Below are 72089 nucleotides of genomic sequence, written 5' to 3'. Positions count from 1 at the left end.
TGATTGGGGGACCACCAGTTGGAATTTTTCTCCTAGGTTTACTGGAACCCGGCGATATACTGCCCCCTGGTGGTGTTCGAGGAAGATCCTTTGATCGGGTGCTTTTCTCGAGGGGGTCTCCCATAAACAGTTGGGTGATTATTGGGTTTTTCTGTTGGGATTGCAATATTTTATACAAGTCACTGGTTAAGTCGAAGGTAGACTTGGCGGTTGTGATGGCTAAACATGAGGCTGTGCCCACTTTCAATGGTGATGGAGCTCAGGAGAGGGCATCAGGACAGATTTAAGCAGCCTTTTAAGTGTTGAACCGTTAAGAGGCGAGTGAGGCGAAAACTGGTTTTAGAGCAGTTGAAGGCCCAAGACAGGAAGGCATGGTCAGTGAAGACGGCAAAAGCCCCGCATTCAAGGTACTGCCTCCATTTTTCCACTGCTCACACCAGCATCAAACATTCTCCTTTCTCATCCTCATTCTTTTTTTGCGGACTTTTAGGTGAGGATGGCTTCCAGGCCCACATCGCTGGTGTCCGTGTGCAGTTAAAAAGGTTGGTTAAGATCAGGCTGTACCAGAACAGGATCTTGAAGGGCTTGTTTGAGGACATCCATGCTGGCTTGGCATGCGTCCCTCCACTCCCAGCCCACTCCCATCTCCCACTCCCTTTTTCTTTAGATGGTTTAATGGAGTGGTAATGTAAGCAAAATGTGAAACTTATGGTACAAGCCAACTAGAACCAGGAAGCATTGGAAGGCCTTTAAATTATGAGGAGGTGGATATTCAGCCACTGCTCTGCTCTTTTCAGGGTCGATCTGTACTCCATTCTCTGAGATAATATGAAACTCCAGAAACTTAAGTTGCCATTTGAAGAAATGGCATTCTTCATACTCAAGGAAAGGTTGGCTTGGGAGAGTCTCCTTAGTACTTTATGAAGATGTTAAATGTGCTGCTCCATTGTCTGTAAGTAAATATTAATGTCATCAATGTAAACAAAACAACATGTCACTGGCATGCGTCCCTCCACTCCCAGCCCACTCCCATCTCACTCCCTTTTTCTTTAGATGGTTTAATAGAGTGGTAATGTAAGCAAAATGTGAAACTTATGGTACAAGCCAACTAGAACCAGGAAGCATTGGAAGGCCTTTAAATTATGAGGAGGTGGATATTCAGCCACTGCTCTGCTCTTTTCAGGGTCGATCTGTACTCCATCCTCTGAGATAATATGAAACTCCAGAAACTTAAGTTGCCATTTGAAGAAATGGCATTCTTCATACTCAAGGAAAGGTTGGCTTGGGAGAGTCTCCTTAGTACTTTATGAAGATGTTAAATGTGCTGCTCCATTGTCTGTAAGTAAATATTAATGTCATCAATGTAAACAAAACAACATGTCACTCGCAGGTCAGCAAGATCCTTCTCCATTAGCCTTTGTAAAGTGGCAGCTGCGTTTCTGAGACCATATTCAATTTAATTCAATTTTATTTTATTTGTATAGTGCTTTTAACAATTGGCATTGTCCCAAAGCAGCTTTACACAATCAAAATAATGATTTTAGTTTGTATGGAATTTGAATGAGTATAAATCAAATTGGTCAGATAGTCCCTAGTGAGCAAGCCGAGGGCGACATTGGCAAGGAAAAACTTCCTGAGATGGTAGTAGGAGAAAACCTTGGGAGGGACCAGACTCAACAGATAACCCATCCTCATTTGGGTGAAACAGAGAGCAGGAATTGATCTGCATTCATAATGTGTGTTAGTTGGCAGGCAGTTTAGCATAACAGTTGATGTTAATTGATGTTGATATGGAGTCCAGTTAGTTATTGAAAACTCAGGTAGACTTGTATGAAGTCCCAGTCCTGAACTATCCAACGGTCAAGTCCTCAGAGAAACAGCTGTCAAAACCAGTCGAGGCCAAAACCGTCTTCTAGGTAGAGAGAACCATCCCTAGACACGAGACTCATCCCAAAGAGACACACGGGGCAACCAGACAGTAGGGCATTACAATAGTCCAACCTAGAGGTGATAAAAGCATGAACTAGTTTTTCTGCATCGTTTAGCGACAATATATTTCTTATCTTGGCAATATTTCTGAGGTGAAAGAATGCTATCCTGGTAATATTATCTACATGGGCTGGAGCTGAAAGAGGCCTTTGGTACAGGCAATCTTTTTATGACTTTCTTTCTCCATGTCCACCTGCCAATAACCGGACTGCAGATCCAGTGTGCTGAACCAGGAGGCGGCTTCCAGGAAATCATTGATGTTGTGAGTCTGTGGCATTAAATAAGCATTCGCTTTGGTCTTACTATTCAGTTTCCTAAAGTCCACACAAAAACGGTAAGACCCATCGGGTTTCAGGACTAGATGAACTGGAGATGACCATGGCAAAGGGGTCAGCTGTTGTAGATGCAATGGGGCCATCTTGGGGAGGTCGGAAAGGTGGTAGGTTAAACTATCTTCTGCTTTTAGCTCATATCTTCCCTGAGTAATATCCAAGATGGTTCCCATAGCTCTTAAGAAGTCCAGCCCTGCTATCAGAGTGAATTGTGATTGTCCTTCATGATATAGGTTTTAAGCTGACATTCTGTGCCGTGCCACTTGTAGCTAAATGTTCTTTGTGATTTAGCCTGATGTATCTTTTCATCTGCCAGGATGAACCTCTGGTGAGAGTGAGCATTGTCCTACGGATCCTGATCACCCAGCTACGACCCACCAGGTCCTCCTCTGAGATGTAAGACTTCCACTTCAGACAGTAGTCATAGGCGAAGTCCCTGAGGCATTGTTCAGTCTGTTGTACCAGCTACCTTAACTTGTCCTCTACCTCAGTCAGATAGTCATCTGGTAAGAACACAATCATGAATGCCTATTTAAAAGACTTTTAATCCTTTACCTTGGCCTTATCCGCCTTCCACCAGCTAAGTTAGTCCTCGTATGACTGTGCTAAGGGTTCCTAACAGCGCCACGCTGGGAAGTGGTCTGATTTTAAGATAATTTTTACATTGGCGATAAAGTTGAGCACGTCTGCTTTCTCTGAGGCATCGCCAAATGATGGAAACTCCAAGCGAATTGGCGGTTGAGCACAAAAGGAGGAAGTACCCTGTGAAACTGAGGAGGTAAGCAGACTAGATGAATGTGCTGGAACACAAGGAGGGACATCATGGGTTATATGGCTTACTGTATATTGTACATTTTCCCTAGGTGCAGGGACTGAAGTCCTGGGTAAAAGGAGTTCAGGGGAGTGTGCTGATGCATGGGTGCCAGGCTGTAGTCTTTGACGAGTGGGCATGCTAGTGAGCTGCAGCTTTTTCATTTGATTCTTCCACATAGCATCTCTCCTTGGCCCTAATGACACCATTAGAATTAATTCAATTCAATTCAATTTTATTTATAGCGCATTTAACAATTGACGCATTTAACAATTGACATTGTCGCAAAGCAGCTTTACACAATCAAAAGAATTATTTAAGTTTGTATGAAATGTAAATGTGTATGAATCAAAATGATAAGATTGTCCCTGATGAGCAAGCCGAGGACGACAGCGACAGTAGCAAGGAAAAACTCCCTGAGATGGTAATAGGAAGAAACCTTGAGAGAAACCAGACTCAACAGGGAACCCATCCTCATTTTGGTGAAAACGGATAGCAGGGATTGATCTGCATAATACTATTTTTAGACTGGAAGTTCAGTATAACAGGAGATGTTTTAAATTAAATGGCATCCAGTTTGTCCCTGGAGGCTCAGGTAGACTGTAGGAAATTCCAGTCCTGAACTATTATGCGACTGAAGTCACGGGTCTTCAGAGAACAGCTGTCTTCATCAGTCGAGGACAGGATCGTCTTAAATTAGCATTATTGTTAGCGTTAGCGATAGTAGCGTCCACCCTGCTCTGCAAGTCCACACAACACCAGAAAATAAACAAAAAATGTTAAGATGATTATTTTGTGAAAAACCTTAAAAAAGGGTTTTGGCTAGACTAGATTGACTGTAGAGCTAATTAATAATAATATTATTATTAAAATATTACATTTTCATTGACGTAAAACTAGACTAAAATACTTATGGGTTCCTCTGACTAAAACTAGTCTAAAATGTCCAGACTTTTAGTCGACTAAAACTTGACTAAACAAAAATAGGGTAAAATTGACTAAATATGATAAAAACTAACAGGGACCATTATCCCTGGACTAAGACTTAAATTGAAAATATCTGACAAAATTAACACTATAGGGCACATTCAAAAGATTTCTCTGAGGATGAATGGCAGGCAGTTGGAGGGATATGGTCCAAAGGTTTTCTAGACCATGGTGTACTATCATTGAGGCTTTCAAAAGCTTTTATATTAGCATCTATTCATGAAATTGACACAGTTGATGTGCATTTCCTGTTGTCCTCTTTCCTCAACTACCTCTCTTCTAATGAGCAAGTCATTATTGACAGGGCTTTACAGGGCACACCGCAGAAAAGCAATGAGGAAGACTTACTTGACCTTTTTACAAAGATGAATTCCCAGTGCCTTTTCGAAAAGATAACATAGAATCTACCATCCCAACAATGGCTCATAAAGCCCTACTGCAAGAATCTAAATATATAGTAGATTGCTTTTCCAAATCCATGTTATATGTACAGTGTTTTACACTTATAGCTCTTATTTACATTTACACTCAGTAAAATATGTAATAATTCTGATTTTTTGCTCATACATAACACATATCTGATATGTTCTATGTCTGGGTGAACAGAAATAAAAATGCATGCATTCCAATATTTTGAGAGGTTTCAGGCCTCTTTATATGTGGAAATAAATCAGATATAAATCAAATATGTGCCAATGCAACTGTAAACAGGCAGATAGGATTTTCTAAAACATTGTGTTCTGTACATCATTAAAATGGCGACTTCTTTGTGGTTTATTGATGTAATGTTATTCTCAGGTAGAAGCACATGTGGAATGATGACATCACAGGTGACATGAAGGAGGAGAATGTGGGGCAGTGGTCGATGGTTGAAGTTACCTGCCTTTTCACCCTGTGGGAAGAAGAGTCAGTTTAAGATTAAAATAAAGGCTCGTAGACAAATGGCTGCAATGACTGAGCAGGGCTACAAACGTTCCTGGCTCCAGTGTCAGCAAAAAATTAAGTCTCTTAAATCGTAGTACAAGCAGGTGAAAGACCACAATAATAAAAGCGGGAATGTGACAATAGGCTTACCTCATCCATCAAAGAAGCAGATGGTTCATGTCAGCAGGAGGGTGGAACTGGTAGGGATTTACTAGTCATTGTGTGTTTACTTAACAAATAATTGTTTTTAGTGTTTTAATGAAAAAAGTAAAAATGTAAACCTCTGTTTTCAAAACCTTGTCTTATTTGTTGTGTCTGCTTTTTGGTCCTCCATTTGGTCCTCACTCCCCCACCCCCAAATGAGTGTTTAGAAATAATAATCTTGCAGTTAAAGGCTAAGATCTTCCTTTAAATAGTTTTATCTGTTGTTCATATTTGAAAAGGGATGGGAAAAACATGCAGCCCATTTTGTATTTATCAGTACTTAGAGAATTAAAGTTCAGAATGACATTTTTTTGTTTTATCATCGTAATGTGTAGCCATTGTTCATTTAAGCATGCTCAGGTTATGTAGGGGATTTAGCTTTGTTTTGATCCCATGTGACTTGAATACATTTGTCATTTTCATTTTTTAACCTGGTGGCCTGGTTCGGAACACAGCTGTGCCCATTCCACAGCCATTTTAGCTCTGCTAAGCGTTTGGTTAAAGTAGCGCCGGTCTTTAAATAGGTTTCCTGTATCAGGGAAACCCTTGATGAGCCATGGTCGAAGTGGATATGCTGGATCTTCCAGCAGCATGATGGGCACTGGTGTGCCATCTGTGATCTGAATGGAAATATTAAAAAATGTGTAACTAAAGTCAATGTACAGATCAAAAGTATTTACAATTCAGGCTAATTTTCTTAGTATATTGCAGCACACATTATTTTGTATCAACAAAATTATGGTCATTATATTACATGTTTAGTATATGAAGATTATTCTAAATCCTAATAACAGAAATGTGAAGTGTCATAAAAATCATGAATATTGAATTGTTGTGTTTTGGAACATCACAATTGATCAGTCTGTCACTGCATGTATGCAAAAGTAACTCATGTTGGGAAAAAGCACTCCTCTTTCTGCTGTGCCATAAATGTCTGAATTTCTGAGAACTCGGTAGTCATGAACACTTCTAGACCATCCATCATTGATGTTTGTTAAACTAGTCAGATGAAAAGCTTATATGATAAATACTATGCCGTTAAATGGGGGGTGAGATCTGATCAGTTACTGACATTGTTCCAAATATCTTTTTTGTGTTCCGCAGAACAAAGAAATGTACACAGGTTTGATGACAGATGACAAGATGATGACAGATAACAGAATTTTCATTTTAGTGTGCTCTATCTAACACAGCTAATATACCTGGATAGGCTATGCTAATGATGCAATGAAAGTTTCCCTTTTGATTAAAGTAGTCAGTGTGGTCCTCAGATGGAGCAGTGACAGGTACAGTATGTGACTCCCATCGATAACCCCAGCACTTTGAAACCTCTAATACCATTCTGACACTCATCCAGCTGTGGAAGCTGTATGTACTCATGCCACAACTCGTCTTGCATCGCTTGACAGAACTCTTTGACTATCAGGCACATCAATGAACTGCTCATCTTAAACAGATGCGCCAGTGTGCAGTAGCCCACACCTGTTGCATTCTATACAATAAATAATAATATACTGTAATAATCACATTTGTTTATTTTTTAAATGATAAATGGATGTACTGTATACTGTAAATGCCCCACCAACATAAACATGTTATTCAATATACTAAAAACATTTGCTTGCCTTGTGTCTGTAACATTCTGTCAAGGCCAGACAGACCTCAACATTCCAGAGAGTAACCAGATGTGTACCTGCAAAAGGTTGGTCTGACGTTGTGTTGTCATACGAGAGGAATGTGGACAAATGTCGACACAACATTTTAAAGGTTGGCTTGCTTATCCTAAAATTTCAGACCCACTGCTTCTCGTTAAAGCCAGCCACAATATGTTCCCTTCAGTCCTGAGATCTCTCTCACACCCATACATTCCTCTAAATGGTCAAGCACACAATAAATGAAGCAATGCGCGATATTGCAGATGGTCTGACAAGAATACATTCAACACATGAATCGTATGTGGGTCATGATTGAAAAAACGTGTAAACGGATGGTCAAAAAATCTAATACAGGCAACAAATCAGAATTGGGCATCAAGACCTGCAGTGTAAACAGGACTTTAAAGTTGCTGTTCTTTCACTACTGCTGACATACTTTAAGTTAATTTTTGTTCTGTCTGTTTATTGTCGTTCAATGGCATTGTGCAAATACACGTCTATTAGAATGGATATATCCTCATTTGCTCAAGTAGTTATAGATCTATACAGAATGTTACAGACACAAGGCAAGCGAATGTTTTTAGTATATTGAATAACATGTTTACGTTGGTGGGACATTTACAGTATACAGTACATCCATTTATCATTTAAAAAATAAACAAATGTGATTCTTCTTCTTCTTCTTCTTCTTCTTCTTTGTCTTCCGGATGTTCCCTTTCAGGAGTCGCCACAGTGAATCATTTGCCTCCATCTAACCCTATCCTCTGCATCCTCTTCTCTCACACCAACTAACTTCATGTCCTCTCTCACTGCATCCATAAATCTCCCCTTTGGGCTTCCTCTAGAACTCCTGCCTGGCAGTTCCAACCTCAGCATCCTTCTACCGATATATTCACCATCTCTCCTCTGAACATGCCCAAACCACCTCAATCTGGCCTCTCTGACTTTATCTCCAAAACATCTAATGTGGGTTGTCCCTCTGATAAACTCAGTCTTGATCCTATCCATTCTTGTCACTCCCAAAGAGAACCTCAACATCTTCAGCTCTGCTACCTCCAACTCTGCCTCCTGTCTTTTCTTCAGCGCCACTGTCTCTAAGCCGTAGAGCATTGCTGGTCTCACCACTGTCCTGTACACCTTTCCTTTCATTCTCGCTGATACTCTTTTATCGCACAACACACCTGACACTTTTCTCCACCCATTCCAACCTGCCTGTACCCACCTCTTCACCGCCTTTGAACACTCTCGGTTGCTCTGGACCGTTGACCCTAAGTACTTAAAATCCTGCACCTTCTTTACCTCTGCTCCCTGTAGCCTCACCGATCCTCCTGGGTCCCTCTCATCTACACACATGTATTCCGTCTTGCTGCGGCTAACCTTCATTCCTCTGCTTTCCAGAGCATACCTCCACCTCTCCAAATTTTCCTCCACCTGTTCCCTGCTCTCGCTACAGAGCACAATGTCATCTGCAAACATCATAGTCCATGGGGACTCCTGTCTTACCTCATCTGTCATCCTGTCCATCACCAGAGCAAGCAAAAAGGGGCTTAGAGCCGATCCTTGATGCAGAACCACCTCCACCTTGAACTCTTCTGTCACACCTACAGCACATCTTACCACTGTCTTACAGCTCTCATACATGTCCTGCACCACTCTAACATACTTCTCTGCCACTCCAGACTTCCTCATACAATACCACAGCTCCTCTCTTGGCACCCTGTCATACGCTTTCTCTAAATCTAAAAAGACACAATGCAACTCCCTGTTACCTTCTCTGTACTTCTCCGCCAGCATCCTCAAAGCAAATACTGCATCTGATGTACTCTTTCTAGGCATAAAACCATATTGCTGCTCACAAATGCTCACCTCTGCCCTTAACCTAGCTTCCACTACTCTTTCCCACAGCTTCATTGTCTGGATCATTAGCTTTATACCTCTATAATTGCCACAGCCTTGCACATCTCCCTTGTTCTTAAAAATTGGCACCAATACACTTCTCCTCCATTCCTCTGGAATCCTCTCCTAAGCACTTCCATACCTCCACAGGTATGTCATCAGGACCAACAGCCTTTCCACTCTTCATCCTCTTCAATGCCCTTCTCACCTCACTTCTACTAATATTTGCTACTTCCTGTTCCACAACAGTCACCTCTTCTACTCTTTGTTCTCTTTCGTTTTCCTCATTCATCAACTCCTTAAAGTACTCCTTCCATCTTCCCATCATCCTCCTGGCATCTGTCAGTACATTTCCATCTCGATCTTTAATCACTCTAACCTGCTGCACATCCTTCCCATCTCTATCTCTCTGCCTTGCCAACCTGTACAGATCCACCTCTCCCTCCTTACTGTCTAGCCTAGCATACAAGTCCTCATATGCTCTTTGTTTGGCCTTTGCCACCTCTACCTTCACCTTACTCTACATCTCCCTGTACTCCTGTCTACTCTCTTCAGTCCTCTCAGTGTCCCACTTCTTCTTAGCTAGCTTCTTTCCCTGTATACACTCCTGGACTTCCTCATTCCACCACCAAGTCTCCTTGTCCACTTTCCCTCTACCTGATGATACACCAAGTACCCTCCTACCTGTCTCCCTGATCACATTGGCTGTAGTTGTCCAGTCAACTGAAAGCCCCTCCTGGCCACCCATAGCCTGTCTCAACTCCTCCCTAAAGACTTCACAACATTCTTCCTTTCTCAGCTTCCACCACTTTGTCCTCTCCTCTGCCTTTGTCCTCTTTGCCTTCCTCACCACCAGGGTTATTTTACACACCACCATTCTGTGTTGTCTGGCTACACTTTCCCCTACCAACACTTTGCAGTCACTGATCTCTTTCAGATTACAACGTCGACACAAGATGTAGTCCACCTGAGTGCTTCTGCCTCCACTCTTATATGTCACCCTATGTTCCTGCCTCTTCTGGAAGAAAGTATTTACTACTGCCATTTCCATCCTCTTTGCAAAGTCCACCACAATCTGTCCTTCTACATTCCTGTCCTGAAGACCAAACCTGCCCATCACATTTTCATCACCTCTGTTCCCTTCCCCAACATGTCCATTCAAGTCTGCACCAATCACCACTCTTTCACCTCTGGGGATGCTCTGCATCACTTCATCTATCTCACTCCAGAATTTCTCCTTCTCTTTTAACTCACAACCTACATGTGGGGCATAACCACTAACAACATTGAACATTATCCCTTCAATTTCCACCTTCAGACTCATCACCCTATCTGATACTCTCTTCACCTCTAGAACATTCCTTACAAACTCCTCTTTCAGAATAACTCCTACTCCATTTCTTTTTTCTATCCACACCATGGTAAAACACTTTGAACCCTGATCCTAAGCTTCTAGCCTTGCTACCTTTCCACCTGGTCTCCTGGACACACAGTATATCCACCTTCCTTCTCTGCATCATATCAACTAACTCTCTTCCCTTCCCTGTCATGGTCAACATTCAAAGTCCCTACTATCACTCATAAACTCTTGCCTTTCCTCTTCTCTCTCTGCTTTCGAACACGCCTTCCTCCTCTCCTTCTTCGACCAACAGTAGCCCAATTTCCACCAGCACCCTGTAGGTCAACAACACCAGTGGCGGTCGTTGTTAACCCGGGCCACGACCGATCCGGTATGGGATTTATATTCGTGATTCGCATAATTAATTTGCCAAATGTTTTACGACGGATGCCCTTCCTTACACAACCCTCTGCATTTATCCAGACTTGGGACTGGCACAAGAAGACACTGGATTGCGCCCAACCCCCCCCCCCCCGGTGGTTGCATTAAACAAATGTGATTATTACAGTATATTATTGTTTATTGCATAGAATGTCTTCCCTTTATGCACTGTTAATGTCAAATAGTTCAGCTTCACGCATGTTTACATTCTCCTTCAATTAATTTTCCCCCCTTGTCTTTCTTAACATCATTTAACATCAACTGTTATACTGAACTGCCTGCCACCTAACACACGGTACAGTATGAATGCAGATCACTTCCTGTTTTCTGTTTTATTACAATTACCCTTGTATGGTTGTCTACAATAAACATTAGTGCTGTCAGAATGAATGATTAATCCAAGTGATTAATAATAAAAAAAATATATATATATATACACACACACACACACATATATATATCATTCCTGTTACCTTCCTGGTGCTGTAACTTCCTCGCTGGTGCTTGGTTGTGACATTTCGCTCGGATCTTGAGTCTCTATCACGGACATCTTCGTCTACTTATCACAACGTTATCAACTGAAAATGCTCCTTGCTGGAGTGTGTGACGTGACGTCATGTGCAGGTGTGAAAATGTAAGGAGTAGAAGTAAAAAGTCGGTTGAAAAATAATTACTCCAGTAAAGTATAGATACCCAAAATTTCTACTTAAGGAAGGTAACAAACTATTTGTACTTCTTACTTGACACCTCTGGTGTTAAGCGATTTCATGTGCTATTTTTGTCTGCGTGTATGTGTGAAAGAGAGAGCTTTTTTTGGTGTTACTACTGCCAAGACAGGCTGGGGTGGAAGTTGTCCCTCATCTGATCACATCACACCAGTCCTCTCAGACCACTCAGATCATTAGGATCGAGTCAGTTAGAAATACCAAGGGTTCACACAAAACAAGGGGAGTCAGCTTTTAGCCATTATGCTGCCCACAGTTGAAATTAGCTTCCAGAAGAGATCAGATGTGCTTAAACATTAGTCACATTTAAATCTAGACTTACAGTAAAACTCACCTGTTTAGCTGTGCATTTATTGAATGAGCACTGTGCTACGTCTAAACTGACTGCACTGTATTTCATGTTTACCTTATATTTTTAACTGTTTTATTTTTATTCTAAATCAAAATTTAAGTAATTTTAAGTGCCACTACAAACTGTTTTTATTTTTATTTTAAATGAAATGTAAATCATTAAAAAAGTTTTAGTGCTATTATTTTTTATTTCTCTTTATGATTATTTTCTTCTTTTATATGTAAAGCACCTTGAATTACCATTGTGTATGAAATGTGCTATACTAAGACGGCCGCGGGAAGCCAGAGGTGAGCTGCTGCCACATTGGAGGAATAGAGTTCCTCTAGTTTTCTAGCTGTTCCAGTCTATGGGTCACAGCTTCCAGCTGAGTCTTTAGGGCCACGATTTCAATCTGATTATTCACAATCTGAATCTGACTGGCACAACCCCCACACACACCCACCACCTCGGGTTGGGCCGGCCATGTGAAAAATCATTACAGCAGATATAGCAGCATTTTGCAGGGTTGGGGATTAAAGTTTCGCTTTGTTTTGTGCGATATCACTACAAGAAGAGACATCAGAGACATCCTCAACATTCTTGTCCAAGGAGACTTCACCAGTAAGTAATAAAAAAAAATTGCAAATACGTAACGTGTGTGATACTGTAATGGTTATCTCTGATATCCTGCCTGCTATTGATAATATGACCGTGGCTAATGATGAGATGACCGACTGGGACAAGCAGCAGAAACTTGACAAATACTTTGGTGTTCATCTGCTTCTCACTAGTGTTCGCCGAGCTCACAGAAAACTTGGGTAGAAGTTTGGAAAGACTCGTGTCTGCCCAATGATGAGAGACTGCAGTGAGGATGCAAGGCTAGGTCAAGCTCCTCAGTGAATGGAGTCAGGGGCGATATGGCATGATTTGTTGTTTATAGACGAGCTCTGGAGCACTATGCCGACAAAGTTTCCACAAAAAGGGACATTTTGTTTCCAAACCACAGCCTAAACATCCATTAAATGTCTGGGGAAGCATTTCGAGATCAGGGCATATTGTAATTTTTGAAGGAATTATGGACAGACAGTTTTTTCAAAATTCCATCATCAAAGAAACCATATATAAGAAAGTATTTTAGACCGGATCATCACTTCTTCCAGGATAACGATCCAAAGCACACTGATGCTGCATCCTGCATTACGTCAGAAGGAATCAACTGGGTGACGACCCTGCCAGAGTCACCAGGTTTAAACCCTATTGGGCTTGTCTGCCACTCCATGAAAGACTTCATCCGAAAGGAGTTTGTTTGTTTCTCGAGTCAAGTCTTGGTGTAATAGAGACAAGTCTCTTCAGATCCTTCTTCACTAATGCTATCATGGTGTAAATTATTAACGTACTGATGTACTTCACTTGAGGACAAAAATACACCATGTGTCTGTTTAGTACAGTATTTTTTTTCAACAGCTGTGTTCATAGGTTTATTCAGCTATTTACAAGACAACGTTGTTGCACTAACGGTTAAAGTGACACAGGTGTGTGTGCTTCCATATTCGTCAGGTTTGTCTGATTTGGCTTTAATACAAACACATTTGTGCGTTGGCAGGTCAAAAGAACCCAATGCAATTAGCACCATCTAACAGTCAGTAGTGGACAATGTCAGTACATTCTTCATTGATATTTCTCACCTTTCACTTTTCTTAAGTTTGTCTTTGTTCTTTTAATGAAGTTCTTAAAACCCAAAGCATTTTTTTTAACTGAAAAAGAAATAAATATGGGTCACATAAAAATACCACAGACGCAATTGATCAAGTGTTTAATTGTTGTTGTCATTTGTTTCTATGACCAATGATAATAATAAAATAAATAATAAGAATAATAAAATAGTGTGTGAATAAGTGTATGGGTGTACCCCGCCTCGTGCTGTAAGCCTCTTAGGGTAGGCTCCAGGCCTCCCGTGACCCTGAACACAGGATAAAGTGGTGTAGAATATGAGTGAGTGAGTAAGAATAAAAACAATAATAATTATTATTAAAACTGTTTTGCAGCAGTGACCATTGTTAAGTGTTATATAACAATTAAAACATACGAAGATGATTGAAAAAAAATTTTTTTTTCAAAAGTAGTCAAAGTTCAACAGTAATTTAATAAACCTGGGAAAGATATGTTGCAGGTCAATAAAATAGCTAAATAACATTATCAGTCTCTAACTAATAATTTTATATTAATACTTATGTATTTAAATTAAAGTATGCATTTTTAAAAACTCAAAGTAGGAACAGTTTAGGTTTTTGTTCTGCCCTAAGTGTCAGATGTTGTCTCCCTCCAGTAGCTCCAAAAGGCCAGTCATCACCCGTCTGACCCAATCCTCCACAGCAGAGCTCTGCTTATAGAGAACAGGAGAATTTAGTAAAGTCAGCACAATTTAAACTGTCCAAAAGATTTCTTGGTTCAATTTTATGACATAGTTCATTACCAGTACAAATAATGGTACAGTAGTAAATTCTCCTTCTTAAAGATTTCTAGAGTTATTACAAAAGTGAGCATTATGTGGATAACGTATACAGTGCTGTGATGGTGACACAGTTAATTCACTTATCATGCCATGTAGCTAACTGCAACTAATCATTCCATGCAGCTACACTGTATATAGATGATTAATGTGACGTGTCTTTTTGCTGTGTCTGTTTAAAGCCAGACCTCAGGTCATGTTATTTAGGCAGTATTTATTATGTGCTGCTGGGAAGACTTCAGCTATGGACTTCCTTTATTGAGAAGTCTGTGGCGTGTACAGACATCAGCTCTGTTGCTAAATCGTTTACCCCCCAACGCCCCCCCCCCCTCCTGCATTGAATTCCCGTCAAGCTTTAAGGAGGTGCATATAATACAAAGAGCAAAAGGGGAAAACCATTTATTAGCACACACAAAGAAAAAGAGAGACTGCACTGTTAAAAAGACAGGAGGTAAATAAGTATTTTTGTGTTTATTAAAATAACTGCTTTTCTTTTTATAACAGACATGTAATGGGATCAGTCTTTGTTTTAAAGTCTGGTTACAGCATGAAAACACTTTTAACTGGTTTCCTTTAGTTAGTTTGCCTTGCAAATTGGGTGATTATGGACCATTTTACTTTGTAGATTTACCTCTAATGTCATGTTCAGAGTAAATACAAAGATTGTTTTGGGAAATGAAGAAAAAAAACAAAGATTCTGAGAAATGTACCAAAGTGAAAGTAAAAATGATGTGTTAAAATTAGAAGTATGCAGAGAAAAAAAATTTTCTCAAGTAAATGTTGTTACCATTGAATGATCTTAACGTTTTAACTGAGGAAATGTATTTTATTGTGTGTTTAAAAAAGTTTTTCTGTTTTGCCTGAAATCTATCTAAAATCTAACCAAAGTGCTCTCAGGGATATGAAGGATGTCTTCTTTAAAGTTGTGAGGTTTTTTCTATTTGCTCTGTTTAACATAATCAAAATGAGTGTCTGCTTCAAGCATAATAAAACAGACACTTGGGATAATATGGCTCAATATGTTACCATCTTAGTGTAAGTGTTATCAAATGCTGTCAAAGAACATTTAAAGCTTTAATTTAATGAATTTATTTATTGGTTCATTTTAATAGCGACCAAATATAAACGCAACTTGTAGTGAAGTTTCTGGTTAATAAGGCATAAAAGCGATTGAGATTTACAGAAGACATCAGTAGATTGCAGTGGTTCCTGTGAAGATTCTTTTTGCGGAACAACACTTGCACATGGCAGAAATTCGGCTGGGAGTTATCACTAATCCTTGTACAGTCTTGACCTCGCTCTAAACCTTTCCATATATTTGGGCCATTAAATAAGTTCCTGGGATGCCAGCATTTCATACAGAAAGTTTCAGATACTTCAGATTTTACAGCTTTTTAGCTGGTATTAATACTTTGCCTATGCAGGATACTTCTTGATAGAGGAAACAGCTGAATATCTTGGGTTGGGGTAGTCAGGGTTAAACAAAATATGTGCACACATGCTGACTATACGAGTGAGGCATGCTAACTGAGCATTGGAGACGATTACCCACAATCCCACAGCGAGAGAGAAAAGAACCTTCGGCTCAGTTGTGATCATGTGACGCTCAGTAGACAAAGCATATAGGTACTAATCATACAAGACCTTGCTTGTTTAACAAGTAAAAATGTATTAAAAGATTTGTTCATCTTGCAAAATACTCTCAGACTAAGTTACTCGCAATCCAATGCTTTATATTACAATGGAACCTCAATTTACAGGCATAATTCGTTCGGGAAACAATCGTAAATCAAAGCATATTTTCCCATAAGAAATAATGGAAATTAAGATTATTCGTTCCACAGCCCAAAAAAAAAATATATATATATATAAAAAAATTAACACGAAATATAAAGTAAAAATAAAACAAATTACCCTGCACTTTACCTCAAAAAAGTAAAAATAAATCTCTACAGATAAGTGTTTCCATTTATGCACACAGGCGCTGTGTGTGTGTTTTTCTCTCTCTTGCGCTGCGAAGTGTGTGTTATTTGTGTGCGCGCATGTAATTTGACACCATGCCGGTTGTGTGTAAGTGAAGCACCCCCTCTCTAAGGAAAGAGAAAAACCGTTGGCTCAGTTGTGATCACATGACCACAAAACAAGAAGCGCACGCGTGATACATAATACTCGGTGCTCGTAAACCAAGACTTGTTTGTTTCTCAAGTCAAAATTAATTTAAAATCTTTGCTCGTATTGCAGAACACTCGCAAACCGCGTTACTCGTAATCCGAGGTTTTACTGTACTTGAATTTTTTTCTTAGGATTAAAAAAAATCTTGGATTTGGTAAATATAATACCACAGATGACTTCATTTTTGTGTATTTTAAGATCGAGGAAATATTTGATAATAGAAAGATAAATTTATTTGTGGTAGAGTGACTTGAGGTTGTATCATTATATTCATCAGCAGTTGTTTATATACTGCTCTAGAAGCACTCAATTTTCTGCTTGTTTGGCATTTTCTTGATGGTTATGAGGCAGTTAAAAAATCTTCTGTAAAAGCCATTTTTTATTTTGTGCCAACCTCTGATTGTGGTTTGGCAGTTGACTCCTCATTTTATACCATGTGATATGGGTAGCTACAACCTTGAGATTCCACTGTGTCTCATCTTAATCGTGGTATCCATGTTTTTTTAAGAACATGATTTTCAGCTCATGTGATAGATGGGTATTGGTTCCTCATCCTGGTGGTTGTTATTTAATGATGTATCTTGATCAGCTGCTTAAGGTTTTCCAACTTCTTCCTATTCTTTTTGGCTTCTTGCTATCACAAAAGGGTGGCATTTTGGCAGTTAAATCATCCATTGAAAGCTTCCTCCAGAGATCCTTGTTTAGCTTGACCCACGATAGGTGAGGTCTGTCACCTATTTTCATTCACTTGTCCAGAGGGCGATTTTTCATTGAGTGGTTAATAATGTTTCTTTTCTTCATCTGTTCTTTCTACTGATAATTCCACTGATGGCACAAGTGGTGAATCTAGGGTTATTAGATGGTTGTTCATTTAGGGTTATTTTTCTCTTCCTGTTTTTCATTATACTCACTGAATAGAAGTGAATAGCTTGGGGTGTCTGAGTCCAGACTGGATTTGGGCTGTTGTTGGGTGTTTGTTTTTTTTTTCTTTGTTTGGTGGATAACGTGTATAAATTCCGTTTTCTTTTTAAAATGGCCAAAATAGTGTTGGCAATCTTGAAACAGATTTTGGAAGCTGCTCGAAACCTAGAAACCATGTTATTGATGTCACATTTTGTACGACCATTTCTTCTCACATTATACCAAATGTTGATATTATTTTATTTACAGATTAAAAATCCAGAGTTTTTTTTTTAAAGATGGCCAGTGCTCCTATACCACTTAATAATGTGGGAAGTGGCTACAGAATCGTCACTCAAGTTGTTCCCTCATCAACAGTTCCAGTTGCAGCAGAACAAAATTCATCTCAGACTCAAAGCCCTCTGCAGAAATTCCTGAAAGGAGAACCTAAAGTGCTGGGTGTAAGTTTCACTATTACATCACAGTCAAAAGGAAATACATTTTTGAAGTGTGGCTTAAGTATTTGTCTATTAAACACAGAAGTTCTTAAAGAAGTTCTGTATATAATGATGAAATATGAAATAGTAACTTCAATCATAAAGCATTAACTTAACATTTTTACCTTGTGTTAATCTTGGTATTTTTTATATAATGACAAAATCTAATAAATGAATACAGAAATAAACATAACTGATAACTTTGTTAACATAATTATAGTGATATACTATAGTATGCATGACCATATAGAGAAATTATCAATTTGTGCATTTACCCTGGCTTTGTTTCAACACCCTTACACAATATCGCATCACTTATTTCCATCCAGAGTTGCATTAGTTATTTGGCGAAATCTTGTGTTGATGATTGGGAGAGTCATACTATTTTGTAAGGTCTTCTCCAGCACACCCTCAAGACTTATAAAGAGGTCAAGATCAGAACTCTTTAGTGGTCAATTCATGTGTAAAAATGATTCCTCATACAGCCAGAATAACTCCTTCATAATCTGAGTCCTTGGATATGGCTGTTCCATCTGGGAAGAAAAACTGCATAGATGTAATAACTTGGTCATTCAGTAAATTCAGGTCATCCCTGACTTTATTTTATTGCCACATTATGTTGCTGAGCCTATACCTGACCAAGTGAATCACCCCAGATCATGTTATCGGACTGTACTTTCCATTTAGTGAAAAAAAAAATAGTGGAAGATATAAGGGATAAAGCAATCATGCCACTGTAATTTATTTAGGATCATGCCTGATATGGGCTAACACCATTGATCCATTTTCCCAGTAGAACATTAAGCAGACCATCACACTCACTCACAATTGCGTCCCCAGATAAACAATGCCAGGTATGAATAAGTTGTTAAAGAAGGCAGGACAAAACAGACCAAGACACCTTTTTTCATGGTATCAAGGCCCATTTATGATGCTTGCATGTGCACAATAGAAGCTTTTATGGTGTACTTTGACCGGTCCCAGGGCTCGAAATTACTTTTTTTATTTGGTAGCACTGGTGCTCCCAACTTCAAAAAAATAGGAGCACCAGCAAAAATTTAGGAGGACCCACCAAAAATTAATGACCACCACAACTACAAATTGTATATTAACAGATTTCTTTAATTTGAAAACAACACCAATCAACACTAACAACAAACAGCTACAACAAATCACTGAAGCTTACATATCCTGTGACCAGGATTTGAAATTCGGTCTTCTGCCTCTTCTTGGAGTTTGACTGATACACCTCCCTTCTTCCCAAGATTTACAGCTGCTCCATCAGCTCCCATAGCCACTGTCCACTGCATCCAGTTGTGGCATGACTTTCCAAGACCAGCAAATGCTGACTTAGTGGCTGCATAGATTCCTAAAATATTTCCCACTAGTTTAATACATATTTAAATGGGTCTAACATCATTAACACTTTAACAAACAAATCCATTTATTATATAAAAACCAACAAACACATTCAGTAAGACACTCAATACAATTTTTAAAAGTTAAATTAATATAGTAGACTAATATACATGCAATAACAAATCAGCTATTAAATAATTAGAAAAAAAGAAGAAGAAGACACAACTCACCATCAGCATTAGCATGTTTCACCTCAACATGCCCGACGAGGATGGTTGTGGGCAGTCCGCCAAGCAGGATGCGGACATACACAATCACTCCTTGACAGACAGGTCAGTTTCTCCATCGATCATGAATGAGTTGTACTGGGCTGATGCTACTTTAACTGCAGTGTTCTCACGGAGGGTATCTGCTATTACGCCGATGATATTGGCACGTGACTTGTCATTTGCATATGTCATGTTAATTGCAATACCGTTCTTTTTCATTAGCTGCAACATGGGTTTCAATTTAGTAAAGGCGAGCTCTTCTTTGGCGATAGTGTATGCCGTGTTAAATTTTACGTTCAGTTCTGCCAACTGTGCGGAACGGCTGGCAGTATCCAGTTGATTAAAAGCCTCAACGATCGAACCTGTTGAAACTGAACTTTTTGCTACACACTTGTCCCTACATTTCTTGTGTTTGGCACTCTCACCGTGTTTGACCAAGCTCTCGCGCTTAAAGTGCGTAGATTCAGTGGCAAACGCTATGTTACCTGCAAACTGCGTCCCACAGGTTTTACAGTGAATGCAGTGCATAGAGCCATTTTCATAGCGGAGCCACTCGAAGTCTTTCAGCTATTTCCTCCAAAAACTGTACGCCTTCTTTTCTGCTGGTGAATCAACATTCACTACATGATCACTATCACTAGCGGCATTATTTGTAACGTTATATGGTTTGCAAAAGAAATGAGTCAGTGTTCTTTTCATTTTCCCTCTTCTTCACTTCTTTAAATTTAAATTTCCCTGCTGTAGTTAGCGCCGTCACCTGACTGAGTGATTGACAGCTCTCAGCGGCAGAACGTCATCGTATCAGCATTCAGCGCACAGAACACATACATACTGTTAACGTATTAATCTGTTTAATTTGTAGAGAAATTAAAACAGGTCGCACAGCAACAATTACATGCACTCGCACCAATGCTCCCAAATATATTTTGAGGTCGCATAGATGAAATTTCGGGAGTATATGCGACCAAAATGGTCGCAATTCCGAGCCCTGGGTCCTGAAGATACACAGCCCTATAGAAAGCAGTATGTTGTGACACATTCCTCCTAAACAACATTAACATTATTAGTAGCCCTCAGTCCTCAAATTTTCAGCAGACAAGATGGATTTCATTAATCAACACCCTGTCCCACATCTCACACATCTGACTGTCTAATTAGACTTCATGAACAGCTTAATATACAGTATAGGACAAAAATAAATATATAAACAAAATAGTACTTATTATATTTTTTTAAAAAGTGTGTGTGTTTAACCACAGGCCGTCCAAATAATGATTGGTTTGTTGACCATATTGTTTGGTATCGTGATGGCGGTCCCTGGTTGGACCATCAGCGTGTTCTCTGGAGTTGTGTTCTGGGGCTCACTGATTGTAAGTTTTTTAATTCTGTTTTTTTTTTTAAACTTCAAATGTACTGTGTGTATATATAGAGTTAAAATGTTTCAAATCTGCACTTACAGCACATCAGCGCGGGTTCTCTGGCTGTTTCAGCGAGCAACAAGCTTAATGCCTGTGTGGTACGTAATCACCAACAGCGTCTTTCAAAATGAAACTGCACATAGATTGCTTTTCTGTTTGTCTTTTCAAGTAAGATTTTGATTTTTTTTATTTGCTAAGGTATTTTTTCTTACGCCCTCAGTGTCTTTTTTCTTTGAATCATTTTCTTAACTGATTTACCTTGATTTTGTCTTCTGTTTGTGTGTTTGCCTTTTCAGGTGAGGGCCACTATGGTGCTGAATATCTTTACCGCGATAGCTGCAGGAATCGCCATCATCATTCTTTCTATAGATTTGGTGATACCTCATGGCTGCTACTATTATGGTTACAGTTATAGTTGCGCTGATTACATCGCAAGGGTATGATTTATCAATTCCTTATCATTTTAGTGTAAAATGTGGCAGGGAAAGAATAGGCAAAAAAATAAACAAACAAAACAATACCGTGTAATAAAAGGTAAAGAAAAATATATTAAGCATTTGAAATATTATTTAAGTAAATACAGTAAAACCTTGGATTACGAGTAACGCGGTTTACGAGTGTTTCGCAAGACGAGCAAAAATTTCTAATAAAATTTGATTTGGAGCATTGTCTTGGTTTACGAGCACAGAGTATCATGTATTACGCATGCGCTTCTTGTTTTGATGCCGAGCGGGTTTTCTCTCTCTTGAGCTGCGGAATTCTAGGTAAGAGTCTTAGTGCTCATCTTTTACTGGTATAATCAACATCCATGCATGCATGTACTGTTTACTATAACACTGTGACCACATGTGTGTGTAAAACATATTGTAGCGTTTTACCGCCGGAAAGGATGTTGTAGAGACAAGTGAGCTTAATTGCTGCCCAATGCAATGGCTGGGAGTACTTTATTTTGCACACAGCATGTATAGCATGAGCAGCACATTCACACGAGAATTTACATTCAATTTAGCCTTAGCATAAACCGGAGCATATTCAACAGGTCACACACAAACATGGCCGAAGCCACTAACCCAAACACCCTTCCCCAACAGGGTGAACACATTGCAAACCCCCCGCAATGCATGATGGTCGTCAGCTGCCGCCCCAGCTACGCCAAATATGCTATGTGTGTGCGTGCACGTAATTTGACACCGTACCTGGGGGTCAGTTTCTGTGAGGAGAGAGAGAGTGTGTGTGTGGGGGGGGGCGTCCACACACACTCTCTCTCTCTCTCTCTCTCTCACGCGCAGGGTAAAGTGTGTGTGTGTGTGTGTTTGTGTGAAACAGAGAGGAGGTGCTTCATATACACATATATGTTTTACTTTACAGCAGTAATTCCATTTTTAAGCGCTCACATGAGTGTCATTAGCGATGTTCCTTGTTATTTTTCCAGACAAAACAGTCTTTCCATTAATGTGTTTATGTGAAATTCAAATAAGTAATGTTTACTGTGTAATAAAGGTTCATTAGAAGGTTAAAAATCAACTTTCTCCCTCAGCCTCTCTTATGTGTGTGCGTGCGCGTAATTTGACAATTTGCCGGTTCACACACTCTTTCTCGGGACAGGAGGGGCTTCACACACACACACACACACACACACACACACACACAGCGTAAAACACTTAAACAAAAACACTCATCTGTCGGGATTTCTTTTTACTTTTTTAAAAAGGTAAAGTGCAGGTTAATTTGTTTTAGTTCTACTTTATATTGTGTGTTAATTATTTTTATGTATTTGTTTGGGCTGTGGAACGAATAATTTGAGTTTCAATTATTTCTTATAGGAAAATTAAATTTGGTTTACGAGTGTTTTGGAAAATGAGCCCGCTTCCGGAACGAATTATGCTCGTAACCCGAGTTAAAGAATTTTCTAAATTTTTTAATTAAATAGGCTTTGTATTTGTAGCTGTATTTTTGTATTGTGGATCTTTATTTCAGAGCCGTACCAATGGAATCAGTGGAGTTCTACTGGTTTTCTCTCTGCTCCAGCTTGCCATCTCTATTGCAGTTTCCGCCTTCACTTGCAAAGCCACCTGCACCGATCAACCTACTGTAAATAAATTTTCATTAATAATTGATTTATTAATTTATTTATTTAAGTATATATAAAAGTGTATGTGGAGTCAAATGCAGGCTAATTGGATAGCGAACAGGGTTCGAACCACACACCTTGGTGTTAAGAGTGCCCCCCTCTGTCAGTGGATTGTGTCTAGTGTGTTATTGGGGAATTCGAAGTTTGTGTACTGACGTGTGACCAAAACAAACTTCAAAATCTACTGTGTTCCTGCAGGAAACTGCAAATAAAGATGGTGTTTCCTTATCAGTGTTTTTTTGCTACTTTTGCAGTAAGGCTTTGGAATGTGTTGGGAAGGCTTTACATTGTGGGGTGTGTCAACCATCTTGCTAGCTACTATAGTATGTCACTGTCATTAATGACATAATAAATACAAAGTCATGAGAAATGTGGACAGATACCAATGCAAACAAATGCTTAAATGGAAAGAAAATGAAAAAAAAGATAATAGGATTTACCATGACAAGTTGTCGAAGGATGCCAGGGACTGGTATTTGGAGAAGATGCAACTTGTAAATGATTTGAATCCATATTACTAACAAATGAAAGCCAAACACAATTGATAAATGTTCAGAAGACTAAGCAAACAGGCTACATACACCTGACTGCAAGTGTGGATGGGCAGTCTAGAGCAAAACAAAGCAGGTGGTGTCCAACATGGCAATTTCGAAGAATGCACTTTGCTGTGATGTCAAGATCCCAAATCGATGTGTAATGAGATGTGTGTTATTAAACTGTGTTCAAATTTCTGATCTCTCACTAGAAACCATCTGGCTTTCTGACTCATAATTATGACTTGCAGAGGCTAATTATTTGTAGACTTTTGTAAACTTCTTCCAATTAGGTGCACAAGATAATAAGTAAGAACAAGAAATAACGGCTTTATTTATTGCTTATATATTTTTTTCTGTTTACTTGCTAAATACTAAAATACTTTAGCCAGTTAAATGTTCATATAATCAAAATGCTTGTTCAATCTATTTTTAGTATTATTTGTAGTGAATATAACATCCATTTTGTTTCCAACTTCAGATGACTGAGTTAGTGTGAACGCACTAGGCAGGCCCAAATGGAAGTGTAGTTGTCATGAGTAAATATAGAGACTCCCTAGGGTATATATTACTCTTACTGTTAAATGTCTTTCATTTACATGTCTACTTAAGGAAAATACAGAAATACCTACAAATTACTCAAGTATAAAAACGTATATTATCCCACGGTAGTCTTTTTTATAGTAAAAGCTTTCTCTCCAACCAGATCTGCTTCTGATTACAAATACCTGTAACATTTTTAGTCATGTTTCAAGTCATATAGAGCCCTCCAAAATTATTGTCACCCCTTGTGCTCTTAGGCTTCTAATAATTTTGTTGTTGTTGTTGTTGTTGCAGGAGCATAATCTCACACTGAATTTAAAAATACAGGGTTTTTTTTATAAAAATCACCTGTTCTACAATTATTGGCACCCCTAACAATTCTGATAAAATAAATGTAATTTAAGCATTTTTAAAAATTTGTATCATAGTTTATAAAGTTGATCAGGGTATTTAGAAACATTTTATTAATAATTCATGACTTCATCTTTTTTCCTGTGATATAAATATAACATGACTCAGAGGCGTATATCTCTTATCCACTCTTCAACATGGGAAGAACAAGAAAACACCTAATTCAAGTAAGGCAGATGTGTGTCAACCTTCATAAGTCAGGCAATGGCTACAAGAAAATAGCCACTTGCCTAAACTTGCCCAAATCCACAGTCAGAGAAATCATTAAGAAGTTTAAAACAACTGGAACAGTGACATACAAGGCTGGACAAGTGTATTTTGCCACCTTGCCTAGTGAAAAGAGAAGAATCGTTTCGGGTTACTTTGCTGTAACCCTGTTCCCTGAAAAGGTGGGAATGAGATGCTGCGTGAAAATGCTATGGGGACATCTATCTGTGTTGCCGGTTGTGAAGCATGTGTGTAACAAACACGCCAAATTTTGGCATATATAACCTCAGTCAGGTGACGTCATCTGATGAAGTGCACCTGCAGGTTATAAATAAGAGTGAACTGGAAACATTCCTCAGATCAATTTTGTCTGAAGGATGTCCAGTCACGCAGGCACTGCGGCATTGGAGTGCAGCATCTCGTTCCCGCCTTTTCAGGGAACAGGATTACAGCAAAGTAACCCGAGACGTTCCCTTTCAAAGGCTACACTCGATGCTACACGCCGCACTGCAAGTGTCTGGACCCCAAGGTTGTGTAGCGTGTGCGCACAAGGCCGAGGAGGTCTCAGAACTGTATCTGGGAGGCTGACTCGAAGGACCCGTGAGCCCGGAGTAGCATGAACATCCAGACTATAAAATCTAACAAATGTGTGCAGAGAGGACCAACCTGCCGCGTCACACACTTGCTGCAGGAGAATACCTTTTGCCAGCGCAATAGATGAGGTGATTCCCCAGGTTGAATGAGCCCTAATTTCTAGAGGCAAAGTAAGCCCACGCACCTCATAGGAGAGGGCAATAGCATCTCTCACCCGGTGTAACAAGGTCTGTGTAGTGACGGCCGCCCCTGGGTTGCACCCCCCATAGCATATAAAAAGCTGCTCTGACTTACGCTACTCGCTGGTGCGGTGGAAGTGAATCTGAAGAGCACTTACTGTGTTCAGTACATGAAGTTTCTCCAGCTCCGAAGCTGTAACAGGCGGAGGACAGAAGGCTTCAAAAACAACAGGGTGCATGGTTGAGAATGAAACTTTCGGAAGATAGTTCGGGTGTGGATGAGAGGTAATGGCCATCAAAAAAAACATCTTAAGAGTCAGAAACCTTACAGGCGCTGACTCTAGTGGTTCGAAAGGGGTGTCAATTAGACCTTCGAGCACGATAGATAAATCCCACAAAGGGACCGTGGCTCTAGTGGGTGTCCTCAACCGTTTAGCTCCACAAATGAACGGGCAACTAAAAAGTGTGTTCCCACAGTAACCCCATCAATCAGAATGTGGCAGGCTGGAATAGCAGCTACGTACGTCCTGAGAATACTAGGGCACAAGCCCAAGGACAAGTTTTCTTGCAGAAACTCCAGAACTGAAACAATTCGGCAGTGGACTGGGTCTACCTGCTTCGTCATGCACAAACTTTCAAATACCTTCCATTTAAGGGCATAAGCTCTCCTAGCTATGGACTAGCTTGATTTTCTTGAAAGTGTTGAGAATGGATTCCACACAAGCAGGAGACAGCTGTGCCCGCCTTACGATCGAATCCCATGTGACACCCAAATAAGTTGTCCTCTGAACAGGAAAGAGCACGCTTTTCGTGGCGTTGGGTCTCAATCCTAAGAAACAAAGATAAGCTAGGACGACATCCTGATGTCGAAGCGCTAGCTACTGAGACTGGGCCAGCCAGTCGGGCAGGTAAGAGAGCTAAACCAAATGGAAGGACCCGATACTGGTAAGCTTCGCCCCCGAAAGCGAACCTCAGGAACCTCCTGTGTTGTGGCAATATTTCTATATGAAAGTATGCATCCTTCACATTCATTGTCACAACTCAATCGTTTGGTAGGATTTGAGAACAATCACTTTGACAGTCAACATTTTGAAGCTGTATTTATTTATTTTTAGATAGCGGTTCAGCCCGTGAAAATCTAAAAATTGGACGCAGCCCCCTGTTTCTCTTGAGAACCAAGAAATACCGACTGTAGTAGCCTCACTCTTTGTCTGATAGGGTAAAATGTTCTATTTAATACAGTAAATGTTCTTTCCCAGCAACTTCTGTCTCTTTCCGGTTTCACGAAAGTGGAGACCATGCCGTTGAAACGCGGAGGGTGATGTGAGACTGAATCCTGTGGCTTCCTTCTACAGTGCTCAGTACCCAAGGAGATATACTTGGCAGTAGCTTCCATGCTGCCAGTTTCTCTGAAAGAAGAAAAGGTCTCGGCGGCTTGGTTAAACGGAGGGGGTTGTTAGATGTTCGGAATCCTGAAACATGGCAGGGAAAAACCGAAGAGCTAATGCTTTATTGGAGACTCCTGTTGCCCGAAACACCCGTGGTGGTGGAGCATGAACACCGACCTCCTGGGGATGCCAGAGAACACTTCATGCTCAAAAAGAAATTCTACATGCCTCTTCCCATTAGGGGGCCACCCCCTGGTCCTGGGCACATGAACCTCAGGACTTGTTTGTGAAAAAGACAGTATGCCAATCCGACTTCTTTAAGGCGGATTGCACCGCACCCCAATCTTTACGAGGTGGTGCCCGGCTCAAAACACTCTCCTTGTGTGCTTCACGCCTCGCAAGAGTCAGACCCGGTCGAGACTAGGTGGCCGACATTCCCGACTCCTGAGCACGGCGGGGGAGGAATTTCCTGAAGACTTGTTCATATAACTTTGCCTCATGAACCTAGTGGCGATCGAGTGAACGGCGTTGCCAAACAGGCCGGACAGTGAGATGGGGGCATCAAGGAGGAATGTACGATCCTTATCCTTGATGCCCGTCTATCTTCCAGAGTCCCGCCAAGTCTCTCAGCAGGTCAGCCTGGTAGGCTTGCAAAACCGTCATGATGTGCAGTGGAGCACCAACATGACCTGCTGCCTGAAAAGCTTTTTCCTCCGGGGAAGATGAAAGTCTACACAGCTGGGAAGGAAATGTTAGCTTTCAAGGAGGATGATGTCTAGCTTTTGTTGTTGTTGTGTTTATTATTGTTGAAGTGAGAATCATTAAGTTTGTAAAAGTAAAGTAGCCAAGTTTATGAATGCTCTAAGAGAAGAGCTTTTGTTTTGTTTCCTGTAAATAACTATATCAAATAAAGAGAACTTGAGAAACATCATGCCTCTGCAAGTTATGCCACACTCACGCCAGCCGCGGAATCATGACAATTAGAAGCCTAAAACACATCTTAACCAGGGGTGCCAATAACTGTAGAGGGTGCTGAACAATTCTGCAAAATTCATGCTTTAAATACTACACATCACTGCAGTCATGCATAGATGTAGCTACATAAAAACACAGATATTTTTCATAGAATTTGGTGGAGTAAAAGTAAAACGTATTTTTTAATTCAACTATTCAGGTGAAGTACACATGTAAAAAATATACTTAAGTACAGTAACAAGGTAAATATACTCAGTTGCCTCCCACCTCTGTTGATAGGAATGGAGAGTAGTTTTACCATATTGTGAGGTGCTGAGGAATTCTGGGAGTTGGAGTCCAGGACAATAAACAGTGCTGATGTGAAATTTAGCCTTTATATTTATCTAAGATCAATAATGATCCAGAATATTGCAAATACTGAACAATTTGGGTTGTTGCACCTAATGTCAACTTGTGTAAATATAAGTATTGTGTAATTATGAAGCTCTGTGTATGTGTTAACAGCTGAACATTATCAATGTGGTTCAGAACCCAGACAGTGGTGTTTCTGCGGTCAGTTCCATCCCAGCTTATCAGGCACAACCGGTAAGAGAAACCTGCAGGAGGTTGTCATGAAGAGCTCAAAAAAAAAAAAAATCTATATAATTGGGTGTTTGATTCAATAAAGTCATAACATTCAGGTTTAAAAAAAAAAAACATTTTTTATGAGGTAAATAATAATAATAATAATAATCTAAATAATTTTTTTTTTATCAGAATATTTGTGTTTTTTAAATTATTATGTTAACCATTAATTTACTGGCCTTTAGCTGAAATTCATATCATATTTAGTTACATATCTAATACCAAAAGTTTTTTTATTTTTTTATTCATCCTTTACCAAACATTTGTTTTACAGGGAGTCAGTACAGTGGGTGCTGGTGCCATGAGCTCTCCACCAATGGAAAATCCTCCAGCATACTGTGAGAAAGGCGAGGCATACAACTGAGGATGATTTTAGAAATTATTCTTGTTAATAATTTGAACATTTTTCACTTAACTCAAAATAAAAATCTCACACTCTAGAACTAACTACACGTCTCTGTGTTTACTTTAATAACTAATCACACATTTAATAAAAAGTGCACATTAAATACCTATTTACAAATCAGTATATATTATGTACACAAAGATTTCAAAATGCTTCAAAAACATTCTTAAAAAGTACAGCAATATTAATCAGCTTTCACTAGTTAAAAATATTAATCACTTTTTTTTCACAATTTCTTTTGGTTTGCTGAACACTTATTTACTTTTTTTAATCAAATTAAACCAAAGGAATAGATAAATAAATAAATATACACCACAGCTCTGTGAAATTATGGATCCTAATTGGTCAGAAGGTATTAATTACTCTTTTAGGACAGCAGTTTCTAAACAAAAGTTGGTTTAATATGAACAGGTTTGTACTGATATAAAGTCTGTAATAAAGTCTGATGACATCTACAGAAAATAATTGACACTTTGTAAGTGTTTTCTTTTTTTGTACCATGACAAAAAAGAAGGAATGCTTATTGATTAAGTCAGAACAGGAGCTAAGTTTTAAAGGCAAAGCTTCTACCATTAAAATAACAAGTACCATTGTTATTTTTCTCCATCATATTTCTATTGTTATTAAAACGCTAAAAATATATTAATTAATTAGGGGGGGGGGGGTGTCATGTAGACTCTTTCTGGGTAACATTTAACACTTCTCAGTTCTTTCAAGACAGCAGTGACCAATGATAATAATAAAATTAAATAAATAATAAGAACAATAAAATAGTGTGTGAGTGAGTGTATGTGTGTTTGCCCTGTGATGGATTGGCACTCTGTCCTGGGTGTACCCCGCCTCGTGCTGTAAGCCTCTTAGGGTAGGCTCCAGGCCTCCCGCAACCCTGAACACAGGATAAAGTGGTGTGGAAGATGAGTGTGTAAGTGAGAATAAATTCAATAATAATAATAATAATTATTATTATTATTACTAAAACTGTTTTGCAGCAGTAACCATTGTTAAAAGTGTTATATAACAATTAAAACACACAAACATGATTAAATTTTTTTTTTTTCAAAAGTAGTCAAAGTTAAACAGTAATTTAATAAACCAGGATTTTTTTTTTGTTGCATTTTTCATAAAGGTCAATAAATATCTCAATAGCACCAGGTGCTTATTAGTCTCTAACTGATAATTTTATATTAATACTGATGTATTTATATTAAAGTATGCATTTTTAAAAACTTAAAGTTGGAACAGTTTGTGGAAAATTGTGTCTTGTCTGGATTTAGATAAATCTGTGGGTTATTTATGTGATTAAAATATAATATGAGGTAGTTCACGAGAGATACAAGCTGAGGCTAGATTTATATTTTCTTTTTTCCCCATTTTGGCTGTGACTTTTGCTCAGTAGCGCGAGCGCTTAGTTAACGAAAGTTCGATAAAAACCCTGAAGTGTTTAACCGTTAAGGAGTAAGGGCTCTTTAATACTCAGTAAGTAATATTATTACAGAAATTTACATTAGTTTGGCTGCAGAGTTGCACTAATGCTAATGAGTGTGTTATATCAGTTAATTTATTTGTATAAAACTGCATTACGTAAATCCTCAGTTAATGTAATGCAGACGATTACACAGAAATACTGTGGCTAATACTAACATAAAGTTCAGTAGTTAACATTAGCACAGGCATTTTATTTCCATTCCAGAATTCCCAAAACAGTATTTTACTCTCTGTTGGTAGATACTGTATGCTTATGAATATTTTTTATTTTATCATAACTAGATATTATGTAAATTCTATTCATCTTTGACTTTACTAAAGTCAGATTATGAAGTCATTGTTAAAGGGCACAACCACTCTTCTTATAAAAAAATACTTGAGCTCAGAAAACTGTACATTAATTAGTTGTGAAGGAGGGCGGATTATGGCATTTAAAGGGCAGGCGGACTCCATTCACATGGCAGCCACATGGTCCAGGCGGTTTTAAGTGGACATTACTGTAAGAAGGTTTGTCTGCTGAGCATTACGTGATCACAACTGAGCCAATGGTTCTTCTCTCTCTCTCGTGCTGCAGGATTGTGGGTAATCGTTTCCAACACTCTCAGTGCTCGTATAGTCAACATCAATACACACGTTTACTGTTTACTTTAACATTGCGACCACATGTGCGTGTACGCACTATGCTTTTTAAAATTGTGTGTTCAAGTGTAGTGATTGTTCTTTAGTAACTTTACTGAAACAACAGCCCTCGTGAAAAAGGTTAAAAGGCTGTAGCAGTGCGGGAGATTAATCTGTTTAATAACAATGCAATGCCACATTTCCGTAAAATCCGTAAAAAGAGGCAAAAGCAAGTATCATTACAGAGGTTCCTTCTTAAAGTCACTTGAAGCCGCAAGAGAGGAGAGGGGCGGAGCGGAGGAGGGTTCATACTGTGTAGGAAGACTTTCACACACACATACACACACATACACACACTCTCTTACAGAGTCACTGCTCAGAGAACAAGCGCATGTGTTTGTGTGAGTTATCATACACAGTAGGCCCCCTCCCCCTCTCCTCTGTGTGTGTGTGTGTGTATGTGTGTGTGTTACAATCTCTTTAGGAAGAAAAAACATTCCACAAGTATTTACACTTCCTTTCACTTGAAGTAAGGGGACGAGCCCAACTCCTAAAAATAACCCCACATCACTTTCAACATAGAGACATGGATGAATGAGTCTGGTGGTAGAACGGTCAAAAATTCCCATAAACCCACTCCTAAACCTTGTGAAAAGCCTTCCCAAAAGGGTTGAAGAGTGCTGTTATAGCTGCAAAGGGGGCGGGGCCAACATCATATTAAACCCTATGGATTAGGAGTTGGATATTACTCAAGTGCATATGCATGTGAAGGAAGATGAGCGAATACTTTTGGCAATATAGTGTATAAATACACTACAGCTTAAAAAATTGGGATCACTTGCAAATTTCTTTGTTTTTCTGTAGTTGTTTATTTTCTCCATTCTACAACAATACTTGGGATTTCAAAACTATGAAATAACACATATGTAATTGAGTAATTATGTAACAACAACAACAACAACAAGTCAGTTTTAAGACATGGAGATAGGTCAGGCTTTCTGGAACAGTTCTTGCGAGAACAATATTGACAAGCACATTTGCAAAACCCATCAAGCACCACGATGAAACTAGCTCCCATGAAGACTTTCTCTGGAAGGCAAGAACAACCGGACTTTTGCTGCACATGCTGCAAAAAGAGACAGAGAGAAAGAGCAAGAGCTGGCAGAGTGGATTGCAAGGCAAGATGTTATTTGCGGAGCATTTACAAATGAAATCAGTGTTTATTGTACCAGCACAATTCAAACTGTCCAAAAGATTTCTTGGTTCAATTTCATGACATTTATTACCAGTACAAATAATAGTAAAGTAGTAAATTCTCCTTCTAAAGATTTCTAGAGTTATTACAAAAGTGAGCAGCATGTAGATAACGTACACAGTGCTGTGATGGTGACACAGTTGCATTAGTTGCAGTTAGCTACATGGCATGATAAGTGAATTAACTAACTAATTCCATGCAGCTACACTGTATATAGATGATTAATGTGACGTGTATTTTTGCTGTGCCTGTTTAAAGCCAGACCTCAGGTCATGTTATTTTGGCATTATTTATTATGTGCTGCTGGGAAAACTTAAGCAATGCAGTTCCTTTTTTGAGAAGTCTGTGGCGTGTACAGGCATAAGCTCTGTTGCAAAATCATTAACCCTATCCCCCCCCCGTCCCTTCCTGTTTTGAATTCCCGTCAAGCTTTAAGGAGGTGCATATAATACACAGAGCAAAGGGAGAAAAGCATTTATTAACACCCAGAAAGAAAAAGAGAGACTGCACTGGTAAAAAGACAGGAGGTAAAATAAGTATTTTTGTGTTTATTAAAATAACTGCTTTTCTTTTTATAAAAGACATGTAATGGGACCAGTCTTTGTTTTAAAGTGTGGTTACAACATAAAAACGCTTTTAACTGATTTCCTTTAGTTAGTTTGCTTTTCAAATTGGGCGATTATGGACCATTTTACTTTGTAGATTTACCTCTAATGTCATGTTCAGAGTAAATACAAGGATTGTTTGAGAAATAGACAAAAAAATTAAAGATCCTGAGAAATGTACTGAAGTGAAAGTAAAAATAATGTGTTAAAATTAGAAGTATGCAGAGAAAAAAAATGTTCTCAAGTAAAAGTCGGTACCATTAAATGATCTTAATGTTTTAACTGAAGGAATGTATTTTATTGTGTGTTTAAAAAACTTTTTTTGTTTTGCCTGAAATCTATCCAAAGTGCTCTCAGGGATATGAAGCATGTCTTCTTTAAAGCTATGAGGTCTTCTTTAAAGCTGTGAGGTTTTTTCTATTTGCTCTGTTTAACACAATCAAAATGAGTGTCTGAGTGCTTCAAGCTTAATAAAACAGACACTTGGGATAATATGGCTCAATATGTTACCATCTTAGTGTAAGTGCTATCAAATGCTGTCCAAGAACATTTAAAGCTATAATTTAATGATTTCGTTTATTGGCTTCATTTTAATAGCGACCAAATATACATTACATCCATGTACAGACTCGCTCTAAGCCTTTCCATATATTTGGGCCATTAAATAAGTTCCTGAGATGCCAGCATTTCATACAGAAAGTTTCAGATACTTCAGATTTCACAGCAGGATACTTCTTGATAGAGGAAATAGCTGAATATCTTGGGTTGGGGTAGTCAGAGTTAAACAAAATATGTGCACACAGATGCTGACTATACGAGTAAGGCATGCGCACTAAGCATTGGAGACTATCACCCACAATCCCACATCGAGAGAGAAAAGAACCTTCGGCTCAGTTGTGATCATGTGATGCTCAGTAGTCAAAGCATATAGGTACTACTCATACAAGACCTTGCTTGTTTAACACTAGAAGTACCGAGCACCGGTCATTTGACCGTAATGGGGGGAAAAAATACTTTACACTCGATCAAATTCCAGGACCCTTCTTTTATGACTTTTCCTAGATCTGTGAGCCTAATCACCCTGCATGCTTTCATGTTCAAAATTGCACCAGTAAAAGCCAGTTTAAAGCTATTTTGCTCTTATTTACGTAAAATTGCTAAAAGCTGCACAGCGGCATGACGTTTCCTTCCTTTTCCAACCTGCGATTCTCATTTCTCTTAGCAGATGGTGCAAGGGATCGCGCATACTATTTATGTTTAATTCAGTGTGTATGAATTATATACATATACAGTGTGTATATGTAACTATCTCAGGCTTCATTCCATATATGCAGTTTATATATATATAATACAATTCCCCATTCATTCCTGCATTGATAATCAGCAATATTTTATAAGGAGATTTAGGGATTTTAGAAAATTAATTAGTTCGTTTATTCTATTTGAAGCTTCTGAACTTCTCGCATTTTTTTTTGTGTGACAGTGCTTTAGATTAGTTCTGAACTCACTTCCGTGAAATTATCGCTAAACAATGTAATGACCCCTCCTGAGGATATACGTAGTGTCACTATGCAGATGTTACACCCCGTGTACCCAGATAGCACAGGTACGTCGCGGAGACCTTTTTTTAAGAAGTTTCACAGTTTGTTGAGAAGACAAACATTTGGCGGGTGTGTGGAAAAGGTAAGCAGGAATTAATTCACATCTTCAATAGAAACGAAGTACTAAACATAAATGTCACCTGCTGTTTAGTGATGTTTAGTCATGTTATTTTGGTTTACATTTTTTTTGTATTTTTAATCACACTTAAAATACCGACAATTATATGCGCGTGCTTAATCTGTTCGATTCTGAAAAACATCCGAGAAGTTCAGAGGCTTCAAATAGAATGAACAAACTAATGAATTTTCTGGAGCTAAACTATTTGCTTTGGGTGAAAGCACCATCTAGCAGCATTGTGTGTCAGCGACAGCTTCCTATTCAAAACAATAGGCGGTTGTCATGACTTCCATAGTGAGGAGACAAACGCAGGTGCAGGTTGAGGGAAACTGAGATTTATTATTCTTTTAAGTAACACAAAGCACAACAAAAAAGCAAGAACAAAACTCAAAATACACAGAACGGCTCTCTAGCCGCTTTCTAAAGAACTAAAGGGCTATCAAAAGAACAACTGAGAATGCTCTAGCTCACTATTTTCTCTGGAGATGAACCATAGAGCAGAATGACTTTCCGAGAATTACCACTCTCTGCGGTACCAGAGGGAGTCTGGACCCACCGGCATGCTGGGGTTCGGACTGGCGGGCGGGTCGGACTGGAGGTCGTGGAGCTGGGCGATCCGGCCGCTCTCGATGGAATTCTAAAATGAGTTCTGGGCTCAGTATGTCTTTTGCTGGGACCCAACTGCACTCCTCTGGTCCGTACCCCTCCCAATCAACTAGATATTGAAGGGAGCCTCCTCTCCTCTGGGAGTCCAGTAGTTGTTGCAGACACCTCCGTCTAGAGGCCCCCGGACCACTGGCCTGAGAAGAGAAACAGCCTTTTTCCATCTTAGAAATATTGCCAAACTTAGGAGTATCCTATCCGTATCTGATGCAGAAAAGCTAGTTCATGCATTCATGACCTCCAGACTGGACTATTGTAATGCATTACTAGGTGGTTGTCCTGCATTCTCAATAAACAAGCTACAGTTAGTCCAAAATGCAGCCGCCAGGGTTCTTACTAGATCCAGAAAATATGATCATATAACACCTATATTATCATCCCTGCACTGGCTACCTGTTCAATTTAGAATTAATTACAAAATAGTATTACTTACATACAAGGCTTTAAATGGTTTAGCTCCCACATACCTAACCAGTCTTCTGATACGCTATAATCCACCACGTTCCTTAAGATCACAAAACTCCGGACTTCTGGTAATTCCCAGAATTTTAAAATCTACAAAAGGGGGCAGGGCATTTTCATATTTGGCTCCAAAACTTTGGGATAGCCTTCCAGACAGTGTGCGGGGAGCAGACACCAATTCAAAAGTAGACTCAAGACGCATCTCTTTAATCTGGCATACGCGTAACTCATCCCATAACCTCATACTCCAGTACACCTATCCTGAATGGCAACTACGCTAATTCTCTCCATCTTTTCTGTATTTTTCTACCCATCCCGAGGCATCTGGAGATTGTGCCAGCTTTAGTAGACAAAGGCCAACCCTGCGAGGTTTCTAAGGCATCCAGAGAAGGACCAGCTCCAGCTGGATTCTGCTTTATGATGGCTGGAGCTACACATCCTGCTTCTGTGCTTCCAGTTATCCAGACCCCATCTGCCCTCTGCACCTACTGACTCCCTGTGCTGAACTGGACTTCATGTTAATCTACACAACTTCTGTTATATTGAACTTTCACCTGCACAACACACATGATGTTATTTCTATCTGTTATCACCCAGATGAGGATGGGTTCCCTGTTGAGTCTGGTTCCTCTCAAGCTTTCTTCCTATTGCCATCTCAGGGAGTTTTTCCTTGCCACCGTCGCCGTCACCCTTGGCTTGCTCATCAGAGACATTTTATTCATCATTCATTCATCTCATTATTATCTAGGCACATTTTTCTTACACATACACACTTCCAAATATTTTCTTTTTCTTTTCTAAAAAAAAACAATTCTTTAATTTTTTGTGAAGCTGCTTTGAGACAATGACCATTGTTAAAAGCGCTATATAAATAAAATTGAATTGAAATTGAATTGAATAACTTGCGACAGGGGAGATTAAGGGAGAGATCCTTTGTCAAGAGCCAGACACTATCTCCTACCTGGAGTGGAGGATTTTCCCCTCGCCATCTATCGGCGAATTTTTTAAACCGGCCAACTGCTTGGGAGATGTTGGTATGTGCATTCTCCCATACTTTCTCCACTCTTTTGAACCACTGATCCACCATGGGGATTTTTGCGCATACTCCCATACGCCCAGAATGAACAGTCTGCCCATTCATGCTGCCGACTACTACAGTATGTGCGGAGGTACCTCCCGAGGTCCTGAACAGTCCGCTCTGCCTGTCCATTAGACTCGGGGTGATAGCCCGACGTTAGGCTAACAGTGGTCACCAACTTCTGTAAGAAAGCTTTCCAGACCCTTGCGATAAATTGGGGACCACGATCCGAAAAAATGTCCTCCGGGATGCTGTAGTAGTGAAACACTTTAGCGAATAGGGTTTCTGCCACCTGGAGGGCGGTTGGGAGGGAGCGAAACGGGATGAACCGACAGCCCTTAGAGAAGCGGTCCACTACTACGAGGACCATCGTGTACACTTGTCACACCGGCAGGTGTAACCACGGCCTGTTCGGTATCGGAAGGGGCATTAAATTACCAACAGGTAGATTTCGAGGAGTTTTGGTTTGTGCACAGACAGCACAAGACGAAACTACTGTTTTCATGGTTTTCCCCATGTTGGGCCACCAGAACTTTGATTCTAGTAATTTCCTCGTTCTTAATACGCCGGGGTGACCGGAAGACAAGTTAGTATGCGCCTCTACTGTCACTCGTTCTCGCAATGTCTCCGGCACGTATGTTCGACCCGGAGGGCAGCCAGGTGGCACGGGTTGGGGCCGTGTAACCTGCGCGATCTCTGAGTCGATGTCCCATATGATCGGAGACCATACTAGTGACGAGGGCAGTATCAGTTCCGGATCGTGTTTTTGGTCCGGCGTCGGAAAACAGCGGGAAAGCGCGTCCGCTTTTTTTTTTTTTTTTTTGAACCGGGACGATAGGTGATAATAAAGTGGAAACACATAAAAAAACAGCGCCCATCGGGCTTGACGAGTGTTTAGTCTCTTTGCTGGTTGGAGGTACTCGAGATTTCGGTGATCTGTCAGTACCAAAAATGGATGTTATGCTCCCTCCAACTAATGCCTCCACTCCTCTATCCCCGCTTTTATTGCTAGCAGATTTCCGATATCATAGTTGCGCTCGGCAGGTGTTAGTTTTCGCGAAAAGAAGGCACAGGGGAGGAGTTTCTCTGGGCGGCCATGGCGCTGTGACAGCACCGCTCCAAGTGCTACCTGCGACGCATCGACCTCAACTATGAAGGGCTTGGTAGGGTCGGACAGTTTTAAGATAGGCGCGGGGGTAAATGCTCGTTTTAAACACTGGAATGCGGTGCGCGCTTCCAGCGTGAGTGCACTTAACCTTTGGGGTTTACCCTTTAATAAGTTAGTGAGCGGTGCTGCCAACATACTAAAGCCCTGAATGAAGCGCCTATAAAAGTTGGCGAACCCAAGGAAGCTCTGTAGCGCCTTCACTGATGTGGGTTCCGGCCATAACTGCCCCGCCGTTATCTTGGCTGCGTCTATTTCTACACCCTGTAATCCCATGCGATAGCCGAGAAATGCAATCTCCTTCTTGTGGAACTCACATTTCTCTGCTTTTGCATAAAACCCATGTTCGCGCAGGCGACGCAGAACGGCGGTTACATGATGGGCATGTTCAGCATATGACTGAGAGTATACCAAGATATCATCCAAGTAAACTTTTTTCACACCAGCCACTCTCCGCGGCGAGGATCCTGAACTTGACGGCGTAATCTGCCACCATGAGGTGTCCTTGTTTCAGCCTCAACAGTTGTTGTTTCCCCGTCTTTATGTGATCTGGATGTTGGAAGATGGTGCGAAAGCCATGAAGGAACCGGCCGTAGTGGGACATCACTATCCCACCTGCGCTCCACACGGCGGTGGCCCAGTCCATCGCTGGCCCGGTGAGCTGTTGGATGGTAAAGCTGATTTTTTTTTATCTGATAAGTCGGGGTAGTCCGCGAGGTACAGCTCACAGGCCATGAGGAATTTCTTGCGCCCCTTGGGTCTCCAGCATATCGTTCCGGAGGGGCTATGTAAAGAACAACTGAGAATGCTCTAGCTCACTATTTTTTCTGAAGATGAACCATAGAGCAGAATGACTTTCCGAGAATTAGCGTGACCTTGATGAAGGCCCTTTTTCCCCTATGAGCCTCGGCCCTTGATCAGCTGCTTGAGGTTTTCCAACTTCTTCCGATTCTTTTTGGCTTCTTGCTGCCACAAAAAGGTGACATTTTTGGCAGTCAAATCATTAATTAAAAGCTTCCTCCAGAGATCCTTGTTTAGCTTGACCCATGATAGGTAAGATTTGTCACCAATTTTCATTTACTTGTCCAGAGGGAGATTTTTTATTAAGTGGTTAATAATTTTTCTTTTCTTCATCTGTTCTCACTTCTGATAATTCCACTGATGGCACAAGTGGTGAATCTAGGGTCATTAGATGGTTGTTCATTTAAGGTTATTTTTCTTTTCCTGTTTTTCATTATACTCACTGAATATAAGTGAATAGTTTGGGGAGTCCAGACTGGATTTGGGCTGTTGTTGGGTGTGTGTTTTTTTTTTTTTTTTTTTGGTGGATAAAATGTGTATAAATTCTGTTTTCTTTTTAAAATGGCCAAAATAGTGTTGGCAACCTTGAAACAGATTTTTGGAGGCTGCTCAAAACCTAGAAATCATGTTATTGATGTCACCTTTTGTACGACCATTTCTTCTCACATTATACCATCATGTTGATATTTTTTTGTTTACAGACTAAAAATCCAGAAGTTTTTTAAAAATGGCCAGTGCTCCTATACCATTCACTAATGTGGGAAGTGGCTACACAATCATCACTCAAGTTGTTCCCTCATCAACAGTTCCAGCTGCAGCTGAACAAAATTCATCTCAGACTCAAAGCCCACTGCAGAAATTCCTGAAAGGAGAACCTAAAGTGCTGGGTGTAAGTTTCACTATTACATCACAGTCAAAAGAAAATATATTTATGAAGTGTGTTTTAAGTTTTTGTCTATTATACATAGAAGTTCTGTATATAATGATGACATATTAAATAGTAACTTCAATCATAAATCATTAATTTTACATTTTTTATGTTGTGTTAATCTTAGTATTTTTCCATCCAGATTTGCATTACTTATTAGACAAAATCTTGTGTTGATGATTGGGAGAGTCATACTATTTTGTAAAGTCCTCTCTAGTGTACCCTTAAGACTTTTCAAGAGGTCAAGGTCAGAAATCTTTAGTGGTCAAATCATGTGTGAAAATAATTCCTCATACGGCCAGAATGACTCCTTCATAATCTGAGTCATTGGGTATGGATGCATATCTGCATAGATGTGATAACCTGGTCATCCAGTACATTCAGGTCATCCCTGACTTCATTTTATTGCAGCATTAGCAACTGAACCAAGACCTGACCAAGTGAATCACCCCAGATCATAACACAGCCTCAAAGGCTTGCACAGTGGGCACAATGCACTTTTTACCCTCAGTTGCCCATTTAATATAATATTTTTCCTTTTTTTTTGTCCAGTCTTTTTCCTTTAAAAAAAAATAAAGCTTTATTATCAATCAATGGTTCTGAAGCCAGGGAAAGCCAGGCTTCACATGTTTTCCGACAATACTTTTCATTTATTGAAAAATAAAATGGTTGAAGAAATAAAGGATAAACCAATCATGCCACTGTCTATTTTTTAGAATTATGACTGATATGTGTTCAGCACAAAGGTCTGTTAAAGAAAAAAACACCAAATAAGTTAAATTCTCATCCATTCACCATTGATCCATTTTTCCAGTAGAACATTAGGCAGAGCATCACACTCACTCACAATGCATCCTGCTGCTATTGAGTCCCCAGATAAACAATGCCATGTATGCATAAGAAACAATAGAAACTTTCATGGTGTATGCTGACTGGTCCTAAAGATACACAGCCCTATACAAAGCAGTATGTTGTGACACATTCTTCCTAAACAAAATTAACATTTTTAGTAGCCCTCAGTCCTTAAATTTTCAGCAGACAAAATGGATTTCATTAATCATCGTGATTGTGTGCCCAACACCCTGTCCCACATCTCACACATCTGACTGTCTAATTAGTGTAATATATAGGGCAAAAATAAATATATAAACAAAATAGTACTTGTTATACATTTTTTTAAGTGTGTATGTGTGTGTTTTTAAACACAGGCTGTCCAAATAATGATTGGTTCGTTGACCATATTGTTTGGTATCGTGATGGCGATCCCTGGTTGGTCCATCAGTGTGATCTCTGGAGTTGTGTTCTGGGGATCACTGATTGTAAGTTTTTTCTTTTTTAATTTTAACTTCAAATGTACTGTGTGTATATATATATATATATATATATATATATATATATATATATATATAATGTGTGTGTACTGTGACTTACTTTAAAAAAATCTGCACTTACAGCACATCAGCGCTGGTTCTCTGGCTGTTTCAGCAAGCAACAAGCTTAATGCCTGTGTGGTATGTAATCACCAACAGCATCTTTCAAAATGAAACTGCACATAGATTGCTTTTCTGTTTGTCTTTTCAAGTAAGATTTTGATTTTTTTATTTTTGATTTGCTGAGGTATTTTTCTTACACCCTCAGTCTCTTTTTTCTTTTATTTATTTCCTAAACTGATTTACCTTAATTGTGTGGTCTGTTTATTTGTTTGTTTGCCTTCTCAGGTCAAGGCCACTATGGGGCTGAATATCTTTAGCACGATAGCTGCAGGAATCGCCATTATTATGCTTTCTATAGATTTGGTGACACCTCATGGCTGCTACTCCTATGATGACAATTATAACTGCAGAGATGGCTACGTTGCAGAGGTATGACTTATCAATTCATTATCATTTTAGTGTGAAATGTGGCAAGGGTAAGAATAGGCCAAAAAAACATGTAATAAAAGGTTTACAAAAAATATTAAGCATTTTAAATAAATACAGTTGCTGTATTTTCTGAATATTTTAATACAAAAAGTTTTGTATTTGTAGCTGTATTTTTGGATCATTGATCTTTATTTCAGAGCCGTACCAATGGAATCACTGGAGTTCTGCTGGTTTTCTCTCTGCTCCAGTTTGCCGTCTCTATTGCAGTTTCCACCTCCACTTGCAAAGCCACCTGCATTGATCAACCTACTGTAAATATTTTTTTAATTAATTAATTAATTTATTTATTTATTATTTGTTTGTTTTAAAAAGAGAAATATTTCTTTCTTATGGGGAACTAGTATGAGGTGTAAATACTAATGTCAACTAAAGCCTATTTGTCTTAAGAAGACATAGAAGTGTATGTGGAGTCAACTGCAGGCTAATTGGAAAGTGAACAGGGTTCGTATCAGACACCTTGGTGTTAAGACTCTGTTAGTGCATTGTGTTTGGAGTGTTACTGGGGAATCTGAGGGTTGTGTACTGACAGGTGACTAAATAAAACTTCAAAATCTACTGTGACACTGCAGGAAACTGCAAGTAAAGATGCTGTTTCCTTATCAGTGTTGTTTGCTTCTCTTTTAACACTTAACACCTCTTTCTTTTTACCCATCACTTCCTTCTCTGCTCTTTTCACCTCTCTTCTTTTAATTTTCAATTTTACCATTTCCCTTTACCTTATTATAGTGGTATGAATCTTCAAATAAAAAAAAAATAAAAAAACAATCTTGCAAAAAAATTCTTGGAATGGGTTGGGAACGCTTTACATTGTGCAGTGTGTCAGCCATTTTGCTAGGTACTACTAATGACATATTAAACACAAAGTCATGAGAAATGTAGACAAATACCAATGCAAACAAATACTAAAATGGAAAGAAAAGGGAAAAAAAGAACAGGATTGAACATGACAAGTTGTCAAAGGATGTTGGGAAAGATGCAATTTAAAAATTATTTGAATCCATACTACTAACAAATGAAAGCGAAACACATTTGATAAATGTTCAGAAGACTGAGCAAACAGGCTACATACACCTGACTGCAAGTGTGGATGTGCAGTCTAGAGCAAAACAAAGCAGGTGGTGTCCAACATGGCGAATTTCACAAAATGCACTTTGCTGTGATGTCACGATCCCACAGCTTATAAATAAGTGAATGTCAGGGTAATTTGGATGAGATATGTGTTATTAAACTGCGTTCAAATTTCTGATCTCTCAGTAAAAAACATCTGGTTTTCTGACTTATAATTATGATTTGCAGAGGCAAATTATTTGTGAGCTTTTGTAAACTTCTTTCAATGAGGTGCACAAGGTAATAAGTAAGAACAAGAAATAACGACTCTATATATATATGGTGTTTTTTTTTTATAGTAAAAGCTCTCTCTCTCTCTGCTTTCCGGATGTGAATGTTTCGTTCTTGACTCCAACCAGATCTGCTTCTGATTACAAACATCAGAAAGAGAAAACTCATAAGAGAACACCTAAATTAAGTAAGGCAGATGTGTGTCGACCTTCATAAGTCAGGCAATGGCTTCAAGAAAATAGCCACTTTTCTAAGCCTGCCCATATCCACAGTCAGAGAAATCATTTAGAAGTTTAAAACAACAGGAACAGTGACATACAAGACTGGACAAGAGTATCTTGCCACCATGCCCAGTGAAAAAGAGAAGAATCTCCAAAGCTCACTGTTAAAGAGTGACATCTTGGGATTACAAAGTCTGTATAACAACCATCAGATGCATTCTACATGCCAGGGAGGCATGCCTATTCTCACCTACAGTCACAAACCTAAACATCTGGAGTTTGCTGGGACTTTAACTGGGACCGTCTGTTGTGGTCAAAAGAGCTTTTTGCGGAAAAGCACCACATGCCCACTGTGACGTATGGTGGAGGATCTGTGCAGCTGTGGGCCTGTTTCCCCTCAAAGGCACTGAGAACCTTGTTAGGGTGCATGGCATCATTTCAGTATTTTCTAAAATACCAGGACATTTTAAATTAAAACCTGATGGTTTTTGCTAGAAAGCTGAAGATCATAATTGGGTCTTTTAGCAGGATAATGACCCAAAACATGTGGAATGTTTTCCACCTCGAAATAGACAAACATAGTTCTGCAGACACAAAATCAAGATCATCTCATGGCTAGTTCCCAGACCTCAACCCAAATGAAAACCTGTGGGGTGAGTTAAAGAGGAGAGTGCATAAGAGAGGACCCAGGACTCTGGATGATCTAGAAAGATTGTGCTAAGAGAAATAGTGAAATGTTATAGGGTGAGATTAAGTGCTGTCTTGTTGGCAAAATGGGGTTGTACGAAGTATTAACATCAAGGGTGCCAATAATTGTGGCACACATGTTTTTATGTAAAAATAAATATTTCCTACTCTTGGATTTTTTCCACTGTACTTGAATTAAAGGTTGTTGTTGTTTTTTTTTTCTTATTTTTGAATTGTGGTTCTATTTTGTTTAAAGAAAACACGAATTCATCAAAAGCTTAAAAACACATCTTAACCAGAGGTGCCAATAATTGTGGAGGGCACTGTACAATTATGCACAATAGACAGCAAGTGGCAAAATTCATGCTTCAAATATTACACATCACTTCGGTCATGCAGAGATGTAGCTACATAAGAACACAGATATTTTTTATAAGATTTAGTGGAGTAAAAGTAAAAAGTATTCTTTAATTAAACTACTAAGTACACATGTGAAAAAAGTACTTAAGTACAGTAACAAGGTAAATATACTCAGTTGCCTACCACCTCTGCTGATAGAAATGGAGAGTAGTTTGACCATATTGTGAGGTGGTGAAGAATTCTGGGAGTTGGAGTCCAGGACAATAAACAGTGCTGATGTGAAATTTAGCCTTTATATCTATCCAAGATCAAGAATGATCCAGAATATTGCAAATACTGAACAATTTGGGTTGTTACACCTAATGTAAACTTGTGTAAATATAAGTATTGTGTATTGTGTAATTATAAAGCTCTGTGTATGTGTTAACAGCTGAACATTATCAATGTGGTTCAAAACCCAGAGAGTGGTGTTTCTGCGATCAGTTCCATCCCAGCTTATCAGGCACAACCGGTAAGAGAAACCTGTAGGAGGTTGTCATGAAACTCCAAATCACTAAAGAGCTAAAAAAAAAACTATATATAAAATTTTTTATATATATATATATATATATATATATATATATATATATATATATATATACTCAGCAAAAAAAGAAACATACTTTTATCAGGACTGTGTATTTCAACAATAATGTAAAAATCCAAATAACTTTACAGATCTTTATTGTAAAAGGTTTAAACAATGTTTTTCATGCATGTTCAATTAACCATAATCAATTAATTAACATACACCTGTGGAATGGTCGTTAAGACCTTAACAGCTTACAGAAAGTAGGCATGCTACAGGGAGGCATAAGGACTGCTGATGTGGCTAGGGCAATACTGTAAATCGCCATGTCCGCACTGTGAGACGCCTAAGACGGCGCTACAGGGAGACAGGAAGGACGGCTGATCATCCTCGCAGTGGGAGACCACGTGTAACAACACCTGCACAGGATGGGTACATCCAAATATCACACCTGCGTGACAGGTACAGGATGGCCACGACAACTGCCCGAGTCACACCAGGAACACACAATCCCTCCATCAGTGCTCAGACTGTCCACAATAGGCAGTCCATGAGGAGGAGATGCACTGCAGTACTTCAAGCAGCTGGTGGCCACACCAGATACTGACTGGTACTTTTGATTTTGAGCCTCCCTTCATTCAGGGACACATTGGGAAACATTTTTAGTTTATGTCTTATGGTGTTGACTCTTTTAGTGTTCATACAAATATTTACACATTAAGTTTACTGGAGGTAAAAACAGTTGAAAGTCAGAGGAGGTTTCTTTTTTTGCTGAGTGTGTGTATATATATATATATATATATATATACTACCGTTCAAAAGTTTGGGGTCACTTTTTAACTCCATGATGGTTGCTGAAGGCGTCCAAAAAAACAGCTTTGAACAGTTGATATTAAGATGTGTCTGCTACTTCTGCTCTGTAAAGACTTCATAACGCCTCTAATCTGAGGTGCTGTTAATTGGTCATTTTTCAGGCTGATAACTCTAAATGAACTTCTCGTCCGTATTGTGATGTACATACTAAATGTCATTTCAATCACATGCTCAAACCTTACCTGATTGAATTATGTTTTTATATTTCATTTTCAGCTGCTGCCATGTTCTTTTAATACCTACAGGATTGCACCTACAAGACAATTACAATTAGATTCAACAACATTTTAAGTTTTACCTTTGATATAACTGCAAAAAAATAAAAAAGAATTAGCTTCAATTCACTGACCTTCAACAGGAACAAATACTGTAACTAGAGTAATGGGATTATTGCTCATTCTAAAATCTATTTTTTAGTACTGCTAACATTCTAAATGTTATATGTTATATGCAGTCATATGCTATTTGCTTTTTCAAATTTGTTGTAGAAACTATGCAGTACCCTATTTTATGTAATTTAATGCAATTTCATCTGAAATTACTTTACATTTATGGCCAGTTCTCAACATTTTCAAGTGAAAAGTCAATAAACGTCACACATTACTTATTATTTATTATACCAAAATATTTAAATACTTTAAATGTAAACTTACGCATTAACTTGAGCAGCGATGTTTTCCCACGCTACCTGTCTCTGTTTCGCCGATGCAGTGGTGTTACTTTTTTTTTTTTTAATATGTGCTCATATTTGCTGTAAGTCTGCATGAGCATATCAAGTTCAGCTGGGGAAAAAAATGCCGATCTCTTTTTTTCTGCTGTTGCCATGGTGACTCGTAATATCTGCGCTCCATTGATAATGGCTCTTTATAGTCGCAGTGTACTTGCTTAACTCTGAGTTAGTCCACTCAGAGTTGATTGACCTTACTCAGATCAGCTGTTCTGAAACCGAAAACTCTGAGTTTTTAATCTCTGGGTCAACAAACTCAGAGTTCAAGTTTAAACTCTGAGTTGTTTGAACCTCCTTTCTGAAACAGGCCCCTGGGATGGTCTTTATGAGAGCCAGTTTCATTATGGTGCTTGACGGATTTTGCAAATGCTTTTGACAATACTGTTCTTGCAAGAACTATTACAGAAAGGCTGACCTCTGTGTCTTATAATAACAACTGACTGTTTTTTTTTTTTGGTGTTGTTACGTAATTACCTAATTCCATATGTGTTATTTTATAGTTTTGAAATCCCCATTATTGTTGTAGAATGTAGAAAATAAATCACTAAACAAAAACAAAGAAATTTGCAAGTGACCCCAAACTTTTGAACGGTAGTGTATATATAACTGGGTTTTTGATTTATTAAAGTCATAACATTCAGGTTTAAGAAAAGCCTTTTTTGAGGTAAATAATAACAATAATAATGATAGTAGTAGTAATAATAATAATAATAATAATCTAAAATAAAAAATTTTATTATAATATTTGTGTTTATTATTTTTTTGTTTTTTGTTTTTTTTTCTATTTATCCTTTACCAAACATTTGTTTTACAGGGAGTCAGTACAGTGTTTGCTGGTGCCATGAACACTCCACCAATGGAAAATCCTCCAGCATACTGTGAGAAAGGTGTAGCAGTCAACTGAGGATGATTTTAGAAATTATTAAAAGTGAACGTTAAATACCTATTTACAAATCAGTATATAATATGTAACAAAGATTTTAAAATGCTTAAAAAGACATTCTTAAAAAGTACAGCAATATTAATCAGCTTTCACTAGTATTCCCAGCTGTGCAAATTCGTTTTAAAAATATAAATTACTTTTTTTTCATTATTTCTTTTGTTTTGCTGAACACGTATTTAGTCTTTTTAATCAGATTTTTGCTAAAACCAAAGAAGGAATAAATAATTAAATAAATATACACCACAGTTCTGTGAAATTCTGGATTCTAATTGGTTAGAAGGTGTTAATTACTCTTTTAGGTTAGCAGTTTTTAAACAAGTGTTGGTTTAATATGAACAGATTTGTACTGATATAAAATCTGTAATAAAGTCTGATGACATCTACAGAAAATAATTTACACTTTATGATGATTATTTCTCTCCATCATATTCCTATTGTTATTAAAATGCTAAAAACTTAGGAGGAAAATCATGTAGACTCTTTCTGGGTAACATTTAACACTTCTCAGTTCTTTCAAGACAGCAGTGAAAACACACAGATCAGTACAACTAATGCCATGTATCTCACATTGACATCACTACAGCGGAAGCTTGGATTGTTAGTATTGTTCATGCACAAAACAGTTTGTAAATATCTCATATCTCTCAAAAAAATCTCATGTGTTGCAATGCTGTATACTGTACCTACTCGTATAAAATAATAAAATAATAATATTAACAATAAATAAAAATCATTTGAAATTAAAAAGTTTGATGTTGTAGTTAATATTGGTGCACCAGCATGTTTTACATAAACAAATAACTCAGCTAAGTATGGGCTATAGTAATGTCATATTTATGAAAAGGACATGAGTTATTAGGAGTGTGTTGACTTTTACATAGTGTTTTACAAAGTATAGCATTAATGCTTATCTTGCTGAAGTTTAAACAGGACTGAGAACATTTAATCCTAAACAATGTTTTAAAGCGCTTCACTGAACACTATCCAAGCTGGTTACTCCAGTTGTGATATATAAGACGTGCATGTTTTTCACCATAAATCCATACTACTGGCAAAGTTAGTTTTAGGAGTAGCAGTTGAAAGGAAGCTGAGGGTTCCCACTTTCCAACTACAGTGAAAACTTGGATTGCAAGTAACTCGGTTTGCAGGCATTTTGCTTAATTAACAACTTACTAAACAAGCGAGGGCATGATATACGAGTAATACGCATGTGCTTTGTCTGCCGAGCATCACATGATCACAACTAAGCCAATGGTGCTTCTCTCGCGCGCACTACGTGATTATGGGTAATCGTCTCCCATGCTCAGTTTAATTCAATTCAATTTCATTTTATTTGTATAGCGCTTTTAACAATTGGCATTGTTGCAAAGTAGCTTTACACAATCAAAAGGATGATTTAAGTTTGTATAAAATGTGGATGTGGATGAATCAAAATGATAAGATTGTCCTTGATTAGCAAGCCAAGGACGACAGTGACAATGGCAAGAAAAAACTTTCTGAGATGGCTGTAAAAAAAAACCTTGAGAGGAACCAGACTCAACAGGGAACCCATCCTCATCTCAGTGCACTTGTATAGTCAACATCTGTGCATGCGTGTACTGTTTATTATAACAGTGTCACCACGTGTTTGTGCGTGTACATACAGTAAAGAAAAAGCAAGTGTCATTAGAGAGGTTCCTAACGAGCAGGCTGATTTGTTTTATTTTTACTTTGTATTTTATATTAATTATTTTTATATAAATATTTTTGGATTGTAAAATGATACATTGATGTTTTCATTATTTCTTACCTGGAAATTCAGTTAAATATACAAGTACACTTTCAGACCAAATTATGCTTGCAATTCAAGGCTTTACTGTATATTATGGACTGGCTATTTAAATCTTTTAAAAATTGGATCAAATTTTTTTCTTTGTACTGTATACAAATTCATACTTGCCATTTTTTTGCAACTGGACATGATGGATAAATAACCTAGGTATCAAAATGCCATTAAGGTTGAGGTTACTGAACTAGAAATCTGAAAATATGCACAATTCAAATCACTATATTGACTAGACCTGACACAAACCATCAGACATGTTCAAGAATACTATAGTATTAACAATACTATTTGCAAAAATATAAATTTTAATGTAGATTAACCATAACTGTAAAGAACAAATCCAAGATTAACCAACTTGTTGATGCCACTTAGAGGCAGATGTGGCAAGCCTGGTACGACTAGGGGCTGTTGGAGGTGCTGAATGCTATTTTATCTATTACTGTACCTATTACCAGTATTGTCAGGTTCAATGTGGAGATGTCTCCACATTGGACAGGCCTCCCGAAAGTGTTCAATCAGGCCCTGCACTCTTGGCCCTGAGACCTGTGAAAGTCATCACCTCCATTCAGATTTGGGTACCACCACATATGGGCATTTAGGACATTGCACCTTTCTAAAGTCCGACAGCATGTATCTGGACATGGTAGAGCCACCACCTATGAGTGTACAGGGAATGCATCATCATACTTAAAAAAAATTTAAGTTCCCCTAATTCCTGGTATTATGTATAGGTCAATTCCTTTTCTCCATAAACTTGGTCACTCATGAGCTGTCCTGAAGGAAAAACAGCATGCAGGAACTGGTTCTATCTATTTTTTACTTAAGTGCACCTGATACAATTGGGAAATTTGCTGGTTGCTGTCACGGGGCGGAGCAGAATGAGGTGAATCCAGGCGCAGATGAATGACAGCAACTTTAAACAAGAGCGCCGTCAGAATGCAGAAGCAAAGGTTAAATAACAGGAGATCAGCGTGGAGTCTAAACCAAATTGTAAAACGAGTTAGCGTTAAATCGGTAACTTTCAAATCAAGCAGCGAAGCAACAATTCAAAAAACGTAAAACAAAAGCCGTGGTTAAAAACAAGGAAAAATGAGATCAAACGCCGGGAGATCAAGCAGCGAAGCGAAAAGTGAGAGACAAGAAAATGAGGAAATAAACAAACTTGGCAACGTGAAAGAATAGAAATAAAACGCAAGAGAATCGATGCAAAAAAATAAACAAGATAAACCAGTGATTTAGGCAGGGGATTAGAGGCAGGTGTGCAGACAGGGTGGAAAGGGGGGTGTGGGAACGGATACAGACAGGCTAAGGTAAACATGAGCACATGAAGAAAGTGACAGCGTGGTAAAACAGAAAAAACACGAGGCAGACAAAGCATAAATCATGACAGGTTGCAGTAAATAGATCGCTGAGGCCTATTACATGACTGAGTATGAATCTTGCCAGTGAGCCAGAAGTATCTGGCAGCAGGAGAAGGATACAATCACCTGACTGGACTGGAACTCCCATTGCTACATTAAACAGTTGTCTAAGTTGCTTTGTTTGGCTTGTGCATCTTCCATGTGCAAACAAACAATGGGTGTATTGTGATTGATCTGCTCCTGCGTCTCTTATTCATGCTCAGTAATTGATAGATTGTAGGATAGATGTTCTTCCTAGGCATTTTAGCAATGTTTAAAATAACCTTTAAATTGCACACAGAAGACCTTACGGTATCACTTAGTCTGTCTAACTGGGTAGAGCAGAGGGTCAGGCAAGCGGATCCATACTCCCCCTCTCTAGTAGGATGGTGATGGGAACTCAACCTAGTTTTGATGGTGGAGGGCACCTTTAAAAAGATTGTGTGCTAAAGGTTGCAGCAAGTCTTAGTCCGATGTAAATTAGTTAGTTATGTAGTTCTTCACTATCTTCATTCATTCAGGCATGGCAGAAATGCAGATTTTAAAACACACCTTATGGAAACAAACAAACAAACAAACAAACAAACAAAAAGACCAGCAATAAACTAAAGATAAAAAAGATGCGACGGATCATTAACGTAGATGGTTAACCAGCCGTGCCTAATTCCATGGCCCCATTACTTGGCACACCTGCAAAAGGGGAGGCCGTCTATCTAGTGAGCTTCGGAGTAAACGAGGAACAATATTAGATTTGGGCGCATGCCCATCACAGGCACATGCCGTGACACTGGCCCTCCCTCAGCTCTGAGCTCACGGCCGCCACTGGCAGTGGGCAGGAGATTAGACGACGAATCTGAGAAACATGAAATGTTGGGTTGATTCTCCGCATGGAGAGAGGTAGAGCAAGTCGGACAGAGCATGGATTTATAATTTGGGTGATAGTAAAGGGTCGGATGATCCTTGGTGAGAGCTTTTTGGAAGTGGTCTTGAGTGGGAGGTCCCGTGTAGACAGCATGATCCTTTGGCCTATACGATAGTTGGGGGCTTGTGACCGATGACGATTCACCTGGCGTTGGAAGGTCGCCTGGCGTTGGAAGGGGTCGCCACCGTACTTTAGTTTTGAATGAAATGTCAATAAAAGTTAGCGAACCCCAAGAACTGTTGGAGTTCGCGTCTTGATGACGGTACTGGCCAATCAGTGACTGCCCTCACCTTGGTGGGGTCCATCTGCATGCCTGCAGAGGAAATAAAGTATCCCTAAAAGGACGTGGAAGTGCAATGAAACTCACATTTCTTTGCTTTGATGTAGAGTTTATTTTCCAGTAGCCGTTGCAGGACCTGGCGCACATGGAACTTGTGCTCCTTTACCGAGCGTAAGATTATCAAGATGTCATCCAGAGATGCACTCTGCACTGCAGTGAAAGCAGAGGGATTTTGCTGAAGCCCGGAATGCCGGCATAAATGCGCCGGGGCGAGGGGTGTTGTACATGACGCAAGCGTTGCGTGAAGGCGAAGCGTGCAGAGGCGGCGCGAGGAAAGAATGCTCGGTTAGATTTATGCCGGCGTGTGCAGCGTGAGCCTTGTGTTACGCTGGCGGCGGCGCGCGAAGCCAGTGTGTGAAGTGAGAGCTCCGTGATGAATGCCAAGGTGGATGGAAGGCGAAAGGATTTGTCGTGAAACAGGCGGAGGTCGAAGCCGGAGAGATGTGAGGAAGTCTAAGCTCGTAGTCGTAACCAGGTAAGAAATTGGCAACACGAAACATCAAATGTTAGAGTCCAAAAACAAGAGGCGAAATCATGGTCAGGGAAAACAAAACGTGGTCGAGATCCAATAGACCAGGGGTCTTTAACTAAAATTGCTTGAGGTCTGGTAAATAAACACTCCACACCAGCTAAGGTCCGGACAACCCAAAACAGACACTGATGCTTTAGGTGTATCCAATATATGTTTTTATATGGATAAACATGTCTTTTTTTTAGGCCATGTCTTGTGGTATGTATAAACCAATTTACATCCTTCACAAATTGGCTCTCATTTTAATGCTGTTCTGTTCTGTCCTTTATGTTGCTTTGGTAAAAAATAATTTAATTAAACCAGTTACAATGTCTGAAAGTTGCAACTTAGCTGAAAGTTGATGAAAATGAAGAAGATATTTGCCAGAGTTTATTCCAGGAGTTTTTTTTCTTCCTTTCCAGAATAAAAATGACAATAACGCAAGATGGTGATATACTCAAAACTTCCCTGTAGTGCACATGAGAGGCCCCAGCATATAAGCAAGTTGATTGGATAGCCTGCTAAGTGACACCGAACTCTGTAGGCCGTGCCAGCTACAACTCCAAACAACTGTATTTCTAGATTGATAGAGTAATTTAAACTTAAAAGGTTCATCTATAAAAACGGAATACTGTACTACTGTTAGCATGGACCAAAAAAAAATCTAATTTACCAGTACAAAAACACTACATTCTATTTAACAATACAGAACAAATGGTAAACACGTACAGATTGACATGGAGAAACAAATCCTCAGTCTTAAGAACAACAGCTTCATAAATGAATGCATGAGGAAACCATTGCTTCCTCTCCCAAACACAAGCTTACTTCTTCATGCTATCTACCTGGATAATTAGTCTACAAAGTAACTTAGCACCTCGTAATGGTATGAAAGAATGTGATACCTAAATGTAACACAAACAGGTGGGTTATAATCCTGTCAATTAACTCTCTTGCCTTTTCTCTCATCGTCCCAATGTTCAACATCCAGCGGCCCTCGCTGATTTTGAGAGAAATTTTTGTGCATCCTACTTCCGGGTTCACGGAGGATTCCCCGACCCCTTCACCCTGCCCCCTGGTTACTGTACATCACAGGGTATTCTCCCACTCATTCTGTGCGCATGCTGACTCTTTTTCTCACACACACATGTGAATACACTCGCTGCTGCATGCTGTCTCTCACGTACACATACTCACGCACACACGGACACAGTGATCTTGAATCTTATTTTTCCCTACCACAGTCTTAAAGGATCAATCCAAGTGAGGAAACCATCTGCCCTTAATGCCACTCTTAGAACTTTTCTTCATGTATGCTTAAAGTAGGGGAATATTTAATAAAGTTTAATATGGTATTTTCTCTTTTATGATATTATTACAATGTTATGATGTACTTCTCTGATTGGAAAATATATACAGTAATAAATAATATATTTTTTTATCTCTTACTTTGCAATTTGAATGTTGTGTTTATTGTTCATTACACTAGATCAGGAGGAAGTGGGACACTGGAGAAAAAAAATAAGAAGAGGAAAATGTCAATGTGTTTGCGGTTACACACATTCCTGTGTATATGTTGGATGCAAGCCTGAATTAAGTTGGTTATAGTAGCTGCTGTCTTTCTCTCTCTTTGCTGTGCAGTGTTTAAATGTTAAGCATGTATTTGTGGCTTTAAGCTATGTACTGTTAAGTAAGTATAGGTAGCCTTCTGACATTAGTTTTATTACATGTACTTATTTTATTTTACAAAATAATTATTGGTTACTCCATTTTGGCTTGCCTTAAATTTAGTCAGACTTAACAAGGAAAAAGGTCAGATCCATATACAAGCCTTGTATTTACTAAATAGATTAAAAGTTTGGATAAGCCAAATAAGTTGGTCCACGGCATTCTTAAGAAGATGGTTCTCTACATGGGTCTTAACACAAGTTCATGCACTTTCTTTGATTCATGTTTATCTTTCAACAAATCATCTATATTTTAGCCCATTTTTCTTACTGATATTTTTTCCTTCTGTCTTTTTCATCTTTCACTTTCTTCCTCTCTCTGGATGTTTGGCTTATGAGACACTTCACTTTTTTGTCTTCATGCTAATCTAAGCTTACCTTCTGCCTTTTAGCAAAGTGAGTTGCATAGCATAGTTTAAATTCTAGGTTCTTCTTAAATTCTAAACCTTTAACCAGCAGCATAGTAATATGTATTGGCAAAAGTTAAAATAGAGGCGGCATCATGGTGTAGTGGCTAGCACTGTGGCCTCGCACCTCGAGGGTTTGATTCCTGCCTTTGGGTCAATGCGTGTTCTTCCTGTGCTTGGTGGGTTTTCTCCTGACACTGTGGTTTTCTTCTGCAGTTCAAAGAATGCAGATTAGGCCAGTTTGCGTTTCTAAGTTGCTCATAGTGTGCAAGTGTGTGTGCATGTGCCCTCTATGTTTTATATATGAGAGAGAGAGAGAGAGAGTTTTTTGAGGTTTTAAACACACTTTATTGTAAAAGAAAAACCTGTTGTACATTTTTTCACACATATATATGTATATATACACATACATACACATATGCATATACATCCACATACATACACACAAACACCTGTACCCATGTACTGTACACACTACACACACAGACAAAGTCAACATGCATACATTACATACACACACATGCAGTATTTACATATTTACAATTTTTTTTAAAACACTCACTAGACCCCCCACCCCACTTCCCTACTATTAACAAGTCTTTTTTTTTTTTTTCTTTTTTTTTGTCCGTTAATTTACAGTTTAATTTACAGTTTGTGGTATGGTTTCAGCTGTTGTCCATTTTTTCAGTTCTTTTAACGCTTTTACTACCTTTTTCCTCTCAGTTTTTGACAGCTGTAGGAACAGGTTCACCTGCTCCTCTATGCCTACAGGTGTGTGTGCGGTGCTGCAGCCGGCCTCCTCACTCTCCTGTACCGCGGTGCTCAGAGTCTGACTGCGGGTTTTCCGCTTATTTATTGGTTCTGTATTGGACGTCTCCTCCTGTTTTCTCCTCGGTTTTGTGTCTTTTGGTGTCTGTGAAGGTGCGTTGGTCTTTGGCTGCTGTGTTTCGGTGCAGACGTTGGGGGCGTGGTCACTGTCAGCACTGAACAATGTACGGGCATCAGGTTCTGCGCTCGCGCTGTGTACAGTGGTACCGGTATTGAGTTCAGCGCCGATCGCAGGGTGTGTCAGTACTGACCTGTTGGAGTTCTGGTGTGTCGGCGAGGCCCACCGCAGGCACAAACTCCTCGGTGCTCCCCCGCCGGCTGTCCTCGTGCCGCTGCCGCTGTTTCCCAGCCGCGTCACCGTGCAAGCTCCCCGGCTGCACGGCTCCATGCGGGGCAGCTCAGCCCTTTTGTGACCGACGTCCCCGCACTCGAAACATCTCAGCGGCTCCGTGGTGGCAAAGACGGTGTATCCACTGTTCCCCTCTTTATACCTAAAGTTTACATTTAGTGTCTGTTCGCGGTTGTTTAAAATCAAACTTGCCAGCGGAAGGACAGGATGTACCGCATGTTGGGGTTTCTGCACACGAGCGGGATGTGGCTCTTATAGGACCGATGAATGTCACGAAACGGGCCAGCTCTTTCTTTATTGCCTCGTTCTTTATGAACGGAGGCATGTTTGAGATCACCACCCTCACTGCGGGGACAGACAGAGGGGTGACTTTAACCGCTGCTCCTCTCACACGTATTCCGCTCTGTGTCAGTGCACTCGCGAGGTCGACACTGGTTACAAAAACCACCACGGCTTTATTCATCCGGGAGGCAGAGTAGATGTTCTCACACCCGACCTGCTCCCCCACCGCTAGCAGCACGTCCTCAATCTGCACGCCGTCCTCCGGCACACACCTGACGCCATGCCGGAGGGACAGAGTCTCCACACCGGCCTCAGAGGCCATGGTGCCTGCTCTCTCTCTCTCTCTCTCTCTCACTTTAAACTTTTATTTAACTAAAAAACATTTACTGATTAAAGAAAAAAAAAAGCAGTCTCCAGAGAGTTTGGCAGGACGCCAAAACGCCTTTCGCACGCTCCCTCACACCTAGCGCATGCGCAGAGAGAAAGAGAGAGAGAGAGAGAGAGAGAGAGAGAATGAGCAGAGTAGATTGCAAGTCATGATGTTACTTTTACAGCATGTACAGATATAATCAGTGTCCAAAATAGCAAAAAAAGAAAAAGAGAAACAGTTGCAGTCATCTTGTTTTCTTTACAGATTGAGTAAAAAAGACAACAGCATTCCCAACTGTCTGCCATCTTCCGATATGTAAAATAATAAAATATTAGGGCGTGACTTAGGAATGTTTTTTGGCCTTTGTCCATGTGTCAGGCGGATGATATTCACATAATTGTTTGAGTGCAGGTGGAGATTTCCTGGTTGAATTCCACAACATAGCTCATCATCAATGCAAATGATGACAGGGTAATTAATTCTTCTTCTAAAAGATTTATAGAATTATAACAAAATTGATCACCATGTAGATAACGTGGACAGTGCTGTAATGGCAACACATTTCATTCGCTTATCAGGTCATGCAACCAATAATCATTCCTTGCCGCTATATAAATCTTTAACGTAAGATGTCTTTTTGCTGTCTATTTAAAGCCACACCTTGGGTCATGCTATTTTGGGAGCACTAATTGTTCTGTGCTGCTGGGAATATTCAATCAGCTGCTCCCTTTTCTTTTTAATGTCTGTGGAATGTATGGACATCACCTCTGTCGCAAAACCATTTTTTTTTTTTTTTTTACTTCCTGTTTTGCGTCTGTGTCATTTATTCATAGGTAAGCTTTCAAGAGATTAAAATAATACACAGAGCAAAGGAGAAAGAAAAGCATTTAATATGACCTGAGCGATAAAGAGAGGCTGCACTGCTAAAAAGACAGGAGGTAAAATAAGGCTTTTGTCTTTATTAAGATAACTGCTTTCCTTTTTGTAACAGGCATGTGAGAGGATCACTGTTTGTTTTAAAGTGTGATTACTGGATGAAAATGCTTTTAACTCATTTTCTTTTGTAGTTTTGCCCCGCAAATTGGGTGATTATGGACTATTTTACTTTGTAGATTAATGTGTGTAAACACATATCATGTTTTAAGTAAATACAAGAATTGTTTTCAAAAGTGGACAAAATCCTGAGACCTGTTACTGAAGTGAAAGTAAAAAGACTTGATAGTGGAAATAGCTGAAAGTCTTTGGTACTGTATTGTTGGTCTATGGAAGTATAACAGGGCCAAAATCCCTTAAAGCAAAACAACATTCTGAACTGAAAAAAAAAACTTCAACCTGACTTTTAATACTTGATTTTTTTTAACCTAAATTTGTGAAGCTGAAAAATAATGAAGATTGTATTTTTAACAACTGAATATATTTTTGAACAGCAATTTAGTAAGGTGAATATTTTTTGCATTGAATTTTAAATGCTTAAACTACATTTTCGGTTGAAATATACAACCACAATAAATTGCAGTGTCTAAAATTTCAAGCAGTATAAATGCTGTGAACATTTTTTCATTCAGATCAAATTTCAAAGCAGAAAAATTCAAACTGTTTTGTTCAAAAGTTTGTTTAAAAAAATCCAAAAGTTTTTTTTTAAGTTCATGTATGATTCAGTATGCTGTTTTGCTTTGAGGAATTTTGGCACTGTTATACTTTAGTAAAGACTTGAGTAAAAATTAAGAGTAAAGATCTCTGCTGACAATGAATTCTGTGCATTTCTCCACCTATTTTTTTTATAGAATAGAGATGATGAAGTTTTGCAAGAGGTTTTCAGTGTAGAACTTGATGGATTTAGCAATTACCTCACTAGCAAACTGTATGATGATAAAAACTACCCCAGTGTCAGAGTCTTTAAAAATTGTTTTGTAGCTGATGGTAGTTCTCTAAATAACTGTCTTTTTGAAAACTGATGTTGCTTACTAAGATTTTATTGATATTGTTATAAGAAAACTAAATAGAAATCATTGAAAATTAAATAGGAATCATTGGCCAGTGTTTTCCATGCACTGTTAATGTGATGGACAGTCTCATCACACATTTACATAGGCAACATGTTTATGTTTTCATATCCTTTTCTGGTTGTTTAAGGCTCTATTTAAAAAAAGCAAACAGAAAAAATACTGGTTTCAATTTGACTTCTCTACCTTTTCATCTAGTTGAATGACCCAAGGATATGAACATGTGCCTTCTCAACTGTCTGTAAATTGGTTTCACATTGTTTATACAGTACAGGCCAAAAGTTTGGACACACCTTTACTCATTCAATGTGTTTTCTTTATTTTCATGATTATTTACATTGGCCGATTCTCACTGAAGGCATCTAAACTATGAATGAACACGTGGAGTTATGTACTTAACAAAAAAGGTGAAATAACTGAAAACATACAGTATATTCTAGGGTTAGGGTTAAGGTTGATATTCTAGTTCTTTCAAAATAGCCACCCTTTGCTCTGATTACTGCTTTGCACACTCTTGGCATTCTCTCGATGAGCTTCAAGAGATGGTCACCTGAAATGGTTTTCCAACAATCTTGAAGGAGTTCCCAGAGGTGTTTAGCACTTGTTGGCCCCTTTGCCTTCACTCTGCGGTCCAGCTCACCCCAAACCATCTCAATTGGGTTCAGGTCCGGTGACTGTGGAGACCTTTTTTTGTTAAGTACATAACTCCACATGTTTTCATTCATAGTTTTGATGCCTTCATTGAGAATCTACCAATGTAAATGGTCATGAAAATTAAGAAAACACATTGACAGATAGATGAGAAGGTGTGTCCAAACTTTTGGCCTGTACTGTATGTGTTTTTGGTTTCTCCTCAGTCAATTTATCCTCATTCGAAGAATATACTTTTTTTGGATGTTCTGATTTGGTCAAGTCAAGTTTTTTAATATCACAGGTAAAATCATCTTCTTTTGATTTAAGATAGAGGAAATGTTTGATGGTGGCAAGGTACATCCCTTCAAAGTAGAGTGACTCAAAGTTGTATCATTGTATTCAACAGCAGTTGTAGTCAGATCATCAGATAAACATTTGCTGATGGTACCCAAGACCATTTGCAAGCTCAGGGGTGATCGGGCGTTCTCTGTGGCAGCTCCCAAATTATGAAATGACCTACCATTGACCATTCGTGAGGCCACATCATTGACTGTGTTTAAATCCAATCTTAAAACTCACATGTTTTCTCTGGCATTTAAACCAACATGAGATGTTGATTTTACATATTGTTTTGCTTAGATATGCGTGTGATGTGATTTTAATTATGTTCCAGCAAATCATATGTTGCAATCTCCCTCCAGAGAGTATTGTTATGTTTCACCCTATTTTCACCTATTTTAATTTCCCAGTCCTCAGGGAGATTTTGCAAGAAGTGATTGATAATGATTCTGATTGAATCTGTTCTTCATCTGTTTATTCTACTGGTGATCCACTGATGGCACAAGTAGTGAATATGAGATTATTAGATGGTTGTTAATTCAGGGGTATTCGTCTCTTTCTGTTCTATATTATTATCACTGAATGTCAGTAAATAGCTTGGGGTGTCCTGGTCCAGACCAGATTGGACAGTTGTTAGGTGTTTTTTTTTTTTTTTGTATTTTTCTCTTTACAATGTCAAAAATTATGTTTCTCACAGTAGATTTTGGAAGCTGCTCAAAATCTTAAAAACAACATTTTAGTTAAGTACTTTTGTACGCCCATTTCTCCTCACATATATATAACATATTGTTAGTAAACACTGACAGTTTATTTTTTCCACAGATAAAAAATCAGTGGTGTTTTAAAATGACCAGCGCTTCAGTGGGAAGTGATGTGGGAAGTGGCTACACCATAGTCACCAAAGTTGTTCCTTCATTAACAGCTCCAGCTGCAGCAGAACAAAATTCATCTCAGACTCAAAGTCAACTACAAAACTTCCTGAAAGGAGAACCCAAAGCGCTGGGAGTAAGTTCTTACTATAACTTACTATACCATGCAATGCATGTGGGCAGTGCATGATGGGTTCCCTGATTCATGTGCTTCCATTCTGACCCTGATGTGTTTATTTGTGTGGCAAATGGTAAATCTGCACTCATCAGAACATATTTTTTCGATTTCTTCCAAGCCCAGACTTTTTACTTCCTAGACAGCCTTCACTTGTTTTTAGATTGTACTTGTCACTTGTCACAGAAGGGTGAAAAAATAATTAAATGATAAAACAATCATGCTACTGTCAATCTGATTTTCCATTGTAAGGCCTTGTATGGGGTTCACAATATGTGGGCAAAAAAGTCTGTAAATAAAATCCCCAAATGTTGTGCCAGAGAAGGTAATACATAAACACAGAGAACGAATGGAATGAAAGTGATTATATAAAGAGTGTTTGTGTTGTTGAGGAAATACATGTTTTGCTTGTGTGACAAGGAGACTAGGTGCAGGGAGGTAACTTGGTTGGATGAAGAACTGAATAAGTCCCCATTATGTGGAGGTGAGGCTTTCATTATAAGGGCTGGGTCCCAAATGGCTCTGTGGCAGCACAATAAGTGTAGGGCGGTCATGAAGAGTAGTGATGTTCAAAAGTCATATTAACTAAAATGCAGGATAGTTATGAGACAATTTATGTAACTCGCATCACAGTGATGTGCATAATATTTGACCCACTGTTGTAAATAAATGTGATTTATTTTTACACAAACATACAAAAACTTATATATATATATATATATATATATATATATATATATATATTATGTGTGTGTGTGTGTGTGTGTGTGTGTATGTGTGTGTGTTTTAACTACAGGTTGTCCAAATAATGATTGGTGTGTTGACAATATTGTTTGGTATCGTGAAAGCAGTCTCTTTTCAGACCATCAGCGTGTACTCTGGAGTTGTTTTCTGGGGTTCACTGATTGTAAGTTTTCTTCTGTTTTCTTCTGTTTTTTTTTTTTTTTAACTAAATATACTGGGTAAACACTGTATTGTGTAACTTTAAAAAAATCTGCATTTACAGTACATCGGTGCTGGTTCACTGGCTGTTTCAGCGAGCAACAACTTTAATGCCTGTGTGGTACGTAAACACCAACAGCATCTTTCAGCACAAAAATACACATAGATCGCTACTACTAATGCTACTTCTTCTTATTCTGTTATTATTATTATAACAAAATTTAAAATTTTAAAACCATTAAGCAACTTATAACATTTAACTATAAAGGTCATTGTTACACAACACAACTCTTACTGTTGAACCAACACCCAGAGCGTTGAATTTATGTACACTGTACAGTGCTTATTTAGCACCAGATCGTCAGAACTGAGTCCTTGACAGCACAAGAATTGGATAGTAGGACATAGCCTTTTCCACACACACAAGCAAGATCACTGGAGTTCTAATTATCACACCTGCAGACTGTTAACTACTAGTACAGTGGAACCTTGGATTACAAGCAAAATTCATTCCGGAAGCAGCTTGTATTCCAAAACACTCATAAACCAAATTTAATTTTCTCAAAAGAAATAATGGAAATTCTAATTATTCATTCCACACCCCAAAATAATAAATACATAAAAATAATTAAAACAAAATATAAAATAAAAAAATAAATAAATAACCGGCACTTTACCTTTAAAAAGAGTAAAAAACAAATCTCGACAGATAGGCTAAGTGTTTTGTTTATGCATGCAGGCGTTTTGTGTGTGTGTGTGTGTGTGTGTGTGTATGAAGCCCCTCTCGTCCCAAGAGAGAGTGTGTGAACCGGCATGGTGTCAAATTACACGCGCGCACACACACATGTTTTTTTTCATCTTCTAATGAGACTTTTCTTACTTTTTTAACCTTTCTCCTTTCTTATTTGAGTTTCATATAAACACACATTAATGGAGAGACTGTTTTGTCAAAAAAAATTTGCAAGGAACATCACTAATGACACTCGTGTGAGTGCTTAATAACGGAATAACTGCTGTAAAGTAAAACAAACAAATTCTTTTTGTTGTAAAACATTTTCAAATTCTTTGAAAAGAATCGAGACAGAGCAGTGTCTCTGTGTAGAGCAGAGACACTGCACACACACACACACACACACTAAATGCAAGAGAGAGACAGTGTATGTGATCCGGCACAATGTCAAATTACGCGCACGCACACACATAATGCACACACATAACAGGCTGAAACAGACAGGCTGAGGGAGAAAATGGATTTTTAACCTTCTTATGAGACTTTCTTTTGCTTTCCACATGCGCACACATGTGTGTCATAAGAAACAGTACACGTGTGCACAGATGTTAATTACACCAGTAAGAGACGAGCACTAAGACCCAGCAGGGGAGACGATTACTCACAATTCCGCAATTGGCTCAGTTGTGATCATGTGATGCTCTGCGTCAAAACGATAAGCGCATGCGTGATACATGATACCCGGTACTCGTAAACCACGATTTGTTCATTTTCCAAGTGAAAATTTAAATGTATATACATTTTTGCCTTAAGATAAAAAGAATGGTGAGATTTTCAATTTAACCTAATGTTAACTGTATTAAGTAGAACTTAGGCCAGGGGTGGACTGTGACCAAAAAGTGGCCCTGGACTTCCTGGCCCACAGCAGCCCAACACATCCCACATCATATAATACATTGTCTCATTAATTTGGAGATGAATTTTTAACACCACTTACTAGTATAAAAATATAATGCAATACAGAAATAAATGCTGTTTAAACATATTATTTAAAGTATCACAGAACATACAGTATATTAGATCATATTTGTAAAACAAGAAACAAAGGAAAGAACACTGAGACAAACAACATATTAAACATATAAAGACAATATTTTAGCTAGTCAGGAGGTATCATCTTGTGTACGATATACCACTCATCAGTGTAAACTGCAAGTGCAGTGATGATGAACCAATGCCTGCTGTTGACCAACACCTCTCCCCTTTTTAGGAGACATATGATATATGTCATTATAATAAAACTTCAGAATTTAAATATTATTCGACCTCATGTGCACACCATGAAGCACGGACACAAGGCGAGGTCTTACGGGAAAAAGCGTAATTAATTTAAGGAAAATGGGGAAGGAATGGGTTGAAGAAGGGAGGATGGAAAGAAAGGGAAGGAAAGAAGGTGCATGTGCAGGTCCGTGGCAGCGCCATGCTGGCATGCGGGCACACAGCTGATGATAGGTGGTGGTGGGAGGAGTGGCAGAATGGAGAACGCGGAGGTAGCGCTCCTGCACGCTCCCTCATGAGGGCGCTTCTCCCGCTGTCGATGGCTGGCCTGGCCCCTCCCAGCTCTCTCTGAGGCCGCACCCACATGGGAGTCCTCGCTGATGTCCATCGGCTGGGTGGCTTTCCCGACTGGGATCGGGTGCCTTAACGTAGTCCTCCTTGCGGCCTTTTCCTCTTCGGCGGCAGGCACGCAAAGGTGGGCTCGGCGCAGGAGTAAAGTTACCGCAGGTGTTCGCCCAGTTATTCCACGCGCTGTCCTTAGTGCGGAGATCAAAGGGCGGAATTCCAGTTTCTCTGGGGTGCATCACATTGCCCCTCTCACAAGCCACTCGCTTCCAGCTCCACCGCACACTTGTTTGCATTCTTCTCAGACTCCGGACTAAACTTCGCACCTTGCTTTTATAATGTGGAACAAGCCCGAGATCCTATTAACATTAATTATTGCCAGCCGACCCGAATAGCTTACGAGAGTGAGCGAGGAGCGATAGTAGATTTGGGCGCACGTCATGACATTGCCCCTCTCTCAGCTCCGATCTCACTATTGCCGCTGGCACTGTCGCTGGACCTGCACATGCACTTTCTTTCCTCCCCTTTCATTTCACCCTTTCTCCTTTAACCTTTTTTCTCCCCTATTTTTCTTAAACCCTTTTTCCCATTAGACCTCACCTTGTGTCCGTGCTTCATGGTGCCGTCCGTGCACATAGGGTCGAACCCGTTACAAGTGATATTAACTTACTGTACATCAGCTCTGCAGATTTTGCTGTGTGAAATCATTTATGATCACTATTCAGGTAAACGGAAACAATAAAACAAACGTGTTTATTATTGATAATGAACATGCACAGATTGCAACTTAGGTACGCTAATATGATGGTTTTGAATCTTTAATTAAAATTTCATTTACGAATTTTCATTTCATTTAATTTTATTACCAACTGAAAGTTGGTTTGATTTTAATGTCAATGTTTATTTATGTCTATTTTTCTATTTTATTTGTTCCCTTTTCTGTTTGCCTTCTCAGGTGAAGGCGACTCTGGGGCTGAATATTTTCAGCATAATAGCTGCATTATTTGCCATCAGCATGTTTTTTCTGGATTTGGTGCTTGTCGTAAGGCCTTACCCTTTCAAATACTATCATTTTTAACTTTATTATAATTTTATTGTATTTATTATTATTATACTGTATATACCATGTGAACAAAAATATTAAGCATTTTAATGTAACTATAAAAAAAGTATTTTCTGAATATTTTGATACAAAATAAAAAATGTTTTAATTGTGGATCTTTATTTCAGAAGTATTTCAATGGAATCAGTTTAGTTCTGCTGATTTTCTCCCTGCTTCAGTTTGTCATCTCATTAGCAGTTATGATCTTAATTTGCAAATCCACCGGCACCAATGAACCTACTGTAAATATTTTTTTATAATTTCTTTATTTATTAATTGTTGTTTATAAAAGATGAATGTCACAGATTATTGGGAATCTGAAGTGTGTGTGTGTGTGTGTGTGTGTTGACATATGACCAAAACATTTTACATAAATTAATCCTAATGAAAGAAATCTCAGTCTAAAAATCTTTTAAACTCCTTGTGACCACTGCTGTAGCCCGGGTGAGCACTTTGTTCACCCGAAGGCTGAGAAACTGGGTGAGGTTTTATCCTGCACTGAGAGGGAGCAATGTAACAAGAAGCTTTTACATTTTTCTAAATATTTGGCAAACTTTCCAGTCAGTATCTGAAGACAGCAACACGTGCTGATGTGACATTAACTGTGCCTTTATATTTATCTATTTTAAGTATAAAGCTCTGTGTATTTGTTTTTATAGTTAAACACAATAAATGGTAAGAGAAAACCTGCTGGATGTCATGAAACTCCAAATCATTTTTAGATTCAAATAAAGTCATAATATATACACAGTATTTTTTTATATTATTATTTTGATTTATTATTATTATTATTATTATTATTATTATTTTATTATACCATTTGTGCTTGTTAAGTTTTAATGTTACCTATTCATTTACTGGGCTTTAGCTGGAATTCATATTGTGTCAATCTGCCAAGTCCAAAAGTTTTTTCTTTTTTTGGTATTAATCCTTTACCACGCATTTCTTTTACAGGAGGTCAGAGAAATAAACCATGTGGCTTCGAGCACTCCACCAATGGAAAGTCCTCCAGCATACTGTGAAGTAGAAGGAGACAACTGAGGATAATACTAAATAAGAAATTATTCTGGTTAATAAGTTAAAAAATTTTCGCTTAATTCACAATAAAAACACCATCACACTCTAGTGCTAACTACACATTTCACTGCTTATTTTAACAACTAATCACTCATGCAATAAAAAAGTGTACATAAAATATATATAATTACAATCTGTATATATTATGTATATGTATAATACAGTAGTTAATCAATTGGAATGGTTATTACCGTCCCACTCACCGCCGTGTAAAAACGTGAGCGGCCAAAATAAATCAGTTGCATTTCAAAGTCATTCGTAAAATGGCCGCCAGGTGGCACAAAGTGACATTTTCGCTCGTTGCAGTAAATACAATAGTGATTGTTATATAGCGTATCTCTGTATCTGTTTATTGTTATTTAAGTTCTGGATTATTTTAGGTACTTTAAACACAGTGTTGGGTTGCTCATGTTGGCTCATATGAGATGTAGTTTACAAATGAACACCTGGTTGGGTTATTTTGACCTAACAACTGGTTTATTCATTATCCTTTCATTTCTCCAAATATCAGCCTGCAGACTGTTAGAAATATTACTGTTATTGTGTCACAGGTAGAGTTTTAAGAGTTGTATAGGCAGGAATGCGTGTGTATACAGCTCAAAACATCCATCAGTTATTAAAGATAGCGGCTATTTAGAAAAAATGCCCCGCGATTTCGGAGGTTCAGGAAATCTCCCGACGCTCTGTGCATAACACCGGGCCAACTCATGTCGGAAAGAATTTATAAACGGTTTCTAAACATAGGCTATTGTTTTTTTACTTATAATATTCGTTAATTTAATTTAAATGAGGTTTGGGCTCAGGACTTCGATTCGGCATCGTGATTCTCCTCTTTAATTTACTCCATAGTTTTAATCAGCGCTCAGCCGCACGCATAAAGTTTTCCAGAGCGCACCGGCAGAAGTAGACTAATGATTATGAACGCGTCGGGAAAACAGCAAGCAGACTGACTCTGACCATATAAAAAAACGTTTGCGTTCATTTTCTGACGCGCTCAAGTTCACCAATAACAATACAGAACAGCGCAGCTTATTTGCTTTCAAACATTTACAAAATCACAAAGTTTTTTCGTGATTGTGAGTGCGCTTAAATAAAAGTTGAGTCTTATAAAGGCCATGTAGTCTTATATAGTTTTATTATATAGTTTTTGCATATTAATCTGAGAATCTTCCCCTTCAGACATGCGAAGCAGCGGGACCGCAGAATTACACATGACTGGTGAGCTATCGTTGCTAATGCTCCTGGGCTTGCACCCCGCGCTATAAAATACTCTGGGTTTGTTGGGTTACAGTGGATTTTACTACGCTCGTGCAACAACGCGGAAGTGCGGCATGCAAGCAGGGCAAATGGAACGCGCCCCAGGGACTTCAAAGGAGCGAGAGGTGGGAGGGGCCGAGGTCCGGGAAGTACGTGATGTAATGGAGAATATGAAAGAAGCTTGTCAGTGGGGCGATGTGACGCGCCCCAGGGACTTTAAACAAGGACACTAGAATTCCACCCTTTGATGCGCTGGGGACAGCGCAAGAAAGAGCTGCGCAAGCTCCCGCGGCATCTTTACTCCCGCACCGTGCTCGCCTTCCCAGCCTTGCTGCCGAAGAGGAAAAGGCTGCGAGGACATTCTCTCTCCTTCAACACTTTCCTTCCCCATTTTACCTAAATAAATTAGCCTTTTCCCCGTAAGACCTCGCCTCGTGTCCGTGCTTTATGGTGCCGCCCGTGCAACATGGGTCGAACCCGTTACAGATCATAACAGTCTACTGCATTTCATTCTTATAATAATGCAAAAAAACAAGCGGGGCCGAATGACCAACATCAGCTGACGCAGTAGAACGTCCTGACAATGTTAGAATTTTATGGTCATTTATTTTAGTTAAAAAATCTACTATAAATTTAAAGAACACAAGATATATATATATTGACACAAAACCCTACACGCGTCTTTCCTAATTACACATGATAAAATCTAAAGGCTTACTGTGTTAACATTTATTTTGTTTAAATTTGATCCTAATAAGATTTAATTTAATTTGAATTCTACATTTGTACTGTCATTTTAGTTCTGTGATTATGAATTTGTTTAACTGCAATGTTTTACTTGATTTTATCCGCTACTACGTGCAGTTCTAAAACTCTGTGTATCATTAATTAAGTCATTAAACCAGCGGAGAATGAACTAAGGCTGTAGAATGTCTGTAGTTATATAGCGCCACTTAGCGGTAAAAGCCAGCAAACGCACAAAGCCAAACGGTACCGCCGAGCACCGCGACAATAGAACCTACATTCCGATTAGGTAACCACTGTAATGTTAATTGATTTGTTGCAAAGAAATATTTGCTAAGATTTTGAAATGAGCAATATGAATCAGCTTTTGCTAGCATTCATCGCTGTGCAAATTTGTTTTATAAATACTTATTTAAAAAAAAAATGCTGCTAGTATTTTTTATGCTAATTTATTTCCTCTTTAAATTAAATGTTGTCAAAAAACAAAGAAGGAATAAATAAATAAATACATAAATAAATATACACCACCGCTCTGTGAAATTTTGGATCCTGATTGGTGAGGTGTTAATTACTTAATTACTCTTTTAGGACAGCAGTTTTGAAACAAGTAGGTTTAGTATGAACAGGTTTATATTCATGCACTGGATCTATTAACACTTTTGAAAGTAGTCTATAGTTAGTGCTTTATAACACTTACACACAAAACTGTAAGGAAGTCTCATGGCATTTACAGAAAATAATTTACACGTTTTTTTCTTATTTGTGCCATGGCAAATTTCACGATTTCTTGAAAGAAAAAAGAAGGAATTATTATTGATTATGTCAGGAGCTAACTTTTAAGGGCAAAGCTACAACAATTAGTCTGATTCTTATTCCTCTACTTATTCATATTCCTTATTCATTATGTGCACGTTATTTCTATGTGTGAGCTTTACAGTTCTTAACGCGTGCAGGCTCGTGAGTTCTTGGTTTTGTTGCAAGGAGGACACCAACAAGGAGCACTGGCAGGCATAACACTTAATTTATTAAACATGAAGAGGTGAACATCATAGATTAACCACATCTGATTACACAGTGCACATCATGTCTCTCTCTTTCTGCTTTCAACAACTGAACCAAGCGGTTCTCCCCCGAGTCCAAAACACGGATCTCTGTTCTCGTGATATTACCTCTACGTCTTATTTAAAGTCATAGAACATTTATTTTAATCTTAAATTTCACTCCCTACATAATACTCCCTTACCTAACAAGAAATGTCCTCATTTTTATAACACAACCAAACTTATACGGCACAAAGAAATGTAAACATCTGGAATAATCAAAAGAACACATAAATTCAAATTCAAATTCAAATTCTATTTGTCACATACACAAACATACACAGTACGAAATGTAGTGAAATGTATTATTCGACTGCTATTGACCCTAAAAGAGAATTAAAGTTTACAAATAAGAAATAAATATAAATAAAAGAATACGATAGAAATATCAAAATATAAAAATATATATATAAAAAAAATTAAATTAAACTAGGAAAAAATAGAACTAAAAATAAAAATAGAAATGTGCTAAAAAAAATGGAACTAAAAATAAAAATAGAAATATGATATGCATAAAAATAGAAATATACTGTACATAGAAATATGATGTGCATAAAAATAGAAATATACTGTACAAATTGAAATATACTGTACTGGTGTGCAAATATGCATAGAACAAAGTGTCTTTGTGCAGAGGTTATTAAAGTGTCTTTGTGCACTGGTCCAGGATGTAACCGTAAACATGTAGTGTAGTTGTGAAGGTAGGTGTGCAAAGTTATTAAAGTGTCTTTGTGCAATGGTCCAGGATGTAGATGTACAAAATGTAGTGTAGATATGAAGGAAGGTGAGCGTGTAATTGTCCATAGTGTTCATGGATGTAAAAAGATTGATAGATTTGATCAATTATGAAAAGATTGTGTTAGTTCGTGGTTGTGGTTGAGGTTGATACATAACCCAAGTTCTGTATCAAAAGGGCCAACATAACAGAAACATGTTTAGCAAAAATACAACATAAATCACATAAGCTCATTAGGAATCGTTATTTCAAAAGTAAGGCTCTTAAAATTCCTTCAGTTATGTATATTAAGCCTGAGCATAAACAAACACAGTGAACCTTCATCAATTCAATAAAGTGCAAAATCCTTCAAACGGGAAGCACATTCCGAGTGGGCACTGGATTATCAGGTGATTCCGAACCACCCGTTGACAGTCTCGCTTCAGATGTGCCCAATGCTGAAGTCAACAGTCCAGAGTCCGAGCCCAGCACATTTCCCATATGGCAGGAACGCTGTGGGGTTCCAGGCAGTTGCAATTGGGGGTGAGACAAAAGTGGTGGCACTAAAGAAACCTGAGGTGCGGAAAGTCCCGGTGGCACTGGTGTAATGTGGGGCGGGAGGAGTCCAGACAAAGTGTTCAGAGTGTGTGGGTAAACAAGGGAGGAAGGGGAGTTAAGGGTATGGGTGTTCTTTGGGTCAGTGATATACGGTTTCATACGATTGTAATGAATAATTTTTGCTTTTTCATGAGGTCTAGATGTGTCCCGCACTTCAAAATTTACAGGAGTGCAACTACCAAAGGGGCATATTGGTCGCAAAACCTCATACGGACCCACCCAACATGGATACAGTTTGTTTTGGCAGTGAGCAGGATCATCTACTAAAACCATGTCACCACTGACATACGGAGTGTATTTCAAATGACGATCATAGTACAGACGTTGCTGGTCTTGAGCCTTATCTCGAAAAGCAGTGGCAGCACGATAAGCACAGGCAAGTCTCTTGCACAGTTTACTTGCATATGTTGCTGGTGTGCCTGCTGTTGCTGAACTGGTAGCATTATCATCTTGAAGTAATGTGTCCAAGGGAACGCGGGCTTCCCGGCCACGAGCCAGAAAGAAGGGTGTCAGTCCTGTGCTAGTGTGCGTAGTGGTGTTGTAAGCCAACGCAACCTGCGGGAGTTGCTCATCCCATTCCCTACTAGAGTCAAAAAGATGTTTGGAAAGTTCATCTTTTAGAGTGCGATTAAATCCTTCAACTGCACCATCACACTGAGCATGATATGGGGATGTCCGAAGCTTCTTGATCGACAACAAGATACAAAGGTGCTTTATGAGGTCAGATTCAAACTGTCTGCCCTGATCTGAGTGTAGGGCCTCAGGGACACCATGCTGTGGAATGTAGTGGTCAAAGATGCAACCTGCCACTGAGACAGTTGTCTGATCTTTTAATGGATAGAGATTGACAAACTTGGTGTACAGGTCCATCATTACTAGTGCATAGCGGTTACCCTTGGTTAAAATAGGCAACTCTGTTATGTCCGTGGCTACTATTTGAAATGGACGGTCAGGAGAGATAGGAATAAGTGGCGCTCGCGGTCGGGGCACAGGAGAACGCCGCGACTGGCAAGCAGCGGATTGAGAGCAATGTTTGGCGATGGTCTTGGACATATATGGCCAGTAAAACGACCGCCTTGCTCTGTCCAATGTTTTGACCAAACCATAGTGACCCACTGATGGGTGTCCATGGACATGACTAAGTACTTCAGGAATCAATGATGTGGGGATGACCACCTGGAAGGTATTATCACCAAATGGGTTGCGTAAGTGTCGGCATAACACATCATTGTGGATGATGAGGCGACTAAACTGCGTCCATAGCTTTCTGAGGGATGGGGAGGCATCACGTAGTCTCCATAAGGGTGGTCTATGCCCTCTTTCCATCCAAGATAAAACAACAACTAAATCTGGATCCGACCTTTGTTTTTTCCTCACATCCCACTCACTCTAGATTAGAACAAGATTCGATGTTACGTGACTTAAAGCTGGCAAGGGAAACATATTTTTGTTCATAGACAATGTTTGGGTGGACGCTGACACCGGTTTTGTTTGGAATGGTACAGACGTGGTCTGGGTTGCTACCGAAAAGGTGGACACATCACCCTGAGAGCAACTCACAGATTCCACAGGAGTAATGTCTGGTCGCCTAGAGATGGCATCTGCATTAAGATGTTTGGCGCCATCACGATGAATGACACGCCAATCATAAAGGTCCAACTCTATGGCCCAACGAGCTCGTCTACCTGTAGAGTCATGATCTAAAGGAAGTTTCTTAAGACCCACCAGAGGCTTATGATCCGTAATTATAGTGAACAGGTGACAAGCCAGAAAGTGTCAGAAGTGACGCACCGACCACACAATGGCATACAACTCTCGATCGAAAGTAGACCATTTTCGCTCTGAAGCTGACAGCACATGACTGGCATACGCTATGACATGCTCTTTTCCCTCCACCCGTTGTGAAAGAACTGAGCTCATCGAATGAAGGGAAGCATCGGTGTAAAGGAGGAAAGGAGCTAAGAGATTCGGGAAAGCCATAATTGGCAATGAGGTCAGAGCCTGTTTCAGTACATTGAAAGTCTCATTTGCTTC

General features: G+C 39.0%; 3 protein-coding genes across 4 annotated transcripts; all 3 read left to right on the top strand.

The window, feature by feature from the left end:
- Positions 1 to 14521: 14521 nt before the first annotated feature.
- LOC128526590 (membrane-spanning 4-domains subfamily A member 8-like) lies at positions 14522 to 29228 on the top strand. Its single transcript, XM_053498598.1, has 8 exons — positions 14522 to 14594; positions 17486 to 17676; positions 20600 to 20710; positions 20800 to 20856; positions 21055 to 21195; positions 22736 to 22849; positions 28224 to 28304; positions 28618 to 29228. Exons 2-8 carry the CDS (start codon positions 17515 to 17517, stop codon positions 28705 to 28707), a joined length of 756 nt encoding a protein of 251 aa, XP_053354573.1. The 5' UTR covers positions 14522 to 14594; positions 17486 to 17514; the 3' UTR covers positions 28708 to 29228.
- Positions 29229 to 32505: 3277 nt separating this feature from the next.
- On the top strand, positions 32506 to 47914 carry LOC128526589 (membrane-spanning 4-domains subfamily A member 8-like). Its single transcript, XM_053498597.1, has 8 exons — positions 32506 to 32634; positions 39302 to 39489; positions 40737 to 40847; positions 40983 to 41039; positions 41247 to 41390; positions 41588 to 41701; positions 44487 to 44567; positions 47039 to 47914. Exons 2-8 carry the CDS (start codon positions 39328 to 39330, stop codon positions 47126 to 47128), a joined length of 759 nt encoding a protein of 252 aa, XP_053354572.1. The 5' UTR covers positions 32506 to 32634; positions 39302 to 39327; the 3' UTR covers positions 47129 to 47914.
- Positions 47915 to 59949: 12035 nt separating this feature from the next.
- LOC128526592 (membrane-spanning 4-domains subfamily A member 15-like) lies at positions 59950 to 65671 on the top strand. 2 transcript variants are annotated; one of them, XM_053498602.1, is made up of 6 exons: positions 59950 to 60108; positions 60944 to 61054; positions 61154 to 61210; positions 64398 to 64484; positions 64676 to 64786; positions 65499 to 65671. In XM_053498602.1, exons 1-6 carry the CDS (start codon positions 59950 to 59952, stop codon positions 65583 to 65585), a joined length of 612 nt encoding a protein of 203 aa, XP_053354577.1. In that variant the 3' UTR covers positions 65586 to 65671. The 2 variants fall into 2 exon arrangements, with proteins under 2 accessions (XP_053354577.1, XP_053354576.1); XM_053498601.1 differs by having other exon boundaries at positions 64673 to 64786.
- The last annotated feature ends 6418 nt before the right edge of the window (positions 65672 to 72089 follow it).

This window comes from Clarias gariepinus, chromosome 6 (genome assembly GCF_024256425.1).
Source record: "Clarias gariepinus isolate MV-2021 ecotype Netherlands chromosome 6, CGAR_prim_01v2, whole genome shotgun sequence".
In the NCBI taxonomy this organism is placed as follows: Eukaryota; Metazoa; Chordata; class Actinopteri; order Siluriformes; family Clariidae; genus Clarias; species Clarias gariepinus.
The sequence above is the reverse complement of the archived record's forward strand: the minus strand, read 5'-3'. Positions and strand labels throughout refer to the sequence as shown.

Bases quoted from the DNA above. Each gene is read 5' to 3' on its own strand.
- LOC128526592 (XM_053498601.1), top strand. From the start codon at position 59,950: ATGACCAGCGCTTCAGTGGGAAGTGATGTGGGAAGTGGCTACACCATA. The intron at 60,109-60,943 runs GTAAGTTCTTAC...TTTTAACTACAG, and splicing joins GAGAACCCAAAGCGCTGGGA to GTTGTCCAAATAATGATTGG. The intron at 64,485-64,672 runs GTAAGGCCTTAC...TCTTTATTTCAG, and splicing joins TTCTGGATTTGGTGCTTGTC to AAGTATTTCAATGGAATCAG.
- LOC128526589 (XM_053498597.1), top strand. From the start codon at position 39,328: ATGGCCAGTGCTCCTATACCATTCACTAATGTGGGAAGTGGCTACACA. The intron at 40,848-40,982 runs GTAAGTTTTTTC...CTGCACTTACAG, and splicing joins TGTTCTGGGGATCACTGATT to CACATCAGCGCTGGTTCTCT. The intron at 41,040-41,246 runs GTATGTAATCAC...TTGCCTTCTCAG, and splicing joins ACAAGCTTAATGCCTGTGTG to GTCAAGGCCACTATGGGGCT.
- LOC128526590 (XM_053498598.1), top strand. From the start codon at position 17,515: ATGGCCAGTGCTCCTATACCACTTAATAATGTGGGAAGTGGCTACAGA. The intron at 20,857-21,054 runs GTACGTAATCAC...TTGCCTTTTCAG, and splicing joins ACAAGCTTAATGCCTGTGTG to GTGAGGGCCACTATGGTGCT. The intron at 22,850-28,223 runs GTAAATAAATTT...ATGTGTTAACAG, and splicing joins CCTGCACCGATCAACCTACT to CTGAACATTATCAATGTGGT.